This window comes from Ambystoma mexicanum, chromosome 13, assembly GCF_040938575.1.
Source record: "Ambystoma mexicanum isolate Mex_15411 chromosome 13, UKY_AmexF1_1, whole genome shotgun sequence".
Lineage (NCBI taxonomy): Eukaryota > Metazoa > Chordata > Amphibia > Caudata > Ambystomatidae > Ambystoma > Ambystoma mexicanum.
In genome coordinates, this window is record NC_090938.1 from 302,038,984 (window position 1) to 302,111,072 (window position 72,089).

Sequence of the window (72,089 nt, forward strand, 5' to 3'; positions counted from 1 at the left end):
CTATAACACGAGATGTAATATCCAAATCCTTCCCCTTCCAAACCTGAGACCCTCCCTTTAGCATGAGATGTGATATCCAACTCCTTCCCATTCCAATCCTGAGACCCTTCCTATAGCATGAGATTTGATATCTCAATGCTTCTAATACCAAACCTGAGATCCTTCCTATAGCATGAGATATGATGTCTCAATGCTTCTAATACCAAACCTGAGATCCTTCCTATAACATGCGATGTGATATCCAACTCCTTCCCATTCCAATCCTGAGACACTTCCTATAGCATGAGAAGTGATATCTCCATGCTTATACCAAACCTGAGACCCTTCCTATAGCATGAGATGTGATAGCCAAATCCTTCCCATTCCAATCCTTGGATATTACATCTCTTGCTATAGGAAGGGTCTCGGGTTTTTTATTAGAAACATTGAGATATCACATCTCATGCTATAGGAAGGGTTTCAGGATTGGAATGGGAAGGATTTGGATATCACATCTCATGCTAAAGGAAGGGTCTCAGGTTTGGAAGGGGAAGGATTCGGATATCATATCTGATGTTATAGGACGGGTCCCAGGTTTGGTATTAGAAGCATTGAGATATCACATCTCATGGTATAGGAAGGGTCTCAGGATTGGAATGGGAAGGAGTTGGATATCCCTTCTCATGCTATAGGAAGGGTCTCAGGTTGGAATGGGAAGGAGTTGGATATCACATCTCGTTATAGGAAGGGTCTCAGGATTTGAATGGGAAGGATTTGGATATCACATCTCTTGCTATAGGAAGGTCTCAGGTATTTTATTAGAAACATTGAGATATCACATCTCATGCTATAGGAAGGGTTTCAGGATTGGAATGGGAAGGATTTGGATATCACATCTCATGCTAAAGGAAGGGTCTCAGGTTTGGAAGGGGAAGGATTCGGATATCATATCTGATGTTATAGGACGGGTCCCAGGTTTGGTATTAGAAGCATTGAGATATCACATCTCATGCTATAGGAAGGGTTTCAGGATTGGAATGGGAAGGATTTGGATATCACATCTCATGCTAAAGGAAGAGTCTCAGGATTGGAATGGGAAGGAGTTGGATATCACGTCTATAGGAAGGGTCTCAGGATTGGAATGGGAAGGAGTTGGATATCACATCTCATGCTAAAGGAAGGGTCTCAGGATTGGAATGGGAGGAGCTGGATATCACATCTCTTGCTAAAAGAAGTGTCTCAGGTTTGGAAGGGGAAGGATTTGGATAGCACATCTCATGTTATAGGACGGGTCTCAGGTTTGGTATTAGAAGCATTGAGATATCACATCTCATGCTATAGGAAGTGTCTCAGGATTGGAATGGGAAGGAGTTGGATATCACATCTCATGCTACAGGAAGGGTTTCAGGTTTGGTAGAAGCATTGAGATATCACATCTCATGCTATAGGAAGAGTCTCAGGTTTGGGAAGGGAAGGATTTGGATTTCACATCTCATGTTATAGGATGGTTCTCATGTTTGGTTTTTGAAGCATTGAGATATCACATCTCATGCTATCGGAAGGGTCTCAGGTTTGGAATGGGAAGGAGTTGGATATCACATCTCATGTTATAGGAAGGATCTCAGGTTTGGTATTAGAAGCATTGAGATATCACATCTCATGCTATAGGAAGGGTCTCAGGATTGGAATGGGAAGGAGTTGGATATCACATCTCATGCTATAGGGGGGGTCTCAGTTTTGATATTAGAAGCATTGAGATATCACATATGCTATTGGAAGGGTCTCAGTATTGGAAGTGGAAGGAGTTGGATATCACATCTCATGCTATTGGGAGGTTCTCAGGTTTGATATTAGAAGCATTGAGATATCACATCTCATGCTATCGGAAGGGTCTCAGGTTTGGAATGGGAAGGAGTTGGATCTCCCATCTCATGTTTTAGGACGGGTCTCAGGTTTGGTATTAGAAGCATTGAGATATCACATCTCATGGTATAATAAGGGTCTCAGGATTGGAATGGGAAGGAGTTGGATATCACATCTCAAGCTATCTCAGGATTGGAATGGGAAGGAGTTTGATATCACATCTCAAGCTATAGGAAGGGTCTCAGGTTTGGGAAGGGAAGGATTTGGATTTCACATCTCATGTTATATGATGGTTCTCATGTTTGGTTTTAGAAGCATTGAGATATCACATCTCATGCTATCGGAAGGGTCTCAGGTTTGGAATGGGAAGGAGTTGGATATCACATCTCATGTTATAGGAAGGATCTCAGGTTTGGTATTAGAAGCATTGAGATATCACATCTCATGCTATAAGAAGGGTCTCAGGATTGGAATGTGAAGGATTTGGATATGACATCTCATGCTAAAGGAAGGGTCTCAGGTTTGGTAGAAGCATTGAGATATCACATCTCATGCTATAGGAAGGGTCTCAGGATTGGAATGGGAAGGAGTTGGATATCACATCTCATGCCATAGGAAGGGTCTCAGGTTTGGTATAAGCATTGAGATATCACATCTCTGCTATCGGAACGGTCTCAGGATTGGATTGGGAAGGAGTTGGATACCCTTCTCATGCTATAGGAAGGGTTTCCGGATTGGAATGGGAAGGAGTTGGATATCACATCTCATGCTAAAGGAAGGGTCTCAGGTTTGGAAGGGGAAGGATTTGGATATCATATCTCATGTTATAGGATGGGTCCCAGGTTTGGTATTAGAAGCATTGAGATATCACATCTCATGGTATAGGAAGGGTCTCAGGATTGGAAGAGGAAGGAGTTGGATATCACATCTCATCCAATAGGAAGGGTCTCAGGTTTGGAATGGGAAGGAATTGGATATCACATCTCATGTTATAGGAAGGATCTCAGGATTGGAATGGGAAGGATTTGGATATCACATCTCTTGCTATAGGAAGGGTCTCAGGTTTTTTATTAGAAGCATTGAGATATTACATCTCATGGTATAGGAAGGTTCTCAGGATTGGAATGGGAAGGAGTTGGATATCCCTTCTCATGCTATAGGAAGGGTCTCATGTTGGAATGGGAAGGAGTTGGATATCACATCTCGTTATAGGAAGGGTCTCAGGATTGGAATGGGAAGGATTTGGATATCACATCCCTTGCTATAGGAAGGGTCTCAGGTTTTTTATTAGAAACATTGAGATATCACATCTCATGCTATAGGAAGGGTTTCAGGATTGGAATGGGAAGGATTTGGATATCACATCTCATGCTAAAGGAAGGGTCTCAGGTTTGGAAGGGGAAGGATTTGGATATCATATCTCATATTATAGGACTGGTCCCAGGTTTGGTATTAGAAGCATTGAGATATCACATCTCATGCTTTAGGAAGAGTCTCAGGATTGGAATGGGAAGGAGTTGGATATCACGTTTCATGTTATAGGAAGGGTCTCAGGATTGGAATGGGAAGGAGTTGGATATCACATCTCATGCTAAAGGAAGGGTCTCAGGTTTGATAGAAGCATTGAGATATCACACCTCATGCTATAGGAAGGAACTCAGGATTGGAATGGGAAGGAGTTGGATATCACATCTCATGCCATAGGAAGGGTCATCAGGTTTGGTCTAAGCATTGAGATATCACATCTCTGCTATCGGAAGGGTCTCAGGATAGGAATGGGAAGGACTTAGATATCACATCTCATACTATAGGGAGGGTCTCAGTTTTGATATTAGAAGCATTGAGATATCACATCTCATGCTATCGGGAGGGTCTCAGGATTGGAATGGGATGGAGTTTGATATCACATCTCATGCCATGGTATGGGTCTCAGGTTTTGTAGAAGCATTGGGATATCACATCTCATGCTATCGGAAGGGTATCAGGATTGGATTTGGAAGGAGTTGGATATCCCATCTCATCCAATAGGAAGGGTCTCAGGTTGGAATGGGAAGGAGTTGGATATCACATCTCATGTTATAGGAAGCGTCTCAAGATTGGAATGGGAAGGATTTGGATATTACATCTCTTGCTATAGGAAGGGTCTCAGGTTTTTTATCAGAAACATTGAGATATCACATCTCATGCTATAGGAAGGGTTTCAGGATTGGAATGGGAAGGATTTGGATATCACATCTCATGCTAAAGGAAAGGTCTCAGGTTTGGAAGGGGAAGGATTTGGATATCATATCTCATGTTATAGGATGGGTCCCAGGTTTGGTATTAGAAGCATTGAGATATCACATCTCACGGTATAGGAAGGGTCTCAGGATTGGAAGAGGAAGGAGTTGGATATCACATCTCATCGAATAGGAAGGGTCTCAGGTTTGGAATGGGAAGGAATTGGATATCACATCTCATGTTATAGGAAGGATCTCAGGATTGTAATGGGAAGGATTTGGATATCACATCTCTTGCTATAGGAAGGGTCTCAGGTTTTTTATTAGAAGCATTGAGATATTACATCTCATGGTATAGGAAGGTTCTCAGGATTGGAATGGGAAGGAGTTGGATATCCCTTCTCATGCTATAGGAAGGGTCTTAGGTTGGAATGGGAAGGAGTTGGATATCACATCTCGTTATAGGAAGGGTCTCAGGATTGGAATGGGAAGGATTTGGATATCACATCTCATGCTAAAGGAAGGGTCTCAGGTTTGGAAGGGGAAGGATTTGGATATCATATCTCATATTATAGGACTGGTCCCAGGTTTGGTATTAGAAGCATTGAGATATTACATCTCATGCTTTAGGAAGAGTCTCAGGATTGGAATGGGAAGGAGTTGGATATCACGTTTCATGTTATAGGAAGGGTCTCAGGATTGGAATGGGAAGGAGTTGGATATCACATCTCATGCTAAAGGAAGGGTCTCAGGTTTGATAGAAGCATTGAGATATCACATCTCATGCTATAGGAAGGAACTCAGGATTGGAATGGGAAGGAGTTGGATATCACATCTCATGCCATAGGAAGGGCCATAAGGCTTGGTATAAGCATTGAGATATCACATCTCTGCTATCGGAAGGGTCTCAGGATAGGAATGGGAAGGACTTAGATATCACATCTCATACTATAGCGAGGGTCTCAGTTTTGATATTAGAAGCATTGAGATATCACATCTCATGCTATCGGGAGGGTCTCAGGATTGGAATGGGATGGAGTTTGATATCACATCTCATGCCATGGTATGGGTCTCAGGTTTTGTAGAAGCATTGGGATATCACATCTCATGCTATCGGAAGGGTATCAGGATTGGATTTGGAAGGAGTTGGATATCCCATCTCATGCTATAGGAAGGGTCTCGGGTTGGAATGGGAAGGAGTTGGATATCACATCTCATGTTATAGGAAGGATCTCAGGATTGGAATGGGAAGGACTTGGATATCATATCTCATGCTGTAGGAAGGCTCTCAAGTTTGGAAAGGGAAGGAGTTGGATATCACATTTGATGTTAGAGGTAGGATCTCAGGTTTGGTATTAGAGGCATTGAGATATCACATCTCATGCTATCAGAAGGGTATCAGGATTGGAATGGGAAGGAGTTGGATATCGCATCTCACGTTATAGGAAGGATCTCAGGTTTGGTATTAGAAGCATTGAGATATCACATCTCATGCTATAGGAAGGGTCTCAGAATTGGAATGGGAAGGAGTTGGATATCACATCTGATGCTAAAGGAAGGGTCTCAGTTTTGGTAGAAGCATTGAGATATCACATCTCATGCTATAGGAAGGGTCTCAGGATTGGAATGGGAAGGAGTTGGATATCACATCTCATGCTATAGGAAGGGTCTCAGGTTTGGTATAAGCATTGAGATATCACATCTCTGCTATCGGAAGTGTCTCAGGTTTCGAAGGGGAAGGATTTGGATATCATATCTCATGTTATAGGACTGGTCCCAGGTTTGGTATTAGAAGCATTGAGATATCACATCTCATGCTATAGGAAGAGTCTCAGGATTGGAATGGGAAGGAGTTGGATATCACGTTTCATGTTATAGGAAGGGTCTCAGGATTGGAATGGGAAGGAGTTGGATATCACATCTCATGCTAAAGGAAGGGTCTCAGGTTTGATAGAAGCATTGAGATATCACATCTCATTCTATAGGAAGGAACTCGGGATTGGAATGGGAAGGAGTTGGATATCACATCTCATGCCATAGGAAGGGTCATCAGGTTTGGTATAAGCATTGAGATATCACATCTCTGCTATCGGAAGGGTCTCAGGATAGGAATGGGAAGGACTTAGATATCACATCTCATACTATAGGGAGGGTCTCAGTTTTGATATTAGAAGCATTGAGATATCACATCTCATGCTATCGGAAGGGTCTCAGGATTGGAATGGGATGGAGTTGGATATCACATCTCAAGCTATCTCAGGATTGGAATGGGAAGGAGTTTGATATCACATCTCAAGCTATAGGAAGGGTCTCAGGTTTGGAAGGGGAAGGATTTGGATCTCACATCTCATGTTTTAGGACGGGTCTCAGGTTTGGTATTAGAAGCATTGAGATATCACATCTCATGGCATAGGAAGGGTCTCAGGATTGGAATGGGAAGAAGTTGGATATCACATCTCAAGCTATCTCAGCATTGGAATGGGAAGGAGTTTGATATCACATCTCAAGCTATAGGAAGGGTCTCAGGTTTGGAAAGGGAAGGATTTGGATTTCACATCTCATGTTATAGGATGGTTCTCATGGTTTTAGAAGCATTGAGATATCACATATCATGCTATCGGAAGGGTCTCAGGTTTGGAAAGGGAAGGATTTAGATTTCACATGTTATAGGATGGTTCTCAGGTTTGGTTTTAGAAGCATTAAGATAAAACATCTCATGCTATAGGAAGGGTCTCAGGTTTGGAATGGGAAGGAGTTGGATATCACATCTCAAGCTAAAGGAAAGGTCTCAGGTTTGGAAGGGGAAGGATTTGGATCTCACATCTCATGTTTTAGGACGGGTCTCAGGTTTGGTATTAGAAGCTTTGAGATATCACATCTCATGGTATAGGAAGGGTCTCAGGATTGGAATGGGAAGGAGTTGGATATCACATTGAATGGGAAGGAGTTTGATATCACATCTCAAGCTATAGGAAGGGTCTCAGGTTTGGAAAGGGAATGATTTGGATTTCACATCTCATGTTATAGGATGGTTCTCATGTTTGGTTTTAGAAGCATTGAGATATCACATCTCATGCTATAGGAAGAGTCTCAGGATTGAAATGGGAAGGAGTTGGATACCACGTCTCATGTTATAGGAAGGGTCTCAGGATTGGAATTGGAAGGAGTTGGATATCACATCACATGCTAAAGGAAGGGTCTCAGGTTTGATAGAAGCAAAGGTTTGGAATGGGAAGGAGTTTGATATCACATTTCATGTTATAGGAAGGATCTCAGGTTTGGTATTAGAAGCATTGAGATATCACATCTCATGCTATAGGAAGGGTCTCAGGATTGGAATGGGAAGGAGTTGGATATCACATCTCATGCTATAGGAAGGGTCTCTGGATTGGAATGGGAAGCAGTTGGATATCACATCTCATGCTAAAGGAAGGGTATCAGGTTTGATAGAAGCATTGAGATATCACATCTCATGCTATAGGAAGGAACTCAGGATTGGAATGGGAAGGAGTTGGATATCACATCTCATGCCATAGGAAGGGTCATCAGGTTTGGTATAAGCATTGAGATATCACATCTCTGCTCTTGGAAGGGTCTCAGGATAGGAATGGGAAGGACTTAGATATCACATCTCATACTATAGGGAGGGTCTAAGTTTTGATATTAGAAGCATTGAGATATCACATCTCATGCTATCAGAAGGGTCTCAGGATTGGAATGGGATGGAGTTGGATATCACATCTCAAGCTATCTCAGGATTAGAATGGGAAGGAGTTTGATATCACATCTCAAGCTATAGGAAGGGTCTCAGGTTTGGAAAGGGAAGGATCTGGATTTCACATCTCATGTTATAGGATGGTTCTCATGTTTGGTTTTAGAAGCATTGAGATATCACATCTCATGCTATCGGAAGGGTCTCAGGTTTGGAAAGGGAAGGATTTGGATTTCACATGTTATAGGATGGTTCTCAGGTTTGGTTTTAGAAGCATTAAGATATAAAATCTCATGCTATAGGAAGGGTCTCAGGTTTGGAATGGGAAGGAGTTGGATATCACATCTCATGCTAAAGGAAAGATCTCAGGTTTGGAAGGGGAAGGATCTGGATCTCACAGCTCATGTTTTAGGACGGGTCTCAGGTTTGGTATTAGAAGCATTGAGATATCACATCTCTGCTATCGGAAGGGTCTCAGGATTGGATTGGGAAGGAGTTGGATATCCCTTCTCATGCTATAGGAAGGATCTCAGGTTGGAATGGGAAGGAGTTGGATATCACATCTCATGTTATAGGGAGGTTCTCAAGATTGGAATGGGAAGGATTTGGATATTACATCTCTTGCTATAGGAAGGGTCTCAGGTTTTTTTATTAGAAACATTGAGATATCACATCTCATGCTATAGGAAGGGTTTCAGGATTGGAATGGGAAGGATTTGGATATCACATCTCATGCTAAAGGAAGGGTCTCAGGTTTGGAAGGGGAAGGATTTGGATATCATATCTCATGTTATAGGACGGGTCCCAGGTTTGGTATTAGAAGCATTGAGATATCACATCTCATGGTATAGGAAGGGTCTCAGGATTGGAATACCAAACCTGAGACCCTTCCTATAACATGAGATGTGATATCCATGCCCTTCCCATTCCAATCCTGAGACTCTTCCTATAGCTTGAGATGTGATATCCAACTCCTTCCCATTCCAATTCTGAGACCCGTCCTATACCATGAGATATGATATCTCAATGCTTCTAATACCAAACCTGAGACCCTTCCTATAACGAGATGGGATATCCAACTCCTTCCCATTCCAATCCTGAGACCCTTCCGATAGAAGAGATGTGATATCTCAATGCTTATACCAAACCTGAGACCCTTCCTATGGCATGAGATGTCATATACAACTCCTTCCGATTCCAAACCTGAGACCCTTCCTATAGCATGAGATGGGATATCTCAATGCTAATACCAAGCCTGAGATCCTTCCTATAACATGAGATGTGATATCCAAATCCTTCCCCTTCCAAACCCGAGACCCTCCCCTTAGCATGAGATGTGATATCCAACTCCTTCCCATTCCAATCCTGAGACCCTTCTGATAGCATGAGATGTGATATCTCAATGCCTCTAATACCAAACCTAAGATCCTTCCGATAGCATGAGATGTGATATCTCAATGCTTCTAATACCAAACCTGAGATCCTTCCTATAACATGAGATGTGATATCCAAATACTTCCCCTTCCAAACCTGAGACCCTCCCTTTAGCATGAGATGTGATATCCGACTCCTTCCCATTCCAATCCTGAGACCCTTCTGATAGCATGAGATGTGCTATCTCAATGCCTCTAATACCAAACCTGAGATCCTTCCTATAACATGAGATGTGATATCTCAATGCTTCTAATACCAAACCTGAGACCCTTCCTTTAGCATGAGATGTGATATCCGACTCCTTCCCATTCCAATCCTGAGACCCTTCTGATAGCATGAGATGTGATATCTCAATGGCTCTAATACCAAACCTGAGATCCTTCCGATAGCATGAGATGTGATATCTCAATGCTTCTAATACCAAACTTGAGATCCTTCCTATAACATGAGATGTGATATCCAAATCCTTCCCCTTCCAAACCTGAGACCCTCCCTTTAGCATGAGATGTGATATCCAACTCCTTCCCATTCCAATCCTGAGATCCTTCTGATAGCATGAGATGTGATATCTCAATGCCTCTAATACCAAACCTGAGATCCTACCTCTAACATGAAATGTGATATCCAACTCCTTCCCATTCCAATCCTGAGACCCTTCCTATAACATGAGATGTGATATCCAACTCCTTCCCATTCCAACCTGAGACCCTTCCTATAGCATGAGATGGGATATCCAACTCCTTCCAAATCCAATCCTGACACCCTTCCGATAGCATGAGATGTGATATCCCAATGCTTCTACAAAACCTGAGACCCATACATGGCATGAGATGTGATATCAAACTCCTTAGCATTCCAATCCTGAGACCCTTCCTATAGCTTGAGATGTGATATCCAACTCCTTCCCATTCCAATTCTGAGACCCTACCTATAGCATGAGATGTTATATCTCAATGCTTCTAATACCAAACCTGAGACCCTTCCTATAACATGAGATGTGATATCCAAGTCCTTCCCATTCCAATCCTGAGACCCTTCCTATAGCATTAGATGTGATATCTCAATGCTTCTAATACCAAACCTGAGACCCTTCCTATAACATGAGATGTGATATCCAAGTCCTTCCCATTCCAATCCTGAGACCCTTCCTATAGCTTGAGTTGTGATATCCAACTCCTTCCCATTCCAATTCTGAGACCCGTCCTATGCCATGAGATGTGATATCTCAATGCTTCTAATACCAAACCTGAGACCCTTCCTATAACGAGATGGGATATCCAACTCCTTCCCATTCCAATCCTGAGACCCTTCCGATAGCAGAGATGTGATATCTCAATGCTTATACCAAACCTGAGACCCTTCCTATGGCATGAGATGTCATATACAACTCCTTCCGATTCCAAACCTGGGACCCTTCCTATCGCATGAGATGGGATATCTCAATGCTAATACCAAACCTGAGACCCTTCCTATAGCATAAGATGTGATATCCAACTCCTTCCCATTCCAATCCTGAGTCCCTTCCTATAGCTTGAGATGTGATATCCAACTCCTTCCCATTCCAATCTTGAGACCCTTGCTATAGCATGAGATGTGATATCTCAATGATTCTAATACCAAACCTGAGATCCTTCCTATAACATGAGATGTGATATCCAAATCCTTCCACTTCCAAACCTGAGACCCTCCCTTTAGCATGAGATGTGATATCCGACTCCTTCCCATTCCAATCCTGAGACCCTTCTGATAGCAAGAGATGTGATATCTCAATGCCTCTAATACCAAACCTGAGATCCTTCCGATAGCATGAGATGTGATATCTCAATGCTTCTAATACCAAACCTGACATACTTCCTATAACATGAGATGTGATATCCAAATCCTTCCCCTTCCAAACCTGAGACCCTCCCTTTAGCATGAGATGTGATATCCAACTCCTTCCCATTCCAATCCCGAGACCCTTCTGATAGCATAAGATGTTATATCTCAATGCCTCTAATACCAAACCTGAGATCCTACCTCTAACATGAAATGTGATATCCAACTCCTTCCCCTTCCAAACCTGAGAGCCTTCCTATAGCATGAGATGTGATATCCAAGTCCTTCCCATTCCAATCCTGAGACCCTTCCTATAATATGAGATGTGATATCCAAGTCCTTCCCATTCCAATCCTGAGACCCTTCCTATAGCATGAGATGTGATATCTCAATGCTTCTAATACCAAACCTGAGACTCTTCCTATAACATGAGATGGGATATCCAACTCATTCCCATTCCAATCCTGAGACCCTTCCGATAGCAGAGATGTGATATCTCAATGCTTATACCAAACCTGAGACCCTTCCTATGGCATGAGATGTCATATACAACTCCTTCCCATTCCAATCCTGAGACCCTTCCTATAGCATGAGATGTGATATCTCAATGCTTATACCAAACCTGAGACCCTTCCTATAGCATGAGATGTGATATCCAACTCCTTCCCATTCCAAGCCTGAGACCCTTCCTATAGCATGAGATGTGATGTCTCAATGCTTCTAATACCAAACCTGAGATCCTTCCTATAACATGAGATGTGATATCCAACTCCTTCCCATTCCAATCCTGAGACCCTTCCTATAGCATGAGATGTGATATCTCAATGCTTATACGAAACCTGAGACCCTTCCTATAGCATGAGATGTGATATCTCAATGCCTCTAATACCAAACCTGAGATCCTTCTTCTAACATGAAATGTGATATCCAACTCCTTCCCTTTCCAAACCTGAGAGCCTACCTATAGCATGAGATGTGATATCCAAGTCCTTCCCATTCCAATCCTTAGACCCTTCCTACAGCATGCAATATGATATCTCAATGATTCTAATAACAAACCTGAGACCCGTCCTATAACATGAGATGGGATATCCAACTCCTTCCCATTCCAATCCTGAGACACTTCCGATAGCAGAGATGTGATATCTCAATGCTTATACCAAACCTGAGCCCCTTCCTATAGCATGAGATGTGATATCCAACTCCTTCCCGTTCCAAACCTGAGACCTTTCCTATAGCATATGTTATATCCAACTCCTTCCCATTCCAAACATGAGACCCTTCCTATAGCATGAGATGTGATATCCAACTCCTTCCCATTCCAATCCTGAGACCCTTCCTATAGCATGAGATGTGATATCTCAATGCCTCTAATACCAAACCTGAGATCCTTCCTCTAACATGAAATGTGATATCCAACTCCTTCCCTTTCCAAACCTGAGATCCTTCCTATAGCATGAGATGTGATATCTCAATGCTTATACCAAACCTGAGACTCTTCCTATAACATGAGATATGATATCCAACTCCTTCCCGTTCCAAACCTGAGACCCTTCCTGCAGCATGAGATGTGATATCCCACTCCTTCCCATTCCAATCCTCAGACCCTTCCGATAGCATGAGATGTGATATTTCAATGCTTCTAATACCAAACCTGAGATCCTTCCTATAACATGTGATGTGATATCCAAATCCTTCCCCTTCCAAACCTGAGACCCTCCCTTTAGCATGAGATGTGATATCCAACTCCTTCCCATTCCAATCCTGAGACCCTTCTGATAGCATGAGATGTGATGTCTCAATGCTTCTAATACCAAACCTGAGATCCTTCCTATAACATGAGATGTGATATCCAACTCCTTCTCATTCTAATCCTGAGACCCTTCCTATAGCATGAAAAGTGATATCTCCATGCTTATACCCAAACCTGAGACCCTTCCTATAGTATGAGATGTGATATCCAACTCCTTCCCCTTCCAAACCTGAGACCCTTCCTATAGCATGAGATGTGATATCCAACTCCTTCCCATCCCAATCCTGAGACACTTCCGATTGCAGAGATGTGATATCTCAATGCTTATACCAAACCTGAGACTCTTCCTATAACATGGGATGTGATATCCAACTCCTTCCCGTTCCAAACCTGAGACCCTCCCTTTAGCATGAGATGTGATATCCAACTCCTTCACATTCCAATCCTGAGACCCTTCTGATAGCATGAGATGTGATATCTCAATGCCTCTAATACCAAACCTGAGATCCTACCTCCAACATGAAATGTGATATCCAACTGCTTCCCTTTCCAAACCTGAGACTCTGCCTATAGCATGAGATGTGATATCCAACTCCTTCCCATCCCAATCCTGAGACACTTCCGATTGCAGAGATGTGATATCTCAATGCTTATACCAAACCTGAGACTCTTCCTATAACATGGGATGTGATATCCAACTCCTTCCCGTTCCAATCCTGAGACCCTTCCTATAGCATGAAAAGTGATATCTCCATGCTTATACCCAAACCTGAGACCCTTCCTATAGTATGAGATGTGATATCCAAATCCTTCCCATTCTAATCCTGAGACCCTTCCTATAGCATGAGATGTGATATCTCAATGCTTCTAATACCAAACCTGAGACCGGTCCTACAACATGAGATGTGATATCCAAATCCTTCCCCTTCCAAACCTTAGACCCTTCCTACCCTTCCGATAGCATGAGATGTGATATCCCAATGCTTCTACCAAACCTGAGACCCATACTATGGCATGAGATGTGATATCAAACTCCTTCCCCTTCCAAACCTGAGACCCTCCCTTTAGCATGAGATGTGATATCCAACTCCTTCCCATTCCAATCCTGAGACCCTTCTGATAGCATGAGATGTGATATCTCAATGCCTCTAATACCAAACCTGAGATCCTACCTCTAACATGAAATGTGATATCCAACTCCTTCCCTTTCCAAACCTGAGACCCTGCCTATAGCATGAGATGTGATATCCAAGTCCTTCCCATTCCAATCCTGAGACCCTTCCTATAGCATGTGATGTGATATCTCAAAGCTTATACCAAACCTGAGACCCTTCCTATGGCATGTGATGTCATATACAACTCCTTCCCATTCCAATCCTGAGACCCTTCCTATAGCATGAGATGTGATATCTCAATGCTTATACCAAACCTGAGACCCTTCCTATAGCATGAGATGTGATATCCAACTTCTTCCCATTCCAATCCTGAGACCCTTTTTATAACATGAGATTTGATGTCTCAATGCTTCTAATACCAAACCTGAGATCTTTCCTATAACATGAGATGTGATATCCAACTCCTTCCCATTCCAATTCTGAGACCCTTCCTATAGCATGAGATGTGATATCTCAATGCTTATACCAAACCTGAGACCCTTCCTATAGCTTGAGATGTGATATCCAACTCCTTCCCATTCCAATCCTGAGACCCTTCCTATAGCATGAGATGTGATATCTCAATGCTTCTAATACCAAACCTGAGACCCTTCCTATAGCTTGAGATGTGATATCCAACCCCTTCCCCTTCCAAACCTGAGAGCCTTCCGATAGCATGAGATATGATATCCAAGTCCTTCCCATTCCAATCCTGAGTCCCTTCCTATAACATGAGATGTGATATCCAACACCTTCCCATTCCAACCTGAGACTCTTCCTATAGCATGATGGGATATCCAACTCCTTCCAAATCCAATACTGATACCCTTCCGATAGCATGAGATGTGATATCAAACTTCTAACCATTCCAATCCTGAGACCCTTCCTATAGCTTGAGATGTGTTATCCAACTCCTTCCCATTCCAATTCTGAGACCCTTCCTATACCATGAGACTTGATATCTCAATGCTTCTAATACCAAACCTGAGACCCGTCCTATAACATGAGATGTGATATCCAAATCCTTCCCCTTCCAAACCTTAGACCCTTCCTATATCATGAGATGTGATATCCAACTCCTTCCCATTCCAATCCTGAGACCCTTCCGATATCATGAGATTTGTTATCTCAATGCTTCTAATATCAAACTTGAGACCCTCCCTATATACATGTACTTTCCCGCGAAACACGGATGCTTTCGCGAGCTTCTACATGTCTTGTGTGTGCCTCCAGGATGTGGGCTGGGATGTCTGGTCCCAATACACATCCTGGGTGCCAGAGAGTCTAGGGTGGTGTGAATGCCTGGGACCACCGTGGTCCGTGATTGGTCCACGAATGGTGTGAGTGTTGATGAGCGGATCTCCCATTGGGTCCCCTCTGTTTTGGCGCGAAGGGAACCGTGGATAAGAGGGGGCTGGAAACACCACTACCATGTCGATCTCCTGAGTTCTCACGAACGAAGGAATACAGGAGCCAAGTATCCTGCAACCAAGAGGCTGAACCGAGGAATCGCTGGTGACCCACTGAAGGACTTCTCCTCTGCACTGCTATCGTCTTGTGAAACCCTTTTCACCTTTGATCGAACCAGAAGGCCTGTACTGGTACTTCGACCCTTTGGAATAGCAGGAACAGCTATTCTCGGCATCTTCACCATCTCCTGCCAGTAAGCCTTCGGAAGTGTCTCTGGGCCATCCAGCTGACTGACCAGCTTACACGGGAGTCTTGCTCTGTAACCGCCGCCAGGTTGTGTAGTATTTCGAGTCCTTGTCACTCTCACACGCTTCGTACACTTGGCGTTCCCAAGTCGGAAGTGAGTAGTGTACATTTGGCTCAGATACACACGGCCGCTCCGTTGCCCTGCTGTGGTAACAAACTGTGCAGGTTTCTTCGATTGGGACGTCTTTTTACTCAACACGACGACGAGGCGTTCCCTGCTCTTCTGAACCTGCCAGCTGCTGAAACTGATGCGGAGAAGCCTGGGTCTGCTTGCATCGGGGACCGGTGAGTAGCATAGCTAGGATCTGGTCGCCCTCCTGCAGGAGCCCATTGCTTTTCCCCACTGTGTAAAACAGCAACCCTTTTCCGTACTCGCGCTCTGCTTCTGCACACTGTGGAGGCTGCGCTTGAGTCGCGGAACTTGTTCTTCTTCTTTTGTGCACTAAACTGAACTGCCTGATTTCCCTCGAAGAGCTTCTCCTTTTGCCCGTTGGCACCAGCGCGTGCAGGTACTTTTGAGCACAAGGCTCCACTCTTCGCAGGGCTCGGACTTCCATCTAGTTAGGTGCCTCTGAAGGCGAACTGGGTCTAAGCATTATTTCGCACTGCCTGTCTTCCTTCCCTTTTAGGTGGACTACCCATTTCGTGCATATAACGCTTGAGACTGTCGTATTTGTATATATATTGTGTTGATATGGTATGTGTTGGTTTAATATAGTTATATTGTGATTTTCTCGCTACGGTCATTGTTTTAAAGGCCTTGAAATAAATGTGTATATATTTTTAATATAACAACTGTTTGGAGTAGTTTGTAAGTGATCTTGCTTTGTGTGCTCATTGCGGGCTTTCAGTCACCCTCACCCCTCTTGAGACCTAGTCTTGACCGGCGCGATCGCTACCTTGATTGGTCTGGCTCGTCCAGAGGTTACCCTGTTCCAAGTAATTAGGTTGGCCTTCTGAACTTCTGCGCCACCAGGACAGAGTTCAGAAATCCGTCTTAACAATGAGATGTGATATCCAACTCCTTCCCATTCCAACCTGAGACCCTTCTTATAGCATGAGATGGGATATCCAACTCCTTCCAAATCCAATTCTGATACCCTTCCGATAGCATGAGATGTGATATCCCAATGCTTCTACCAAACCTGAGACCCATACTATGGCATGAGATGTGATATCAAACTCCTTCCCATTCCAATCCTGAGACCCTTCCTATAGCTTGAGATGTGATATCCAAATCCTTCCCATTCCAATTCTGAGACCCTTCCTATACCATGAGACTTGATATCTCAATGCTCTAATACCAAACCTGAGACCCGTCCTATAACATGAGATGTGATATCCAAATCCTTCCCCTTCCAAACCTAAGACCCTTCCTTTATCATGAGATGTGATATCCAACTCCTTCCCATTCCAATCCTGAGACCCTTCCGATATCATGAGATGTGATATCTCAATGCTTCTAATATCAAACTTGAGACCCTCCCTATAGCATGAGATGTGATATCCAAGTCCTTCCCATTCCAATCCTGAGACCCTTCCTATAGCATGAGATGTGATATCTCAATGCTTCTAATACCAAACGTGAGACCCTTCCTATAACATGAGATGGGAATATCCAACTCCTTCCCATTCCAATCCTGAGACCCTTCCGATAGCAGAGATGTGATATCTGAATGCTTATACCAAACCTGAGATCCTTCCTATAACATGAGATGTGATATCCAACTCCTTCCCATTCCAATCCTGAGACACTTCCTATAGCATGAGATGTGATATCTCACTGCTTATACCAAACCTGAGACCCTTCCTATAGCATGAGATGTGATATCCAACTGCTTCCCATTCCAATCCTGAGACCCTTCCTATAGCATGAGATGTGATATCTCAATGCTTCTAATATCAAACTTGAGACCCTCCCTATAGCATGAGATGTGATATCCAAGTCCTTCCCATTCCAATCCTGAGACACTTCCTATAGCATGAGATGTGATATCGCAATGCTTCTAATACCAAACCTGAGACTCCTCCTATAACATGAGATGGGATATCCAACTCCTTCGCATTCCAATCCTGAGACCCTTCCGATAGCAGAGATGTGATATCTCAATGCTTATACCAAACCTGAGATCCTTCCTATGGCATGAGATGTCATATACAACTCCTTCCCATTCCAATCCTGAGACCCTTCCTATAGCATGAGATGTGATATCTCAATGCTTATACCAAACCTGAGACCCTTCCTATAGCATGAGATGTGATATCCAACTCCTTCCCGTTCCAATCCTGAGAACCTTCCTATAGCATGAGATGTGATGTCTCAATGCTTCTAATACCAAACCTGAGATCCTTCCTATAACATGAGATGTGATATCCAACTCCTTCCCATTCCAATCCTGAGACCCTTCCTATAGCATGAGATGTGATATCTCAATGCTTATACCAAACCCGAGACCCTTCCTATAACATGAGATGTGATATCCAACTCCTTCCCATTCCAATCCTGAGACCCTTCCTATAGCATGAGATGTGATATCTCAATGCCTCTAATACCAAACTTGAGATCCTTCCTCTAACATGAAATGTGATATCCAACTCCTTTCCTTTCCAAACCTGAGAGCCTACCTATAGCATGAGATGTGATCTCCAAGTCCTTCCCATTCCAATCCTTAGACCCTTCCTACAGCATGCAATATGATATCTCAATGATTCTAATAACAAACCTGAGACCCGTCCTATAACATGAGATGGGATATCCAACTCCTTCCCATTCCAATCCTGAGACACTTCCGATAGCAGAGATGTGATATCTCAATGCTAATACCAAACCCGAGACCCTTCCTATAACATGAGATGTGATATCCAACTCCTTCCCGTTCCAAACCTGAGACCCTTCCTATAGCATATGTGATATCCAACTCCTTCCCATTCCAAACATGAGACCCTTCCTATAGCAAGAATGTAATATCCAACTCCTTCCCATTCCAATCCTGAGACCATTCCTATAGCATGAGATGTGATATCTCAATGCTTCTAATACCAAACCTGAGATCCTTCCTATGACATGAGATGTGATATCCAATTCCTTCCCATTCCAAACCTGAGACCCTTCCTACAGCATGCAATGTGATATCTCAGTGCTTCTAATACCAAACCTGAGACCAGTCCTATAAAATGAGATGAGATATCCAACTCCTTCCCCTTCCAAACCTGAGACCCTTCCTATAGCATGAGATGTGATATCCAACTCCTTCCCATCCCAATCCTGAGACACTTCCGATTGCAGAGATGTGATATCTCAATGCTTATACCAAACCTGAGACTCTTCCTATAACATGGGATGTGATATCCAACTCCTTCCCGTTCCAAACCTGAGACCCTCCCTTTAGCATGAGATGTGATATCCAACTCCTTCACATTCCAATCCTGAGACCCTTCTGATAGCATGAGATGTGATATCTCAATGCCTCTAATACCAAACCTGAGATCCTACCTCCAACATGAAATGTGATATCCAACTGCTTCCCTTTCCAAACCTGAGACTCTGCCTATAGCATGAGATGTGATATCCAACTCCTTCCCATCCCAATCCTGAGACACTTCCGATTGCAGAGATGTGATATCTCAATGCTTATACCAAACCTGAGACTCTTCCTATAACATGGGATGTGATATCCAACTCCTTCCCGTTCCAAACCTGAGACCCTCCCTTTAGCATGAGATGTGATATCCAACTCCTTCACATTCCAATCCTGAGACCCTTCTGATAGCATGAGATGTGATATCTCAATGCCTCTAATACCAAACCTGAGATCCTACCTCCAACATGAAATGTGATATCCAACTGCTTCCCTTTCCAATCCTGAGACCCTTCCTATAGCATGTGATGTGATATCTCAATGCTTATACCAAACCTGAGACCCTTCCTATGGCATGAGATGTCATATACAACTCCTTCCCATTCCAATCATGAGACCCTTCCTATAGCATGAGATGTGATATCTCAATGCTTATACCAAACCTGAGACCCTTCCTATAGCATGAGATGTGATATCCAACTTCTTCCCATTCCAATCCTGAGACCCTTCCTATAACATGAGATGTGATGTCTCAATGCTTCTAATACCAAACCTGAGATCTTTCCTATAACATGAGATGTGATATCCAACTCCTTCCCATTCCAATTCTGAGACCCTTCCTATAGCATGAGATGTGATATCTCAATGCTTATACCAAACCTGAGACCCTTCCTATAGCTTGAGATGTGATATCCAACTCCTTCCCATTCCAATCCTGAGACCCTTCCTATAGCATGAGATGTGATATCTCAATGCCTCTTATACCAAACCTGAGATCCTTCCTCTAACATGAAATGTGATATCCAACTCCTTCCCCTTCCAAACCTGAGAGCCTTCCTATAGCATGAGATATGATATCCAAGTCCTTCCCATTCCAATCCTGAGACCCTTCCTATAACATGAGATGTGATATCCAACTTCTTCCCATTCCAACCTGAGACCCTTCCTATAGCATGAGATGGGATATCCAACTCCTTCCAAATCCAATACTGATACCCTTCCGATAGCATGAGATGTGATATCCCAATGCTTCTACCAAACCTGAGACCCATACTATGGCATGAGATGTGATATCAAACTCCTTCCCATTCCAATCCTGAGACCCTTCCTATAGCTTGAGATGTGATATCCAACTCCTTCCCATTCCAATTCTGAGACCCTTCCTATACCATGAGACTTGATATCTAAATGCTTCTAATACCAAACCTGAGACCCGTCCTATAACATGAGATGTGATATCCAAATCCTTCCCCTTCCGAACCTTAGACCCTTCCTTTATCATGAGATGTGATATCCAACTCCTTCCCATTCCAATCCTGAGACCCTTCCTATAGCATGAGAAGTGATATCTCAATGCTTCTAATACCAAACCTGAGACCCTTCCTATAACATAAGATGGGAATATCCAACTCCTTCCCATTCCAATCCTGAGACCATTCCGATAGCAGAGATGTGATATCTCAATGCTTATACCAAACCTGAGATCCTTCCTATAACATGAGATGTGATATCCAACTCCTTCCCATTCCAATCCTGAGACACTTCCTATAGCATGAGATGTGATATCTCACTGCTTATACCAAACCTGAGACCCTTCCTATAGCATGAGATGTGATATCCAACTCCTTCCCATTCCAATCCTGAGACCCTTCCTATAGCATGAGATGCGATATCTCAATGCTTATACCAAACCTGAGACCCTTCCTATAGCATGAGATGTGATATCCAACTCCTTCCCATTCCAATCCTGAGACCCTTCCTATAGCATGAGATGTAATATCTCAATGCCTCTAATACCAATCCTGAGATCCTTCCTCTAATATGAAATGTGATATCCAACTACTTCCCTTTCCAAACCTGAGAGCTTATCTATAGCATGAGATGTGATATCCAAGTCCTTCCCATTCTAATACTTAGACCCTTCCTACAGCATGCAATATGATATCTCAATGATTCTAATAACAAACCTGAGACCAGTCCTATAACATGAGATGGGATATCCAACTCCTTCCCATTTCAATCCTGAGACACTTCCGATAGCAGAGATATGATATCTCAATGCTTATACCAAACCTGAGACCCTTCCTATAACATGAGATGTGATATCCAACTCCTTCCCGTTCCAAACCTGAGACCCTTCCTTTAGCATGAGATGTGATATCAGCTCCTTCCCATTCCAATCCTGAGACATTTCCGATAGCATGAGATGTGATATCTCAATGCTTCTACCAAACCTGAGACCCTTCCTTTAGCATGAGATGTGATATCCAACTCCTTCCCATTCCAATCCTGAGACACTTCCTATATCATGAGATGTGATATCTCAGTACTTCTAATACCAAACCTGAGATCCTTCCGATAACATGAGATGTGATATCCAAATCCTTCCCCTTCCAAACCTGAGACCCTCCCTTTAGCATGAGATGTGATATCCAGCTCCTTCCCTTTCCAATCCTGAGACCCTTCTGATAGCATGAGATGTGATATCTCAATGCTTCTAATACCAAGCCTGAGATCCTTCCGATAGCATGAGATGTGATATCTCAATGCTTCTAATACCAAACCTGAGATCCTTCCTATAACATGAGATGTGATATCCAAATCCTTCCCCTTCCAAACCTGAGACCCTCCCTTTAGCATGAGATGTGATATCCAACTCCTTCCCATTCCAATCCTGAGACCCTTCTGATAGCATGAGATGTGATATCTCAATGCCTCTAATACCAATCCTGAGACCCTTCCTATAACATGAGATGTGATATCCAACTCCTTCCCATTTTAACCTGAGACCCGTCCTATAACATGAGATGGGATATCCAACTCCTTCCCATTCCAATCCTGAGACACTTCCGATAGCAGAGATGTGATATCTCAATGCTTATACCAAACCTGAGACCCTTCCTATAACATGAGATGTGATATCCAACTCCTTCCCGTTCCAACCTGAGACCCTTCCTATAGCATATGTGATATCCAACTCCTTCCCATTCCAAACATGAGACCCTTCCTATAGCAAGAATGTAATATCCAACTCCTTCCCATTCCAATCCTGAGACCATTCTGATAGCATGAGATGTGATATCTCAATGCCTCTAATACCAATCCTGAGACCCTTCCTATAACATGAGATGTGATATCCAACTCCTTCCCATTTCAACCTGAGACCCTTCCTATAGCATGAGATGGGATATCCAACTCCTTCCGAATCCAATTCTGATACCCTTCCGATAGCATGAGATGTGATATCCCAATGCTTCTACCAAACCTGAGACCCATACTATGGCATGAGATGTGATATCAAACTCCTTCCCATTCCAATCCTGAGACCCTTCCTATAGCATGAGATGTGATGTCTCAATGCTTCTAATACCAAACCTGAGATCCTTCCTCTAACATGAAATGTGATATCCAACTCCTTTCCTTTCCAAACCTGAGAGCCTACCTATGGCATGAGATGTGATATCCAAGTCCTTCCCATTCCAATCCGTAGACCCTTCCTACAGCATGCAATATGATATCTCAATGATTCTAATAACAAACCTGAGACCCGTCCTATAACATGAGATGGGATATCCAACTCCTTCCCGTTCCAAACCTGAGACCCTTCCTATAGCATATGTGATATCCAACTCCTTCCCATTCCACACATGAGACCCTTCCTATAGCAAGAATGTAATATCCAACTCCTTCCCATTCCAATCCTGAGACCATTCCTATAGCATGAGATGTGATATCTCAATGCTTCTAATACCAAACCTGAGACCAGTCCTATAACATGAGATGGGATATCCAACTCCTTCCCCTTCCAAACCTGAGACCCTTCCTATAGCATGAGATGTGATATCCAACTCCTTCCGATTCCAATCCTGAGACCCTTCCGATAGCATGAGATGTGATATCTCAATGCCTCTAATACCAAACCTGAGATACTTCCGATAGCAGGCGATGTGATATCTCAATGCTTCTAATACCAAACCTGAGATCCTTCCTATAACATGAGATGTGATATCCAAATCCTTCCCCTTCCAAACCTGAGACCCTCCCTTTAGCATTAAATGTGATATCCAACTCCTTCCCATTCCAATCCTGAGACCCTTCTGATAGCATGAGATGTGATATCTCAATGCCTCTAATACCAAACCTGAGATCCTACCTCTAACATGAAATGTGATATCCAACTCCTTCCCTTTCCAAACCTGAGACCATGCCTATAGCATGAGATGTGATAATCAAGTCCTTCCCATTCCAATCCTGAGACCCTTCCTATAGCATGAGATGTGATATCTCAATGCTTATACCAAACCTGAGACCCTTCCTATAGCATGAGATGTGATATCCAACTCCTTCCCATTCCAATCCTGAGACCCTTCCTATAGCATGAGATGTGATATCCAACTTCTTCCCATTCCAATCCTGAGACCCTTCCTATAACATGAAATGTGATGTCTCAATGCTTCTAATACCAAACCTGAGATCTTTCCTATAACATGAGATGTGATATCCAACTCCTTCCCATTCCAATCCTGAGACCCTTCCTATAACATGAGATGTGATATCCAACTCCTTCCCATTTCAACCTGAGACCCTTCCTATAGCATATGTGATATCCAACTCCTTCCCATTCCACACATGAGACCCTTCCTATAGCAAGAATGTAATATCCAACTCCTTCCCATTCCAATCCTGAGACCATTCCTATAGCATGAGATGTGATATCTCAATGCTTCTAATACCAAACCTGAGACCAGTCCTATAACATGAGATGGGATATCCAACTCCTTCCCCTTCCAAACTTGAGACCCTTCCTATAGCATGAGATGTGATATCCAACTCCTTCCCATCCCAATCATGAGAAACTTCCGATTGCAGAGATGTGATATCTCAATGCTTATACCAAACCTGAGACTCTTCCTATAACATGAGATGTGATATCCAACTCCTTCCTGTTCCAAACCTGAGACCCTTCCTATAGCATGAGATGTGATATCCAACTCCTTCCGATTCCAATCCTGAGACCCTTCCGATAGCATGAGATGTGATATCTCAATGCCTCTAATACCAAACCTGAGATACTTCCGATAGCATGCGATGTGATATCTCAATGCTTCTAATACCAAACCTGAGATCCTTCCTATAACATGAGATGTGATATCCAAATCCTTCCCCTTCCAAACCTGAGACCCTCCCTTTAGCATGAGATGTGATATCCAACTCCTTCCCATTCCAATCCTGAGACCCTTCTGATAGCATGAGATGTGATATCTCAATGCCTCTAATACCAAACCTGAGATCCTACCACTAACATGAAATGTGATATCCAACTCCTTCCCTTTCCAAACCTGAGACCCTGCCTATAGCATGAGATGTGATATCCAAGTCCTTCCCATTCCAATCCTGAGACCCTTCCTATAGCATGTGATATGATATCTCAATGCTTATACCAAACCTGAGACCCTTCCTATGGCATGAGATGTCATATACAACTCCTTCCCATTCCAATCCTGAGACCCTTCCTATAGCATGAGATGTGATATCTCAATGCTTATACCAAACCTGAGACCCTTCCTATAGCATGAGATGTGATATCCAACTCCTTCCCATTCCAATTCTGAGACCCTTCCTATAGCATGAGATGTGATATCTCAATGCTTATACCAAACCTGAGACCCTTCCTATAGCTTGAGATGTGATATCCAACTCCTTCCCATTCCAATCCTGAGACCCTTCCTATAGCATGAGATGTGATATCCAACTTCTTCCCATTCCAATCCTGAGACCCTTCCTATAACATGAGATGTGATGTCTCAATGCTTCTAATACCAAACCTGAGATCTTTCCTATAACATGAGATGTGATATCCAACTCCTTCCCATTCCAATCCTGAGACCCTTCCTATAACATGAGATGTGATATCCAACTCCTTCCCATTTCAACCTGAGACCCTTCCTATAGCATGAGATGGGATATCCAACTCCTTCCAAATCCAATTCTGATACCCTTCCGATAGCATGAGATGTGATATCCCAATGCTTCTACCAAACCTGAGACCCATACTATGGCATGAGATGTGATATCAAACTCCTTCCCATTCCAATACTGAGACCCTTCCTATAGCATGAGATGTGATGTCTCAATGCTTCTAATACCAAACCTGAGACCCTTCCTATAGCATGAGATGTGATATCCAACTCCTTCCGATTCCAATCCTGAGACCCTTCCTATAGCATCAGATGTGATATCTCAATGCCTCTAATACCAAACCTGAGATCCTTCCTCTAACATGAAATGTGATATCCAACTCCTTTCCTTTCCAAACCTGAGAGCCTACCTATAGCATGAGATGTGATATCCAAGTCCTTCCCATTCCAATCCTTAGACCCTTCCTACAGCATGCAATATGATATCTCAATGATTCTAATAACAAACCTGAGACCCGTCCTATAACATGAGATGGGATATCCAACTCCTTCCCATTCCAATCCTGAGACACTTCTGATAGCAGAGATGTGATGTCTCAATGCTTATACCAAACATGAGACCCTTCCTATAACATGAGATGTGATATCCAACTCCTTCCCGTTCCAAACCTGAGACCCTTCCTATAGCATATGTGATATCCAACTCCTTCCCATTCCAAACATGAGACCCTTCCTATAGCAAGAATGTAATATCCAACTCCTTCCCATTCCAATCCTGAGACCATTCCTATAGCATGAGATGTGATATCTCAATGCTTCTAATACCAAACCTGAGACCAGTCCTATAACATGAGATGGGATATCCAACTCCTTCCCCTTCCAAACCTGAGACCCTTCCTATAGCATGAGATGTGATATCTAACTCCTTCCCATCCCAATCCTGAGACACTTCCGATTGCAAAGATGTGATATCTCAATGCTTATACCAAACCTGAGACTCTTCCTATAACATGAGATGTGATATCCAACTCCTTCCCGTTCCAAACCTGAGACCCTTCCTATAGCATGAGATGTGATATCCAACTCCTTCCGATTCCAATCCTGAGACCCTTCCGATAGCATGAGATGTGATATCTCAATGCTTCTAATACCAAACCTGAGATCCTTCCTATAACATGTGATGTGATATCCAAATCCTTCCCCTTCCAAACCTGAGACCCTCCCTTTAGCATGAGATGTGCTATCCAACTCCTTCCCATTCCAATCCTGAGACCCTTATGATAGCATGAGATGTGATATCTCAATGCCTCTAATACCAAACCTGAGATACTTCCGATAGCATGAGATGTGATATCTCAATGCTTCTAATACCAAACCTGAGATCCTTCCTATAACATGAGATGTGATATCCAAATCCTTCCCCTTCCAAACCTGAGACCCTCCCTTTAGCATGAGATGTGATATCCAACTCATTCCCATTCCAATCCTGAGACCCTTCTGATAGCATGAGATGTGATATCTCAATGCCTCTAATACCAAACCTAAGATCCTACCTCTAACATGAAATGTGATATCCAACTCCTTCCCTTTCCAAACCTGAGACCCTGCCTATAGCATGAGATGTGATATCCAAGTCCTTCCCATTCCAATCCTGAGACCCTTCCTATAGCATGTGATGTGATATCTCAATGCTTATACCAAACCTGAGACCCTTCCTATGGCATGAGATGTCATATACAACTCCTTCCCATTCCAATCCTGAGACCCTTCCTATAGCATGAGATGTGATATCCAACTTCTTCCCATTCCAATCCTGAGACCCTTCCTATAACATGAGATGTGATGTCTCAATGCTTCTAATACCAAACCTGAGATCTTTCCTATAACATGAGATGTGATATACAACTCCTTCCCATTCCCATTCTGAGACACTTCCTATAGCATGAGATGTGATATCTCAATGCTTATACCAAACCTGAGACTCTTCCTATAGCTTGAGATTTGATATCCAACTCCTTCCCATTCCAATCCTGAGACCCTTCCTATAGCATGAGATGTGATATCTCAATGCTTCTAATACCAAACCTAGATCCTTCCTCTAACTTGAAATGTGATATCCAACTCCTTCCCCTTCCAAACCTGAGAGCCTTCCCATAGCATGAGATATGATATCCAAGTCCTTCCCATTCCAATCCTGAGACCCTTCCTATAACATTAGATGTGATATCCAACTCCTTCCCATTCCAATCCTGAGACCCCTCTGATAGCATGAGATGTGATATCTCAATGCCTCTAATACCAATCCTGAGACCCTTCCTATAACATGGGATGTGATATCCAACTCCTTCCCATTTCAACCTGAGACCCTTCCTATAGCATGAGATGGGATATCCAACTCCTTCCAAATCCAATTCTGATACCCTTCCGATAGCATGAGATGTGATATCCCAATGCTTCTACCAAACCTGAGACCCATACTATGGCATGAGATGTGATATCAAACTCCTTCCCATTCCAATCCTGAGTCCCTTCCTATAGCTTGAGATGTGATATCCAACTCCTTCCCATTCCAATTCTGAGACCCTTCCTATACCATGAGACTTGATATCTCAATGCTTCTAATACCAAACCTGAGACCCATCCTATAACATGAGATGTGATATCCAAATCCTTCCCCTTCCAAACCTTAGACCCTTCCTTTATCATGAGATGTGATATCCAACTCCTTCCCATTCCAATCCTGAGACCCTTCCGATATCATGAGATTTGTTATCTCAATGCTTCTAATATCAAACTTGAGACCCTCCCTATAGCATGAGATGTGACATCCAAGTCCTTCCCATTAAAATCCTGAGACCCTTCTGATAGCAGAGATGTGATATCTCAATGCTTATACCAAACCTGAGACCCTTCCTATGGCCTGAGATGTCATATACAACTCCTTCCCATTCCAATCCTGAGACCCTTCCTATAGCATGAGATGTGATATCTCAATGCTTATACCAAATCTGAGACCCTTCCTATAGCATGAGATGTGATATCCAACTCCTTCCCATTCCAATCCTGAGACCCTTCCTATAGCATGAGATGTGATGTCTCAATGCTTCTAATACCAAACCTGAGATCCTTCCTATAACATGAGATGTGATATCCAACTCCTTCCCATTCCAATCCTGAGACCCTTCCTGTAGCATGAGAAGTGCTATCTCCATGCTTATACCAAACCTGAGACCCTTCCTATAGCATGAGATGTGATATCCAAATCCTTCCCATTCCAATCCCGAGACCCTTCCTATAGCATGAGATGTGATATCTCAATGCTTATACCAAACCTGAGAGCCTACCTATAGCATGAGATGTGATATCCAAGTCCATCCCATTCCAATCCTTAGACCCTTCCTACAGCATGCGATGTGATATCTCAATGATTCTAATACCAAACCAGAGACCCGTCCTATAACATGAGATGGGATATCCAACTCCTTCCCATTCCAATCCTGAGCCACTTCCGATAGCAGAGATGTGATATCTCAATGCTTATACCAAACCTGAGACCCTTCCTATAACATAAGATGTGATATCCAACTCCTTCCCGTTCCAAACCTGAGACACTTCCTATAGCATATGTGATATCCAACTCCTTCCCATTCCAAACATGAGACCCTTCCTATAGCAAGAATGTAATATCCAACTCCTACCCATTCCAATCCTGAGACCATTCCTATAGCATGAGATGTGATATATCAATGCTTCTAATACCAAACCTGAGATCCTTCCTATGACATGAGATGTGATGTCTCAATGCTTCTAATACCAAACCTGAGATCTTTCCTATAACATGAGATGTGATATCCAACTCCTTCCCATTCCAATTCTGAGACCCTTCCTATAGCATGAGATGTGATATCTCAATGCTTATACCAAACCTGAGACCCTTCCTATAGCTTGAGATGTGATATCCAACTCCTTCCCATTCCAATCCTGAGACCCTTCCTATAGCGTGAGATGTGATATCTCAATGCCTCTAATACCAAACCTGAGATCCTTCCTCTAACATAAAATGTGATATCCAACTCCTTCCCCTTCCAAACCTGAGAGCCTTCCCATTGCATGAGATATGATATCCAAGTCCTTCCCATTCCAATCCTGAGACCCTTCCTATAAAATGAGATGTGATATCCAACTCCTTCCCATTCCAACCTGAGACCCTTCCTATAGCATGAGATGGGATATCCAACTCCTTCCAAATCCAATACTGATACCCTTCCGATAGCATGAGATGTGATATCCCAATGCTTCTACCACACCTAAGACCCATACTATGGCATGAGATGTGATATCAAACTCCTTCCCATTCCAATCCTGAGACCCTTCCTATAGCTTGAAATGTGATATCCAACTCCTTCCCATTCCAATTCTGAGACCCTTCCTATACCATGAGACTTGATATCTCAATGCTTCTAATACCAAACCTGAGACCCATCCTATAACATGGGATGTGATATCCAAATCCTTCCCCTTCCAAACCTTAGACCCTTCCTTTATCATGAGATGTGATATCCAACTCCTTCCCTTTCCAATCCTGAGACCCTTACGATATCATGAGATTTGTTATCTCAATGCTTCTAATATCAAACTTGAGACCCTCCCTATAGCATGAGATGTGACATCCAAGTCCTTCCCATTAAAATCCTGGGACACGTCCGATAGCAGAGATGTGATATCTCAATGCTTATACCAAACCTGAGACCCTTCCTATGGCCTGAGATGTCATATACAACTCCTTCCCATTAAAATCCTGAGACCCTTCCTATAGCATGAGATGTGATATCTCAATGCTTATACCAAATCTGAGACCCTTCCTATAGCATGAGATGTGATATCCAACTTCTTCCCATTCCAATCCTGAGACCCTTCCTATAGCATGAGATCTGATGTCTGAACGCTTCTAATACCAAACCTGAGATCCTGCCTATAACATGAGATGTGATATCCAACTCCTTCCCATTCCAATCCTGAGACCCTTCCTATAGCATGAGAATTGATATCTCCATGCTTATACCAAACGTGAGACCCTTCCTATGGCCTGAGATGTCATATACAACTCCTTCCCATTCCAATCCTGAGACCCTTCCTATAGCATGAGATGTTATATCCAACTCCTTCCCATTCCAACTTGAGACCCTTCCTATAGCATGAGATGGGATATCCAACTCCTTCGCATTCCAATCCTGAGACCCTTCCTATAGCATGAGATGTGATGTCTGAATGCTTCTAATACCAAACCTGAGATCCTTCCTATAACATGAAATGTGATATCCAACTCCTTCCCCTTCCAAACCTGAGAGCCTTCCCATAGCATGAGATATGATATCCAAGTCCTTCACATTCCAATCCTGAGACCCTTCCTATAACATGAGATGTGATATCCAACTCCTTCCCATTCCAACCTGAGACCCTTCCGATAGCATGAGATGTGATATCCCAATGCTTCTACCAAACCTGAGACCCATACTATGGCATGAGATGTGATATCAAACTCCTTCCCATTCCAATCCTGAGACCCTTCCTATAGCTTGAGATGTGATATCCAACTCCTTCCCATTCCAATTCTGAGACCCTTCCTATACCATGAGACTTGATATCTCAATGCTTCTAATACCAAACCTGAGACCCATCCTATAACATGGGATGTGATATCCAAATCCCTCCCCTTCCAAACCTTAGACCCTTCCTTTATCATGAGATGTGATATCCAACTCCTTCCCATTCCAATCCTGAGACCCTTCCGATATCATGAGATTTGTTATCTCAATGCTTCTAATATCAAACTTGAGACCCTCCCTATAGCATGAGATGTGACACCCAAGTCCTTCCCATTAGAATCCTGAGACCCTTCGGATAGCAGAGATGTGATATCTCAATGCTTATACCAAACCTGAGACCCTTCCTATGGCCTGAGATGTCATATACAACTCCTTCTTATTAAAATCCTGAGACCCTTCCTATAGCATGAGATTTGATATCCAACTCCTTCCCATTCCAATCCTGAGACCCTTCCTATAACATGAGATGTGATGTCTCAATGCTTCTAATACCAAACCTGAGATCCTTCCTATAACATGAGATGTGATATCCAACTCCTTCCCATTCCAATCCTGAGACCCTTCCTATAGCATGAGATGTGATATCTCAATGCTTATACCAAATCTGAGACCCTTCCTATAGCATGAGATGTGATATCCAACTTCTTCCCATTCCAATCCTGAGACCCTTCCTATAGCATGAGATGTGATATCCAACTCCTTCCCATTCCAACCTGAGACCCTTCCTATAGCATGAGATGGGATATCCAACTCCTTCCAAATCCACTACTGATACCCTTCCGATAGCATGAGATGTGATATCCCAATGCTTCTACCAAACCTGAGACCCATACTATGGCATGAGATGTGATATCAAACTCCTTCCCATTCCAATATTGAGACCCTTCCTATAACTTGAGATGTGATATCCAACTCCTTCCCATTTCAATTCTGAGACCCTTCCTATACTATGAGACGTGATATCTCAATGCTTCTAATACCAAACCTGAGACCCGTCCTATAACATGAGATGTGATATCCAAATCCTTCCCCTTCCAAACCTTAGACCCTTCCTTTATCATGAGATGTGATATCCAACTCCTTCCCATTCCAATCCTGAGACCCTTCCGATATCATGAGATTTGTTATCTCAATGCTTCTAATATCAAACTTGAGACCCTCCCTATAGCATGAGATGTGACATCTAAGTCCTTCCCATTCCAATCCTGAGACCCTTCCTATAGCATGAGATGTGATATCTCAATGCTTCTAATACCAAACCTGAGACCCTTCCTATAACATGAGATGGGATATCCAACTCCTTCCCATTCCAATCCTGAGACCCTTCCGATAGCAGAGATGTGATATCTCAATGCTTATACCAAACCTGAGACCCTTCCTATGGCCTGAGATGTCATATACAACTCCTTCCCATTCCAATCCTGAGACCCTTCCTATAGCATGAGATGTGATATCTCAATGCTTATACCAAATCTGAGACCCTTCCTATAGCATGAGATGTGATATCCAACTCCTTCCCATTCCAATCCTGAGACCCTTCCTACAGCATGAGATGTGATGTCTCAATGCTTCTAATACCAAACCTGAGATCCTTCCTATAACATGAGATGTGATATCCAACTCCTTCCCATTCCAATCCTGAGACCCTTCCTATAGCATGAGAAGTGATATCTCCATGCTTATACCAAACCGGAGACCCTTCCTATAGCATGAGATGTGATATCCAAATCCTTCCCATTCCAATCCTGAGACCCTTCCTATAGCATGAGATGTAATATCTCAATGCTTATCCCAAACCTGAGAGCCTACCTATAGCATGAGATGTGATATCCAAGTCCATCCCTTTCCAATCCTTAGACCCTTCCTACAGCATGCGATGTGATATCTCAATGATTCTAATACCAAACCTGAGACCCTTCCTATAACATGAGATGTGATATCCAACTCCTTCCCGTTCCAAACCTGAGACACTTCCTATAGCATATGTGATATCCAACTCCTTCCCATTCCAAACATTAGACCCTTCCTATAGCAAAAATGTAATATCCAACTCCTACCCATTCCAATCCTGAGACCATTCCTATAGCATGAGATTTGATATATCAATGCTTCTAATACCAAACCTGAGATCCTTCCTATGACATGAGATGTGATATCCAAATCCTTCCCATTCCAATCCTGAGACCCTTCCTATAGCAAGAGATGTGATATCCAAATCCTTCCCATTCCAATCCTGAGACCCTTCCTATAGCATGAGAAGGGATATCCAACTCCTTCCCAATCTAATCCTGAGACCCTTCCGATAGCAGAGATGTGATGTCACAATGCTTATACCAAACCTGAGACCCTTCCTATGGCATGAGATGTGATATCCAACTCCTTGCCATTCAAATCCTGAGACCCCTACTATAGCATGAGATGTGATATCTCAATGCTTCTACCAAACCTGAGACCCTTCCTTTAGCATGAGATGTGATATCCAAATCCTTCATATTCCAATCCTGAGGCCCTTCCTATAGCATGAGATGTGATATCTCAATGCTTCTAATACCAAACCTGAGATCCTTCCTATAACATGAGATGTGATAGCCAATTCCTTCCCATTCCAAACCTGAGACCCTTCCTATTGGATGAGATGTGATCTCCAACTCCTTCCCATTCCAACCCTGAGACCCTTCCTATACCATGAGATGTGATATCTCAATGCTTCTAATACCAAACCTGGGACCCGTCCTATAACATGAGATATGATATCCAAATCCTTCCCCTTCCAAACCTGAGACCCTTCCGATAGCATGAGTTGTGATATCTCAATGCTTCTAATACCAAACCTGAGATCCTTCCTATAACATGAGATGTGATATCCAAATCCTTCCCCTTCCAAACCTGAGACCCTCCCTTTAGCATGAGATGTGATATCCAACTCCTTCCCATTCCAATCCTGATACCCTTCTGATAGCATGAGATGTGATATCTCAATGCCTCTAATACAAACCTGAGATCCTACCTCTAACATGAAATGTGATAGCCCACTCCTTCCCTTTCCAAACCTGAGAGCCTTCCTACAGCATGAGATGTGATATCCAACTCCTTCCCATTCCAATCCTGAGACCCTTCTGATAGCATGAGATGTGATATCTCAGTGCTTCTAATATCAAAACTGAGACCCTCCCTATAGCATGAGATGTGATATCTAAGTCCTTCCCATTCCAATCCTGAGACCCTTCCGATAGCAGAGATGTGATATCTCAATGCTTATACCAAACCTGAGACCCTTCCTATAGCATGAGATGTGATATCCAACTCCTTCCCATTCCAATCCTGAGACCCTTCCTATAACATGTCGATGTGATATCCAAGTCCTTCCCATTACAATCCTGAGACCCTTCCTATAGCTTGAGATGTGATATCCAACTCCTTCCCATTCCAATTCTGAGACCCGTCCTATACCATGAGACTTGATATCTCAATGCTTCTAATGCCAAACCTGAGACCGGTCCTACACCATGAGATGTGATATACAAATCCTTCCCCTTCCAAACCTTAGACCCTTCCTATAGCATGAGATGTGATATCGCAATGCTTCTAATACCAAACCTGAGACCCTTCTTATAACGAGATGGGATATCCAACTCCTTCCCATTCCAATCCTGAGACCCTTCCGATAGCAGAAATGTGATATCTCAATGCTTATACCAAACCTGAGACCCTTCCTATGGCATGAGATGTCATATACTACTCCTTCCGATTCCAATCCTGAGACCCTTCCTATAGCATGAGATGGGATATCTCAATGCTTATACCAAACCTGAGACCCTTCCTATAGCATGAGATGTGATATCCATCTCCTTCCCATTCCAATCCTGAGACCCTTCCTATAGCATGAGATGTGATATCTCAATGCTTCTAATACCAAACCTGAGATCCTTCCTATAACATGAGATGTGATATCAAACTCCTTCCCCTTCCAAACCTGAGACCCTCCCTTTAGCATGAGATGTGATATCCAAATCCTTCCCCTTCCAAACCTGAGACCCTCCATTTAGCATGAGATGTGATATCCAACTCCTTCCCATTCCAATCCTGAGACCCTTCTGATAGCATGAGATGTGATATCTCAATGCCTCTAATACCAATCCTGAGACCCTTCCTATAACATGAGATGTGATATCCAATTCCTTCCCATTCCAACCTGAGACCCTTCCTATAGCATGAGATGGGATATCCAACTCCTTCCAAATCCAATACTGATACCCTTCCGATAGCATGAGATGTGATATCCCAATGCTTCTACCAAACCTGAGACCCATACTATGGCATGAGATGTGATATCAAACTCCTTCCCATTCCAATCCTGAGACCCTTCCTATAGCTTGAGATGTGATATCCAACTCCTTCCCATTCCAATTCTGAGACCCTTCCTATACCATGAGCCTTGATATCTCAATGTTTCTAATACCAAACCTGAGACCCGTCCTATAACATGAGATGTGATATCCAAATCCTTCCCCTTCCAAACCTAAGACCCTTCCTTTATCATGAGATGTGATATCCAACTCCTTCCCATTCCAATCCTGAGACCCTTCCGATATCATGAGATGTGATATCTCAATGCTTCTAATATCAAACTTGAGACCCTCCCTATAGCATGAGATGTGATATCCAAGTCCTTCCCATTCCAATCCTGAGACCCTTCCTATAGCATGAGATGTGATATCTCAATGCTTCTAATACCAAACCTGAGACCCTTCCTATAACATGAGATGGGAATATCCAACTCCTTCCCATTCCAATCCTGAGACCCTTCCGATAGCAGAGATGTGATATCTGAATGCTTATACCAAACCTGAGATCCTTCCTATAACATGAGATGTGATATCCAACTCCTTCCCATTCCAATCCTGAGACACTTCCTATAGCATGAGATGTGATATCTCACTGCTTATACCAAACCTGAGACCCTTCCTATAGCATGAGATGTGATATCCAACTCCTTCCCATTCCAATCCTGAGACCCTTCCTATAGCATGAGATGTGATATCTCAATGCTTCTAATATCAAACTTGAGACCCTCCCTATAGCATGAGATGTGATATCCAAGTCCTTCCCATTCCAGTCCTGAGACACTTCGTATAGCATGAGATGTGATATCTCAATGCTTCTAATACCAAACCTGAGACTCTTCCTATAACATGAGATGGGATATTCAACTCCTTCCCATTCCAATCCTGAGACCCTTCCGATAGCAGAGATGTGATATCTCAATGCTTATACCAAACCTGAGACCCTTCCTATGGCATGAGATGTCATATACAACTCCTTCCCATTATAATCCTGAGACCCTTCCTATAGCATGAGATGTGATGTCTCAATGCTTCTAATACCAAACCTGAGATCCTTCCTATAACATGAGATGTGATATCCAACTCCTTCCCATTCCAATCCTGAGACCCTTCCTATAGTATGAGATGTGATATCTCAATGCTTATACCAAACCCGAGACCCTTCCTATAGCATGAGATGTGATATCCAACTCCTTCCCATTCCAATTCTGAGACCCTTCCTATAGCATGAGATGTGATATCTCAATGCCTCTAATACCAAACCTGAGATCCTTCCTCTAACATGAAATGTGATATCCAACTCCTTTCCTTTCCAATCCTGAGAGCCTACCTATAGCATGAGATGTGATATCCAAGTCCTTCCCATTCCAATCCTTAGACCCTTCCTACAGCATGCAATATGATATCTCAATGATTCTAATAACAAACCTGAGACCCGTCCTATAACATGAGATGGGATATCCAACTCCTTCCCATTCCAATCCTGAGACACTTCCGATAGCAGAGATGTGATATCTCAATGCTTATACCAAACCTGAGACCCTTCCTATAACATGAGATGTGATATCCAACTCCTTCCCGTTCCAAACCTGTGACCCTTCCTATAGCATATGTGATATCCAACTCCTTCCCATTCCAAACATGAGACCCTTCCTATAGCAAGAATGTAATATCCAACTCCTTCCCATTCCAATCCTGAGACCATTCCTATAGCATGAGATGTGATATCTCAATGCTTCTAATACCAAACCAGAGATCCTTCCTATGACATGAGATGTGATATCCAATTCCTTCCCATTCCAAACCTGAGACCCTTCCTACAGCATGCAATGTGATATCTCAATGCTTCTAATACCAAACCTGAGGCCAGTCCTATAACATGAGATGGGATATCCAACTCCTTCCCCTTCCAATCCTGAGACCCTTCCTATAACATGAGTTGTGATATCCAACTCCTTCCCATTCCAACCTGAGACCCTTCCTATAGCATGAGAAGGGATATCCAACTCCTTCCCAATCTAATCCTGAGACCCTCCCGATAGCAGAGATGTGATGTCACAATGCTTATACCAAACCTGAGACCCTTCCTATGGCATGAGATGTGATATCCAACTCCTTGCCATTCAAATCCTGAGACCCCTACTATAGCATGAGATGTGATATCTCAATGCTTCTACCAAACCTGAGACCCTTCCTTTAGCATGAGATGTGATATCCAAATCCTTCATATTCCAATCCTGAGGCCCTTCCTATAGCATGAGATGTGATATCTCAATCCTTCTAATACCAAACCTGAGATCCTTCCTATAACATGAGATGTGATAGCCAATTCCTTCCCATTCCAAACCTGAGACCCTTCCTATTGGATGAGATGTGATCTCCAACTCCTTCCCATTCCAACCCTGAGACCCTTCCTATACCATGAGATGTGATATCTCAATGCTTCTAATACCAAACCTGGGACCCGTCCTATAACATGAGATATGATATCCAAATCCTTCCCCTTCCAAACCTGAGACCCTTCCGATAGCATGAGTTGTGATATCTCAATGCTTCTAATACCAAACCTGAGATCCTTCCTATAACATGAGATGTGATATCCAAATCCTTCCCCTTCCAAACCTGAGACCCTCCCTTTAGCATGAGATGTGATATCCAACTCCTTCCCATTCCAATCCTGATACCCTTCTGATAGCATGAGATGTGATATCTCAATGCCTCTAATACAAACCTGAGATCCTACCTCTAACATGAAATGTGATAGCCCACTCCTTCCCTTTCCAAACCTGAGAGCCTTCCTACAGCATGAGATGTGATATCCAACTCCTTCCCATTCCAATCCTGAGACCCTTCTGATAGCATGAGATGTGATATCTCAGTGCTTCTAATATCAAAACTGAGACCCTCCCTATAGCATGAGATGTGATATCTAAGTCCTTCCCATTCCAATCCTGAGACCCTTCCGATAGCAGAGATGTGATATCTCAATGCTTATACCAAACCTGAGACCCTTCCTATAGCATGAGATGTGATATCCAACTCCTTCCCATTCCAATCCTGAGACCCTTCCTATAGCATGAGATGTGATATCTCAATGCTTCTACCAAAACTGAAACCCTTCCTTTAGCATGAGATGTGATATCCAACTCCTTCCCATTCCAATCCTGAGACCCTTCCTATAGCGTGAGATGTGATATCTCAATGCCTCTAATACCAAACCTGAGATCCTTCCTCTAACATAAAATGTGATATCCAACTCCTTCCCCTTCCAAACCTGAGAGCCTTCCCATTGCATGAGATATGATATCCAAGTCCTTCCCATTCCAATCCTGAGACCCTTCCTATAAAATGAGATGTGATATCCAACTCCTTCCCATTCCAACCTGAGACCCTTCCTATAGCATGAGATGGGATATCCAACTCCTTCCAAATCCAATACTGATACCCTTCCGATAGCATGAGATGTGATATCCCAATGCTTCTACCACACCTAAGACCCATACTATGGCATGAGATGTGATATCAAACTCCTTCCCATTCCAATCCTGAGACCCTTCCTATAGCTTGAAATGTGATATCCAACTCCTTCCCATTCCAATTCTGAGACCCTTCCTATACCATGAGACTTGATATCTCAATGCTTCTAATACCAAACCTGAGACCCATCCTATAACATGGGATGTGATATCCAAATCCTTCCCCTTCAAAACCTTAGACCCTTCCTTTATCATGAGATGTGATATCCAACTCCTTCCCTTTCCAATCCTGAGACCCTTACGATATCATGAGATTTGTTATCTCAATGCTTCTAATATCAAACTTGAGACCCTCCCTATAGCATGAGATGTGACATCCAAGTCCTTCCCATTAAAATCCTGGGACACGTCCGATAGCAGAGATGTGATATCTCAATGCTTATACCAAACCTGAGACCCTTCCTATGGCCTGAGATGTCATATACAACTCCTTCCCATTAAAATCCTGAGACCCTTCCTATAGCATGAGATGTGATATCTCAATGCTTATACCAAATCTGAGACCCTTCCTATAGCATGAGATGTGATATCCAACTTCTTCCCATTCCAATCCTGAGACCCTTCCTATAGCATGAGATCTGATGTCTGAACGCTTCTAATACCAAACCTGAGATCCTGCCTATAACATGAGATGTGATATCCAACTCCTTCCCATTCCAATCCTGAGACCCTTCCTATAGCATGAGAATTGATATCTCCATGCTTATACCAAACGTGAGACCCTTCCTATGGCCTGAGATGTCATATACAACTCCTTCCCATTCCAATCCTGAGACCCTTCCTATAGCATGAGATGTTATATCCAACTCCTTCCCATTCCAACTTGAGACCCTTCCTATAGCATGAGATGGGATATCCAACTCCTTCGCATTTCAATCCTGAGACCCTTCCTATAGCATGAGATGTGATGTCTGAATGCTTCTAATACCAAACCTGAGATCCTTCCTATAACATGAAATGTGATATCCAACTCCTTCCCCTTCCAAACCTGAGAGCCTTCCCATAGCATGAGATATGATATCCAAGTCCTTCACATTCCAATCCTGAGACCCTTCCTATAACATGAGATGTGATATCCAACTCCTTCCCATTCCAACCTGAGACCCTTCCGATAGCATGAGATGTGATATCCCAATGCTTCTACCAAACCTGAGACCCATACTATGGCATGAGATGTGATATCAAACTCCTTCCCATTCCAATCCTGAGACCCTTCCTATAGCTTGAGATGTGATATCCAACTCCTTCCCATTCCAATTCTGAGACCCTTCCTATACCATGAGACTTGATATCTCAATGCTTCTAATACCAAACCTGAGACCCATCCTATAACATGGGATGTGATATCCAAATCCTTCCCCTTCCAAACCTTAGACCCTTCCTTTATCATGAGATGTGATATCCAACTCCTTCCCATTCCAATCCTGAGACCCTTCCGATATCATGAGATTTGTTATCTCAATGCTTCTAATATCAAACTTGAGACCCTCCCTATAGCATGAGATGTGACACCCAAGTCCTTCCCATTAGAATCCTGAGACCCTTCGGATAGCAGAGATGTGATATCTCAATGCTTATACCAAACCTGAGACCCTTCCTATGGCCTGAGATGTCATATACAACTCCTTCTTATTAAAATCCTGAGACCCTTCCTATAGCATGAGATTTGATATCCAACTCCTTCCCATTCCAATCCTGAGACCCTTCCTATAACATGAGATGTGATGTCTCAATGCTTCTAATACCAAACCTGAGATCCTTCCTATAACATGAGATGTGATATCCAACTCCTTCCCATTCCAATCCTGAGACCCTTCCTATAGCATTAGAAGTAATATCTCCATGCTTATACCAAACCTGAGACCCTTCCTATGGCCTGAGATGTCATATACAACTCCTTCCCATTCCAATCCTGAGACCCTTCCTATAGCATGAGATGTGATATCCAACTCCTTCCCATTCCAACCTGAGACCCTTCCTATAGCATGAGATGGGATATCCAACTCCTTCCAAATCCACTACTGATACCCTTCCGATAGCATGAGATGTGATATCCCAATGCTTCTACCAAACCTGAGACCCATACTATGGCATGAGATGTGATATCAAACTCCTTCCCATTCCAATATTGAGACCCTTCCTATAACTTGAGATGTGATATCCAACTCCTTCCCATTTCAATTCTGAGACCCTTCCTATACTATGAGACGTGATATCTCAATGCTTCTAATACCAAACCTGAGACCCGTCCTATAACATGAGATGTGATATCCAAATCCTTCCCCTTCCTTTATCATGAGATGTGATATCCAACTCCTTCCCATTCCAATCCTGAGACCCTTCCGATATCATGAGATTTGTTATCTCAATGCTTCTAATATCAAACTTGAGACCCTCCCTATAGCATGAGATGTGACATCTAAGTCCTTCCCATTCCAATCCTGAGACCCTTCCTATAGCATGAGATGTGATATCTCAATGCTTCTAATACCAAACCTGAGACCCTTCCTATAACATGAGATGGGATATCCAACTCCTTCCCATTCCAATCCTGAGACCCTTCCGATAGCAGAGATGTGATATCTCAATGCTTATACCAAACCTGAGACCCTTCCTATGGCCTGAGATGTCATATACAACTCCTTCCCATTCCAATCCTGAGACCCTTCCTATAGCATGAGATGTGATATCTCAATGCTTATACCAAATCTGAGACCCTTCCTATAGCATGAGATGTGATATCCAACTCCTTCCCATTCCAATCCTGAGACCCTTCCTACAGCATGAGATGTGATGTCTCAATGCTTCTAATACCAAACCTGAGATCCTTCCTATAACATGAGATGTGATATCCAACTCCTTCCCATTCCAATCCTGAGACCCTTCCTATAGCATGAGAAGTGATATCTCCATGCTTATACCAAACCGGAGACCCTTCCTATAGCATGAGATGTGATATCCAAATCCTTCCCATTCCAATCCTGAGACCCTTCCTATAGCATGAGATGTAATATCTCAATGCTTATCCCAAACCTGAGAGCCTACCTATAGCATGAGATGTGATATCCAAGTCCATCCCATTCCAATCCTTAGACCCTTCCTACAGCATGCGATGTGATATCTCAATGATTCTAATACCAAACCTGAGACCCTTCCTATAACATGAGATGTGATATCCAACTCCTTCCCGTTCCAAACCTGAGACACTTCCTATAGCATATGTGATATCCAACTCCTTCCCATTCCAAACATTAGACCCTTCCTATAGCAAAAATGTAATATCCAACTCCTACCCATTCCAATCCTGAGACCATTCCTATAGCATGAGATTTGATATATCAATGCTTCTAATACCAAACCTGAGATCCTTCCTATGACATGAGATGTGATATCCAAATCCTTCCCATTCCAATCCTGAGACCCTTCCTATAGCAAGAGATGTGATATCCAAATCCTTCCCATTCCAATCCTGAGACCCTTCCTATAACATGAGTTGTGATATCCAACTCCTTCCCATTCCAACCTGAGACCCTTCCTATAGCATGAGAAGGGATATCCAACTCCTTCCCAATCTAATCCTGAGACCCTTCCGATAGCAGAGATGTGATGTCACAATGCTTATACCAAACCTGAGACCCTTCCTATGGCATGAGATGTGATATCCAACTCCTTGCCATTCAAATCCTGAGACCCCTACTATAGCATGAGATGTGATATCTCAATGCTTCTACCAAACCTGAGACCCTTCCTTTAGCATGAGATGTGATATCCAAATCCTTCATATTCCAATCCTGAGGCCCTTCCTATAGCATGAGATGTGATATCTCAATGCTTCTAATACCAAACCTGAGATCCTTCCTATAACATGAGATGTGATAGCCAATTCCTTCCCATTCCAACCCTGAGACCCTTCCTATACCATGAGATGGGATATCTCAATGCTTATACCAAACCTGAGACCCTTCCTATAGCATGAGATGTGATATCCATCTCCTTCCCATTCCAATCCTGAGACCCTTCCTATAGCATGAGATGTGATATCTCAATGCTTCTAATACCAAACCTGAGATCCTTCCTATAACATGAGATGTGATATCAAACTCCTTCCCCTTCCAAACCTGAGACCCTCCCTTTAGCATGAGATGTGATATCCAAATCCTTCCCCTTCCAAACCTGAGACCCTCCATTTAGCATGAGATGTGATATCCAACTCCTTCCCATTCCAATCCTGAGACCCTTCTGATAGCATGAGATGTGATATCTCAATGCCTCTAATACCAATCCTGAGACCCTTCCTATAACATGAGATGTGATATCCAATTCCTTCCCATTCCAACCTGAGACCCTTCCTATAGCATGAGATGGGATATCCAACTCCTTCCAAATCCAATACTGATACCCTTCCGATAGCATGAGATGTGATATCCCAATGCTTCTACCAAACCTGAGACCCATACTATGGCATGAGATGTGATATCAAACTCCTTCCCATTCCAATCCTGAGACCCTTCCTATAGCTTGAGATGTGATATCCAACTCCTTCCCATTCCAATTCTGAGACCCTTCCTATACCATGAGCCTTGATATCTCAATGTTTCTAATACCAAACCTGAGACCCGTCCTATAACATGAGATGTGATATCCAAATCCTTCCCCTTCCAAACCTAAGACCCTTCCTTTATCATGAGATGTGATATCCAACTCCTTCACATTCCAATCCTGAGACCCTTCCGATATCATGAGATGTGATATCTCAATGCTTCTAATATCAAACTTGAGACCCTCCCTATAGCATGAGATGTGATATCCAAGTCCTTCCCATTCCAATCCTGAGACCCTTCCTATAGCATGAGATGTGATATCTCAATGCTTCTAATACCAAACCTGAGACCCTTCCTATAACATGAGATGGGAATATCCAACTCCTTCCCATTCCAATCCTGAGACCCTTCCGATAGCAGACATGTGATATCTGAATGCTTATACCAAACCTGAGATCCTTCCTATAACATGAGATGTGATATCCAACTCCTTCCCATTCCAATCCTGAGACACTTCCTATAGCATGAGATGTGATATCTCACTGCTTATACCAAACCTGAGACCCTTCCTATAGCATGAGATGTGATATCCAACTCCTTCCCATTCCAATCCTGAGACCCTTCCTATAGCATGAGATGTGATATCTCAATGCTTCTAATATCAAACTTGAGACCCTCCCTATAGCATGAGATGTGATATCCAAGTCCTTCCCATTCCAGTCCTGAGACACTTGGTATAGCATGAGATGTGATATCTCAATGCTTCTAATACCAAACCTGAGACTCTTCCTATAACATGAGATGGGATATTCAACTCCTTCCCATTCCAATCCTGAGACCCTTCCGATAGCAGAGATGTGATATCTCAATGCTTATACCAAACCTGAGACCCTTCCTATGGCATGAGATGTCATATACAACTCCTTCCCATTATAATCCTGAGACCCTTCCTATAGCATGAGATGTGATGTCTCAATGCTTCTAATACCAAACCTGAGATCCTTCCTATAACATGAGATGTGATATCCAACTCCTTCCCATTCCAATCCTGAGACCCTTCCTATAGTATGAGATGTGATATCTCAATGCTTATACCAAACCCGAGACCCTTCCTATAGCATGAGATGTGATATCCAACTCCTTCCCATTCCAATTCTGAGACCCTTCCTATAGCATGAGATGTGATATCTCAATGCCTCTAATACCAAACCTGAGATCCTTCCTCTAACATGAAATGTGATATCCAACTCCTTTCCTTTCCAATCCTGAGAGCCTACCTATAGCATGAGATGTGATATCCAAGTCCTTCCCATTCCAATCCTTAGACCCTTCCTACAGCATGCAATATGATATCTCAATGATTCTAATAACAAACCTGAGACCCGTCCTATAACATGAGATGGGATATCCAACTCCTTCCCATTCCAATCCTGAGACACTTCCGATAGCAGAGATGTGATATCTCAATGCTTATACCAAACCTGAGACCCTTCCTATAACATGAGATGTGATATCCAACTCCTTCCCGTTCCAAACCTGTGACCCTTCCTATAGCATATGTGATATCCAACTCCTTCCCATTCCAAACATGAGACCCTTCCTATAGCAAGAATGTAATATCCAACTCCTTCCCATTCCAATCCTGAGACCATTCCTATAGCATGAGATGTGATATCTCAATGCTTCTAATACCAAACCAGAGATCCTTCCTATGACATGAGATGTGATATCCAATTCCTTCCCATTCCAAACCTGAGACCCTTCCTACAGCATGCAATGTGATATCTCAATGCTTCTAATACCAAACCTGAGGCCAGTCCTATAACATGAGATGGGATATCCAACTCCTTCCCCTTCCAATCCTGAGACCCTTCCTATAACATGAGTTGTGATATCCAACTCCTTCCCATTCCAACCTGAGACCCTTCCTATAGCATGAGAAGGGATATCCAACTCCTTCCCAATCTAATCCTGAGACCCTCCCGATAGCAGAGATGTGATGTCACAATGCTTATACCAAACCTGAGACCCTTCCTATGGCATGAGATGTGATATCCAACTCCTTGCCATTCAAATCCTGAGACCCCTACTATAGCATGAGATGTGATATCTCAATGCTTCTACCAAACCTGAGACCCTTCCTTGAGCATGAGATGTGATATCCAAATCCTTCATATTCCAATCCTGAGGCCCTTCCTATAGCATGAGATGTGATATCTCAATCCTTCTAATACCAAACCTGAGATCCTTCCTATAACATGAGATGTGATAGCCAATTCCTTCCCATTCCAAACCTGAGACCCTTCCTATTGGATGAGATGTGATCTCCAACTCCTTCCCATTCCAACCCTGAGACCCTTCCTATACCATGAGATGTGATATCTCAATGCTTCTAATACCAAACCTGGGACCCGTCCTATAACATGAGATATGATATCCAAATCCTTCCCCTTCCAAACCTGAGACCCTTCCGATAGCATGAGTTGTGATATCTCAATGCTTCTAATACCAAACCTGAGATCCTTCCTATAACATGAGATGTGATATCCAAATCCTTCCCCTTCCAAACCTGAGACCCTCCCTTTAGCATGAGATGTGATATCCAACTCCTTCCCATTCCAATCCTGATACCCTTCTGATAGCATGAGATGTGATATCTCAATGCCTCTAATACAAACCTGAGATCCTACCTCTAACATGAAATGTGATAGCCCACTCCTTCCCTTTCCAAACCTGAGAGCCTTCCTACAGCATGAGATGTGATATCCAACTCCTTCCCATTCCAATCCTGAGACCCTTCTGATAGCATGAGATGTGATATCTCAGTGCTTCTAATATCAAAACTGAGACCCTCCCTATAGCATGAGATGTGATATCTAAGTCCTTCCCATTCCAATCCTGAGACCCTTCCGATAGCAGAGATGTGATATCTCAATGCTTATACCAAACCTGAGACCCTTCCTATAGCATGAGATGTGATATCCAACTCCTTCCCATTCCAATCCTGAGACCCTTCCTATAGCATGAGATGTGATATCTCAATGCTTCTACCAAAACTGAAACCCTTCCTTTAGCATGAGATGTGATATCCAACTCCTTCCCATTCCAATCCTGAGACCCGTCCTATACCATGAGACTTGATATCTCAATGCTTCTAATACCAAACCTGAGACCCTTCCTATAACATGTCGATGTGATATCCAAGTCCTTCCCATTACAATCCTGAGACCCTTCCTATAGCTTGAGATGTGATATCCAACTCCTTCCCATTCCAATTCTGAGACCCGTCCTATACCATGAGACTTGATATCTCAATGCTTCTAATGCCAAACCTGAGACCGGTCCTACACCATGAGATGTGATATACAAATCCTTCCCCTTCCAAACCTTAGACCCTTCCTATAGCATGAGATGTGATATCGCAATGCTTCTAATACCAAACCTGAGACCCTTCTTATAACGAGATGGGATATCCAACTCCTTCCCATTCCAATCCTGAGACCCTTCCGATAGCAGAAATGTGATATCTCAATGCTTATACCAAACCTGAGACCCTTCCTATGGCATGAGATGTCATATACAACTCCTTCCGATTCCAATCCTGAGACCCTTCCTATAGCATGAGATTGGATATCTCAATGCTTATACCAAACCTGAGACCCTTCCTATAGCATGAGATGTGATATCCAACTCCTTCCCATTCCAATCCTGAGACCCTTCCTATAGCATGAGATGTGATATCTCAATGCTTCTAATACCAAACCTGAGATCCTTCCTATAACATGAGATGTGATATCAAACTCCTTCCCCTTCCAAACCTGAGACCCTCCCTTTAGCATGAGATGTGATATCCAAATCCTTCCCCTTCCAAACCTGAGACCCTCCCTTTAGCATGAGATGTGATATCCAACTCCTTCCCATTCCAATCCTGAGACCCTTCTGATAGCATGAGATGTGATATCTCAATGCCTCTAATACCAATCCTGAGACCCTTCCGATAACATGAGATGTGATATCCAATTCCTTCCCATTCCAACCTGAGACCCTTCCTATAGCATGAGATGGGATATCCAACTCCTTCCAAATCCAATACTGATAACCTTCCGATAGCATGAGATGTGATATCCCAATGCTTCTACCAAACCTGAGACCCATACTATGGCATGAGATGTGATATCAAACTCCTTCCCATTCCAATCCTGAGACCCTTCCTATAGCTTGAGATGTGATATCCAACTCCTTCCCATTCCAATTCTGAGACCCTTCCTATACCATGAGCCTTGATATCTCAATGTTTCTAATACCAAACCTGAGACCCGTCCTATAACATGAGATGTGATATCCAAATCCTTCCCCTTCCAAACCTAAGACCCTTCCTTTATCATGAGATGTGATATCCAACTCCTTCCCATTCCAATCCTGAGACCCTTCCGATATCATGAGATGTGATATCTCAATGCTTCTAATATCAAACTTGAGACCCTCCCTATAGCATGAGATGTGATATCCAAGTCCTTCCCATTCCAATCCTGAGACCCTTCCTATAGCATGAGATGTGATATCTCAATGCTTCTAATACCAAACCTGAGACCCTTCCTATAACATGAGATGGGAATATCCAACTCCTTCCCATTCCAATCCTGAGACCCTTCCGATAGCAGAGATGTGATATCTGAATGCTTATACCAAACCTGAGATCCTTCCTATAACATGAGATGTGATATCCAACTCCTTCCCATTCCAATCCTGAGACACTTCCTATAGCATGAGATGTGATATCTCACTGCTTATACCAAACCTGAGACCCTTCCTATAGCATGAGATGTGATATCCAACTCCTTCCCATTTCAATCCTGAGACACTTCCTATAGCATGAGATGTGATATCTCACTGCTTATACCAAACCTGAGACCCTTCCTATAGCATGAGATGTGATATCCAACTCCTTCCCATTCCAATCCTGAGACCCTTCCTATAGCATGAGATGTGATATCTCAATGCTTCTAATATCAAACTTGAGACCCTCCCTATAGCATGAGATGTGATATCCAAGTCCTTCCCATTCCAATCCTGAGACCCTTCCTATAGCATGAGATGTGATATCTCAATGCTTCTAATACCAAACCTGAGACCCTTCCTATAACATGAGATGGGAATATCCAACTCCTTCCCATTCCAATCCTGAGACCCTTCCGATAGCAGACATGTGATATCTGAATGCTTATACCAAACCTGAGATCCTTCCTATAACATGAGATGTGATATCCAACTCCTTCCCATTCCAATCCTGAGACACTTCCTATAGCATGAGATGTGATATCTCACTGCTTATACCAAACCTGAGACCCTTCCTATAGCATGAGATGTGATATCCAACTCCTTCCCATTCCAATCCTGAGACCCTTCCTATAGCATGAGATGTGATATCTCAATGCTTCTAATATCAAACTTGAGACCCTCCCTATAGCATGAGATGTGATATCCAAGTCCTTCCCATTCCAGTCCTGAGACACTTGGTATAGCATGAGATGTGATATCTCAATGCTTCTAATACCAAACCTGAGACTCTTCCTATAACATGAGATGGGATATTCAACTCCTTCCCATTCCAATCCTGAGACCCTTCCGATAGCAGAGATGTGATATCTCAATGCTTATACCAAACCTGAGACCCTTCCTATGGCATGAGATGTCATATACAACTCCTTCCCATTATAATCCTGAGACCCTTCCTATAGCATGAGATGTGATGTCTCAATGCTTCTAATACCAAACCTGAGATCCTTCCTATAACATGAGATGTGATATCCAACTCCTTCCCATTCCAATCCTGAGACCCTTCCTATAGTATGAGATGTGATATCTCAATGCTTATACCAAACCCGAGACCCTTCCTATAGCATGAGATGTGATATCCAACTCCTTCCCATTCCAATTCTGAGACCCTTCCTATAGCATGAGATGTGATATCTCAATGCCTCTAATACCAAACCTGAGATCCTTCCTCTAACATGAAATGTGATATCCAACTCCTTTCCTTTCCAATCCTGAGAGCCTACCTATAGCATGAGATGTGATATCCAAGTCCTTCCCATTCCAATCCTTAGACCCTTCCTACAGCATGCAATATGATATCTCAATGATTCTAATAACAAACCTGAGACCCGTCCTATAACATGAGATGGGATATCCAACTCCTTCCCATTCCAATCCTGAGACACTTCCGATAGCAGAGATGTGATATCTCAATGCTTATACCAAACCTGAGACCCTTCCTATAACATGAGATGTGATATCCAACTCCTTCCCGTTCCAAACCTGTGACCCTTCCTATAGCATATGTGATATCCAACTCCTTCCCATTCCAAACATGAGACCCTTCCTATAGCAAGAATGTAATATCCAACTCCTTCCCATTCCAATCCTGAGACCATTCCTATAGCATGAGATGTGATATCTCAATGCTTCTAATACCAAACCAGAGATCCTTCCTATGACATGAGATGTGATATCCAATTCCTTCCCATTCCAAACCTGAGACCCTTCCTACAGCATGCAATGTGATATCTCAATGCTTCTAATACCAAACCTGAGGCCAGTCCTATAACATGAGATGGGATATCCAACTCCTTCCCCTTCCAATCCTGAGACCCTTCCTATAACATGAGTTGTGATATCCAACTCCTTCCCATTCCAACCTGAGACCCTTCCTATAGCATGAGAAGGGATATCCAACTCCTTCCCAATCTAATCCTGAGACCCTCCCGATAGCAGAGATGTGATGTCACAATGCTTATACCAAACCTGAGACCCTTCCTATGGCATGAGATGTGATATCCAACTCCTTGCCATTCAAATCCTGAGACCCCTACTATAGCATGAGATGTGATATCTCAATGCTTCTACCAAACCTGAGACCCTTCCTTGAGCATGAGATGTGATATCCAAATCCTTCATATTCCAATCCTGAGGCCCTTCCTATAGCATGAGATGTGATATCTCAATCCTTCTAATACCAAACCTGAGATCCTTCCTATAACATGAGATGTGATAGCCAATTCCTTCCCATTCCAAACCTGAGACCCTTCCTATTGGATGAGATGTGATCTCCAACTCCTTCCCATTCCAACTCTGAGACCCTTCCTATACCATGAGATGTGATATCTCAATGCTTCTAATACCAAACCTGGGACCCGTCCTATAACATGAGATATGATATCCAAATCCTTCCCCTTCCAAACCTGAGACCCTTCCGATAGCATGAGTTGTGATATCTCAATGCTTCTAATACCAAACCTGAGATCCTTCCTATAACATGAGATGTGATATCCAAATCCTTCCCCTTCCAAACCTGAGACCCTCCCTTTAGCATGAGATGTGATATCCAACTCCTTCCCATTCCAATCCTGATACCCTTCTGATAGCATGAGATGTGATATCTCAATGCCTCTAATACAAACCTGAGATCCTACCTCTAACATGAAATGTGATAGCCCACTCCTTCCCTTTCCAAACCTGAGAGCCTTCCTACAGCATGAGATGTGATATCCAACTCCTTCCCATTCCAATCCTGAGACCCTTCTGATAGCATGAGATGTGATATCTCAGTGCTTCTAATATCAAAACTGAGACCCTCCCTATAGCATGAGATGTGATATCTAAGTCCTTCCCATTCCAATCCTGAGACCCTTCCGATAGCAGAGATGTGATATCTCAATGCTTATACCAAACCTGAGACCCTTCCTATAGCATGAGATGTGATATCCAACTCCTTCCCATTCCAATCCTGAGACCCTTCCTATAGCATGAGATGTGATATCTCAATGCTTCTACCAAAACTGAAACCCTTCCTTTAGCATGAGATGTGATATCCAACTCCTTCCCATTCCAATCCTGAGACCCGTCCTATACCATGAGACTTGATATCTCAATGCTTCTAATACCAAACCTGAGACCCTTCCTATAACATGTCGATGTGATATCCAAGTCCTTCCCATTACAATCCTGAGACCCTTCCTATAGCTTGAGATGTGATATCCAACTCCTTCCCATTCCAATTCTGAGACCCGTCCTATACCATGAGACTTGATATCTCAATGCTTCTAATGCCAAACCTGAGACCGGTCCTACACCATGAGATGTGATATACAAATCCTTCCCCTTCCAAACCTTAGACCCTTCCTATAGCATGAGATGTGATATCGCAATGCTTCTAATACCAAACCTGAGACCCTTCTTATAACGAGATGGGATATCCAACTCCTTCCCATTCCAATCCTGAGACCCTTCCGATAGCAGAAATGTGATATCTCAATGCTTATACCAAACCTGAGACCCTTCCTATGGCATGAGATGTCATATACAACTCCTTCCGATTCCAATCCTGAGACCCTTCCTATAGCATGAGATTGGATATCTCAATGCTTATACCAAACCTGAGACCCTTCCTATAGCATGAGATGTGATATCCAACTCCTTCCCATTCCAATCCTGAGACCCTTCCTATAGCATGAGATGTGATATCTCAATGCTTCTAATACCAAACCTGAGATCCTTCCTATAACATGAGATGTGATATCAAACTCCTTCCCCTTCCAAACCTGAGACCCTCCCTTTAGCATGAGATGTGATATCCAAATCCTTCCCCTTCCAAACCTGAGACCCTCCCTTTAGCATGAGATGTGATATCCAACTCCTTCCCATTCCAATCCTGAGACCCTTCTGATAGCATGAGATGTGATATCTCAATGCCTCTAATACCAATCCTGAGACCCTTCCGATAACATGAGATGTGATATCCAATTCCTTCCCATTCCAACCTGAGACCCTTCCTATAGCATGAGATGGGATATCCAACTCCTTCCAAATCCAATACTGATAACCTTCCGATAGCATGAGATGTGATATCCCAATGCTTCTACCAAACCTGAGACCCATACTATGGCATGAGATGTGATATCAAACTCCTTCCCATTCCAATCCTGAGACCCTTCCTATAGCTTGAGATGTGATATCCAACTCCTTCCCATTCCAATTCTGAGACCCTTCCTATACCATGAGCCTTGATATCTCAATGTTTCTAATACCAAACCTGAGACCCGTCCTATAACATGAGATGTGATATCCAAATCCTTCCCCTTCCAAACCTAAGACCCTTCCTTTATCATGAGATGTGATATCCAACTCCTTCCCATTCCAATCCTGAGACCCTTCCGATATCATGAGATGTGATATCTCAATGCTTCTAATATCAAACTTGAGACCCTCCCTATAGCATGAGATGTGATATCCAAGTCCTTCCCATTCCAATCCTGAGACCCTTCCTATAGCATGAGATGTGATATCTCAATGCTTCTAATACCAAACCTGAGACCCTTCCTATAACATGAGATGGGAATATCCAACTCCTTCCCATTCCAATCCTGAGACCCTTCCGATAGCAGAGATGTGATATCTGAATGCTTATACCAAACCTGAGATCCTTCCTATAACATGAGATGTGATATCCAACTCCTTCCCATTCCAATCCTGAGACACTTCCTATAGCATGAGATGTGATATCTCACTGCTTATACCAAACCTGAGACCCTTCCTATAGCATGAGATGTGATATCCAACTCCTTCCCATTTCAATCCTGAGACCCTTCCTATAGCATGAGATGTGATATCTCAATGCTTCTAATATCAAACTTGAGACCCTCCCTATAGCATGAGATGTGATATCCAAGTCCTTCCCATTCCAATCCTGAGACACTTCGTATAGCATGAGATGTGATATCTCAATGCTTCTAATACCAAACCTGAGACTCTTCCTATAACATGAGATGGGATATTCAACTCCTTCCCATTCCAATCCTGAGACCCTTCCGATAGCAGAGATGTGATATCTCAATGCTTATACCAAACCTGAGACCCTTCCTATGGCATGAGATGTCATATACAACTCCTTCCCATTATAATCCTGAGACCCTTCCTATAGCATGAGATGTGATGTCTCAATGCTTCTAATACCAAACCTGAGATCCTTCCTATAACATGAGATGTGATATCCAACTCCTTCCCATTCCAATCCTGAGACCCTTCCTATAGTATGAGATGTGATATCTCAATGCTTATACCAAACCCGAGACCCTTCCTATAGCATGAGATGTGATATCCAACTCCTTCCCATTCCAATTCTGAGACCCTTCCTATAGCATGAGATGTGATATCTCAATGCCTCTAATACCAAACCTGAGATCCTTCCTCTAACATGAAATGTGATATCCAACTCCTTTCCTTTCCAATCCTGAGAGCCTACCTATAGCATGAGATGTGATATCCAAGTCCTTCCCATTCCAATCCTTAGACCCTTCCTACAGCATGCAATATGATATCTCAATGATTCTAATAACAAACCTGAGACCCGTCCTATAACATGAGATGGGATATCCAACTCCTTCCCATTCCAATCCTGAGACACTTCCGATAGCAGAGATGTGATATCTCAATGCTTATACCAAACCTGAGACCCTTCCTATAACATGAGATGTGATATCCAACTCCTTCCCGTTCCAAACCTGTGACCCTTCCTATAGCATATGTGATATCCAACTCCTTCCCATTCCAAACATGAGACCCTTCCTATAGCAAGAATGTAATATCCAACTCCTTCCCATTCCAATCCTGAGACCATTCCTATAGCATGAGATGTGATATCTCAATGCTTCTAATACCAAACCAGAGATCCTTCCTATGACATGAGATGTGATATCCAATTCCTTCCCATTCCAAACCTGAGACCATTCCTACAGCATGCAATGTGATATCTCAATGCTTCTAATACCAAACCTGAGGCCAGTCCTATAACATGAGATGGGATATCCAACTCCTTCCCCTTCCAAACCTGAGAACCTTCCTATAGCATGAGATGTGATATCCAACTCCTTCCCATCCCAATCCTGAGACACTTCCGATTGCAGAGATGTGATATCTCAATGCTTATACCAAACCTGAGACTCTTCCTATAACATGAGATGTGATATCCAACTCCTTCCCGTTCCAAACCTGAGACCCTCCCTTTAGCATGAGATGTGATATCCAACTCCTTCCCATTCCAATCCTGAGACCCTTCTGATAGCATGAGATGTAATATCTCAATGCCTCTAATACCAAACCTGAGATCCTACCTCTAACATGAAATGTGATATCCAACTGCTTCCCTTTCCAAACCTGAGACCCTGCCTATAGCATGAGATGTGATATCCAAGTCCTTCCCATTCCAATCCTGAGACCCTTCCTATAGCATGTGATGTGATATCTCAATGCTTATACCAAACCTGAGACCCTTCCTATGGCATGAGATGTCATATACAACTCCTTCCCATTCCAATCCTGAGACCCTTCCTATAGCATGAGATGTGATATATCAATGCTTATACCAAACCTGAGACCCTTCCTATAGCTTGAGATGTGATATCCAACTCCTTCCCATTCCAATCCTGAGACCCTTCCTATAGCATGAGATGTGATATCTCAATGCCTCTTATACCAAACCTGAGATCCTTCCTCTAACATGAAATGTGATATCCAACTACTTCCCCTTCCAAACCTGAGAGCCTTCCTATAGCATGAGATATGATATCCAAGTCCTTCCCATTCCAATCCTGAGACCCTTCCTATAACATGAGATGTGATATCCAACTCCTTCCCCTTCCAAACCTGAGAGTCTTCCTATAGCATGAGATATGATATCCAAGTCCTTCCCATTCCAATCCTGAGACCCTTCCTATAACATGGGATGGGATATCCAACTCCTTCCAAATCCAATACTGATACCCTTCCGATAGCATGAGATGTGATACCCCAATACTTCTACCAAACCTGAGACCCATACTATGGCATGAGATGTGATATCAAACTCCTTCCCATTCCAATCCTGAGACCCTTCCTATAGCTTGAGATGTGATATCCAACTCCTTCCCACTCCAATTCTGAGACCCTTCCTATACCATGAGACTTGATATCTCAATGCTTCTAATACCAAACCTGAGACCAGTCCTATAACATGAGATGTGATATCCAAACCCTTCCCCTTCCAAACCTTAGACCCTTCCTTTATCATGAGATGTGATATCCAACTCCTTCCCATTCCAATCCTGAGACCCTTCCGATATCATGAGATGTGATATCTCAATGCTTCTAATATCAAACTTGAGACCGTCCCTATAGCATGAGATGTGATATCCAAGTCCTTCCCATTCCAATCCTGAGACCCTTCCTATAGCATGAGAAGTGATATCTCAATGCTTCTAATACCAAACCTGAGACCCTTCCTATAACATGAGAGGGGAATATCCAACTCCTTCCCATTCCAATCCTGGGACCATTCCGATAGCAGAGATGTGATATCTCAATGCTTATACCAAACCTGAGATCCTTCCTATAACATGAGATGTGATATCCAACTCGTTCCCATTCCAATCTTGAGACACTTCCTATAGCATGAGATGTGATATCTCACTGCTTATACCAAACCTGAGACCCTTCCAATAGCTTGAAATGTGATATCCAACTCCTTCCCATTCCAATTCTGAGACCCTTCCTATACCATGAGACTTGATATCTCAATGCTTTTAATACCAAACCTGAGACCCATCCTATAACATGGGATGTGATATCCAAATCCTTCCCCTTCCAAACCTTAGACCCTTCCTTTATCATGAGATGTGATATCCAACTCCTTCCCTTTCCAATCCTGAGACCCTTACGATATCATGAGATTTGTTATCTCAATGCTTCTAATATCAAACTTGAGACCCTCTCTATAGCATGAGATGTGACATCCAAGTCCTTCCCATTAAAATCCTGGGACACTTCCGATAGCAGAGATGTGATATCTCAATGCTTATACCAAACCTGAGACCCTTCCTATGGCCTGAGATGTCATATACAACTCCTTCCCATTAAAATCCTGAGACCCTTCCTATAGCATGAGATGTGATATCTCAATGCTTATACCAAATCTGAGACCCTTCCTATAGCATGAGATGTGATATCCAACTTCTTCCCATTCCAATCCTGAGACCCTTCCTACAGCATGAGATCTGATGTCTGAATGCTTCTAATACCAAACCTGAGATCCTTCCTATAACATGAGATGTGATATCCAACTCCTTCCCATTCCAATGCTGAGACCCTTCCTATAGCATGAGAATTGATATCTCCATGCTTATACCAAACCTGAGACCCTTCCTATGGCCTGAGATGTCATATACAACTCCTTCCCATTCCAATCCTGAGACCCTTCCTATAGCATGAGATGTGATATCCAACTCCTTCCCATTCCAACTTGAGACCCTTCCTATAGCATGAGATGGGATATCCAACTCCTTCGCATTCCAATCCTGAGACCCTTCCTATAGCATGAGATGTGATGTCTGAATGCTTCTAATACCAAACCTGAGATCCTTCCTATAACATGAAATGTGATATCCAACTCCTTCCCCTTCCAAACCTGAGAGCCTTCCCATAGCATGAGATATGATATCCAAGTCCTTCCCATTCCAATCCTGAGACCCTTCCTATAACATGAGATGTGATATCCAACTCCTTCCCATTCCAATCCTGAGACCCTTCCTATAACATGAGATGTGATATCCAACTCCTTCCCATTCCAATTCTGAGACCCTTCCTATAGCATGAGATGTGATATCTCAATGCCTCTAATACCAAACCTGAGATCCTTCCTCTAACATGAAATGTGATATCCAACTCCTTTCCTTTCCAATCCTGAGAGCCTACCTATAGCATGAGATGTGATATCCAAGTCCTTCCCATTCCAATCCTTAGACCCTTCCTACAGCATGCAATATGATATCTCAATGATTCTAATAACAAACCTGAGACCCGTCCTATAACATGAGATGGGATATCCAACTCCTTCCCATTCCAATCCTGAGACACTTCCGATAGCAGAGATGTGATATCTCAATGCTTATACCAAACCTGAGACCCTTCCTATAACATGAGATGTGATATCCAACTCCTTCCCGTTCCAAACCTGTGACCCTTCCTATAGCATATGTGATATCCAACTCCTTCCCATTCCAAACATGAGACCCTTCCTATAGCAAGAATGTAATATCCAACTCCTTCCCATTCCAATCCTGAGACCATTCCTATAGCATGAGATGTGATATCTCAATGCTTCTAATACCAAACCAGAGATCCTTCCTATGACATGAGATGTGATATCCAATTCCTTCCCATTCCAAACCTGAGACCATTCCTACAGCATGCAATGTGATATCTCAATGCTTCTAATACCAAACCTGAGGCCAGTCCTATAACATGAGATGGGATATCCAACTCCTTCCCCTTCCAAACCTGAGAACCTTCCTATAGCATGAGATGTGATATCCAACTCCTTCCCATCCCAATCCTGAGACACTTCCGATTGCAGAGATGTGATATCTCAATGCTTATACCAAACCTGAGACTCTTCCTATAACATGAGATGTGATATCCAACTCCTTCCCGTTCCAAACCTGAGACCCTCCCTTTAGCATGAGATGTGATATCCAACTCCTTCCCATTCCAATCCTGAGACCCTTCTGATAGCATGAGATGTAATATCTCAATGCCTCTAATACCAAACCTGAGATCCTACCTCTAACATGAAATGTGATATCCAACTGCTTCCCTTTCCAAACCTGAGACCCTGCCTATAGCATGAGATGTGATATCCAAGTCCTTCCCATTCCAATCCTGAGACCCTTCCTATAGCATGTGATGTGATATCTCAATGCTTATACCAAACCTGAGACCCTTCCTATGGCATGAGATGTCATATACAACTCCTTCCCATTCCAATCCTGAGACCCTTCCTATAGCATGAGATGTGATATATCAATGCTTATACCAAACCTGAGACCCTTCCTATAGCTTGAGATGTGATATCCAACTCCTTCCCATTCCAATCCTGAGACCCTTCCTATAGCATGAGATGTGATATCTCAATGCCTCTTATACCAAACCTGAGATCCTTCCTCTAACATGAAATGTGATATCCAACTACTTCCCCTTCCAAACCTGAGAGCCTTCCTATAGCATGAGATATGATATCCAAGTCCTTCCCATTCCAATCCTGAGACCCTTCCTATAACATGAGATGTGATATCCAACTCCTTCCCCTTCCAAACCTGAGAGCCTTCCTATAGCATGAGATATGATATCCAAGTCCTTCCCATTCCAATCCTGAGACCCTTCCTATAACATGAGATGGGATATCCAACTCCTTCCAAATCCAATACTGATACCCTTCCGATAGCATGAGATGTGATATCCCAATGCTTCTACCAAACCTGAGACCCATACTATGGCATGAGATGTGATATCAAACTCCTTCCCATTCCAATCCTGAGACCCTTCCTATAGCTTGAGATGTGATATCCAACTCCTTCCCACTCCAATTCTGAGACCCTTCCTATACCATGAGACTTGATATCTCAATGCTTCTAATACCAAACCTGAGACCCGTCCTATAACATGAGATGTGATATCCAAACCCTTCCCCTTCCAAACCTTAGACCCTTCCTTTATCATGAGATGTGATATCCAACTCCTTCCCATTCCAATCCTGAGACCCTTCCGATATCATGAGATGTGATATCTCAATGCTTCTAATATCAAACTTGAGACCGTCCCTATAGCATGAGATGTGATATCCAAGTCCTTCCCATTCCAATCCTGAGACCCTTCCTATAGCATGAGAAGTGATATCTCAATGCTTCTAATACCAAACCTGAGACCCTTCCTATAACATGAGAGGGGAATATCCAACTCCTTCCCATTCCAATCCTGGGACCATTCCGATAGCAGAGATGTGATATCTCAATGCTTATACCAAACCTGAGATCCTTCCTATAACATGAGATGTGATATCCAACTCCTTCCCATTCCAATCTTGAGACACTTCCTATAGCATGAGATGTGATATCTCACTGCTTATACCAAACCTGAGACCCTTCCAATAGCTTGAAATGTGATATCCAACTCCTTCCCATTCCAATTCTGAGACCCTTCCTATACCATGAGACTTGATATCTCAATGCTTTTAATACCAAACCTGAGACCCATCCTATAACATGGGATGTGATATCCAAATCCTTCCCATTCCAAACCTTAGACCCTTCCTTTATCATGAGATGTGATATCCAACTCCTTCCCTTTCCAATCCTGAGACCCTTACGATATCATGAGATTTGTTATCTCAATGCTTCTAATATCAAACTTGAGACCCTCCCTATAGCATGAGATGTGACATCCAAGTCCTTCCCATTAAAATCCTGGGACACTTCCGATAGCAGAGATGTGATATCTCAATGCTTATACCAAACCTGAGACCCTTCCTATGGCCTGAGATGTCATATACAACTCCTTCCCATTAAAATCCTGAGACCCTTCCTATAGCATGAGATGTGATATCTCAATGCTTATACCAAATCTGAGACCCTTCCTATAGCATGAGATGTGATATCCAACTTCTTCCCATTCCAATCCTGAGACCCTTCCTATAGCATGAGATCTGATGTCTGAATGCTTCTAATACCAAACCTGAGATCCTTCCTATAACATGAGATGTGATATCCAACTCCTTCCCATTCCAATCCTGAGACCCTTCCTATAGCATGAGAATTGATATCTCCATGCTTATACCAAACCTGAGACCCTTCCTATGGCCTGAGATGTCATATACAACTCCTTCCCATTCCAATCCTGAGACCCTTCCTATAGCATGAGATGTGATATCCAACTCCCTCCCATTCCAACTTGAGACCCTTCCTATAGCATGAGATGGGATATCCAACTCCTTCGCATTCCAATCCTGAGACCCTTCCTATAGCATGAGATGTGATGTCTGAATGCTTCTAATACCAAACCTGAGATCCTTCCTATAACATGAAATGTGATATCCAACTCCTTCCCCTTCCAAACCTGAGAGCCTTCCCATAGCATGAGATATGATATCCAAGTCCTTCCCATTCCAATCCTGAGACCCTTCCTATAACATGAGATGTGATATCCAACTCCTTCCCATTCCAATCCTGAGACCCTTCCTATAACATGAGATGTGATATCCAACTCCTTCCCATTCCAACCTGAGACCCTTCCGATAGCATGAGATGTGATATCCCAATGCTTCTACCAAACCTGAGACCCATACTATGGCATGAGATGTAATATCAAACTCCTTCCCATTCCAATCCTGAGACCCTTCCTATAGCTTGAGATGTGATATCCAACTCCTTCCCATTCCAATTCTGAGACCCTTCCTATACCATGAGACTTGATATCTCAATGCTTCTAATACCAAACCTGAGACCCATCCTATAACATGGGATGTGATATCCAAATCCTTCCCCTTCCAAACCTTAGACCCTTCCTTTATCATGAGATGTGATATCCAACTCCTTCCCATTCCAATCCTGAGACCCTTCCTATAGCATGAGAAGTGATATCTCCATGCTTATACCAAACCTGAGACCCTTCCTATGGCCTGAGATGTCATATACAACTCCTTCCCATTCCAATCCTGAGACCCTTCCTATAGCACGAGATGTGATATCCAACTCCTTCCCATTCCAACCTGAGACCCTTCCTATAGCATGAGATGGGATATCCAACTCCTTCCAAATCCAATACTGATACCCTTCCGATAGCATGAGATGTGATATCCCAATGCTTCTACCAAACCTGAGACCCATACTATGGCATGAGATGTGATATCAAACTCCTTCCCATTCCAATCCTGAGACCCTTCCTATAACTTGAGATGGGATATCCAACTCCTTCCCATTTCAATTCTGAGACCCTTCCTATACTATGAGACGTGATATCTCAATGCTTCTAATACCAAACCTGAGACCCATCCTATAACATGGGATGTGATATCCAAATCCTTCCCCTTCCAAACCTTAGACCCTTCCTTTATCATGAGATGTGATATCCAACTCCTTCCCATTCCAATCCTGAGACCCTTCCGATATCATGAGATTTGTTATCTCAATGCTTCTAATATCAAACTTGAGACCCTCCCTATAGCATGAGATGTGACACCCAAGTCCTTCCCATTAGAATCCTGAGACCCTTCCGATAGCAGAGATGTGATATCTCAATGCTTATACCAAACCTGAGACCCTTCCTATGGCCTGAGATGTCATATACAACTCCTTCTTATTAAAATCCTGAGGCCCTTCCTATAGCATGAGATTTGATATCCAACTCCTTCCCATTCCAATCCTGAGACCCTTCCTATAACATGAGATGTGATGTCTCAATTCTTCTAATACCAAACCTGAGATCCTTCCTATAACATGAGATGTGATATCCAACTCCTTCCCATTCCAATCCTGAGACCCTTCCTATAGCATGAGAAGTGATATCTCCATGCTTATACCAAACCTGAGACCCTTCCTATGGCCTGAGATGTCATATACAACTCCTTCCCATTCCAATCCTGAGACCCTTCCTATAGCATGAGATGTGATATCCAACTCCTTCCCATTCCAACCCGAGACCCTTCCTATAGCATGAGATGGGATATCCAACTCCTTCCAAATCCAATACTGATACCCTTCCGATAGCATGAGATGTGATATCCCAATGCTTCTACCAAACCTGAGACCCATACTATGGCATGAGATGTGATATCAAACTCCTTCCCATTCCAATCCTGAGACCCTTCCTATAACTTGAGATGGGATATCCAACTCCTTCCCATTTCAATTCTGAGACCCTTCCTATACTATGAGACGTGATATCTCAATGCTTCTAATACCAAACCTGAGACCCGTCCTATAACATGAGATGTGATATCCAAATCCTTCCCCTTCCAAACCTTAGACCCTTCCTTTATCATGAGATGTGATATCCAACTCCTTCCCATTCCAATCCTGAGACCCTTCCGATATCATGAGATTTGTTATCTCAATGCTTCTAATATCAAACTTGAGACCCTCCCTATAGCATGAGATGTGACATCTAAGTCCTTCCCATTCCAATCCTGAGACCCTTCCTATAGCATGAGATGTGATATCTCAATGCTTCTAATACCAAACCTGAGACCCTTCCTATAACATGAGATGGGATATCCAACTCCTTCCCATTCCAATCCTGAGACCCTTCCGATAGCAGAGATGTGATATCTCAATGCTTATACCAAACCTGAGACCCTTCCTATGGCCTGAGATGTCATATACAACTCCTTCCCATTTCAATTCTGAGACCCTTCCTATACTATGAGACGTGATATCTCAATGCTTCTAATACCAAACCTGAGACCCATCCTATAACATGGGATGTGATATCCAAATCCTTCCCCTTCCAAACCTTAGACCCTTCCTTTATCATGAGATGTGATATCCAACTCCTTCCCATTCCAATCCTGAGACCCTTCCGATATCATGAGATTTGTTATCTCAATGCTTCTAATATCAAACTTGAGACCCTCCCTATAGCATGAGATGTGACACCCAAGTGCTTCCCATTAGAATCCTGAGACCCTTCCGATAGCAGAGATGTGATATCTCAATGCTTATACCAAACCTGAGACCCTTCCTATGGCCTGAGATGTCATATACAACTCCTTCTTATTAAAATCCTGAGACCCTTCCTATAGCATGAGATTTGATATCCAACTCCTTCCCATTCCAATCCTGAGACCCTTCCTATAACATGAGATGTGATGTCTCAATTCTTCTAATACCAAACCTGAGATCCTTCCTATAACATGAGATGTGATATCCAACTCCTTCCCATTCCAATCCTGAGACCCTTCCTATAGCATGAGAAGTGATATCTCCATGCTTATACCAAACCTGAGACCCTTCCTATGGCCTGAGATGTCATATACAACTCCTTCCCATTCCAATCCTGAGACCCTTCCTATAGCATGAGATGTGATATCCAACTCCTTCCCATTCCAACCCGAGACCCTTCCTATAGCATGAGATGGGATATCCAACTCCTTCCAAATCCAATACTGATACCCTTCCGATAGCATGAGATGTGATATCCCAATGCTTCTACCAAACCTGAGACCCATACTATGGCATGAGATGTGATATCAAACTCCTTCCCATTCCAATCCTGAGACCCTTCCTATAACTTGAGATGGGATATCCAACTCCTTCCCATTTCAATTCTGAGACCCTTCCTATACTATGAGACGTGATATCTCAATGCTTCTAATACCAAACCTGAGACCCGTCCTATAACATGAGATGTGATATCCAAATCCTTCCCCTTCCAAACCTTAGACCCTTCCTTTATCATGAGATGTGATATCCAACTCCTTCCCATTCCAATCCTGAGACCCTTCCGATATCATGAGATTTGTTATCTCAATGCTTCTAATATCAAACTTGAGACCCTCCCTATAGCATGAGATGTGACATCTAAGTCCTTCCCATTCCAATCCTGAGACCCTTCCTATAGCATGAGATGTGATATCTCAATGCTTCTAATACCAAACCTGAGACCCTTCCTATAACATGAGATGGGATATCCAACTCCTTCCCATTCCAATCCTGAGACCCTTCCGATAGCAGAGATGTGATATCTCAATGCTTATACCAAACCTGAGACCCTTCCTATGGCCTGAGATGTCATATACAACTCCTTCCCATTCCAATCCTGAGACCCTTCCTATAGCATGAGATGTGATATCTCAATGCTTATACCAAATCTGAGACCCTTCCTATAGCATGAGATGTGATATCCAACTCCTTCCCATTCCAATCCTGAGACCCTTCCTATAGCATGAGATGTGATGTCAAAATGCTTCTAATACCAAACCTGAGATCCTTCCTATAACATGAGATGTGATATCCAACTCCTTCCCATTCCAATCCTGAGACCCTTCCTATAGCATGAGAAGTGATATCTCCATGCTTATACCAAACCGGAGACCCTTCCTCTAGCATGAGATGTGATATCCAAATCCTTCCCATTCCAATCCTGAGACCCTTCCTATAGCATGAGATGTAATATCTCAATGCTTATCCCAAACCTGAGAGCCTACCTATAGCATGAGATGTGATATCCAAGTCCATCCCATTCCAATCCTTAGACCCTTCCCACAGCATGCGATGTGATATCTCAATGATTCTAATACCAATCCTGAGACCCTTCCTATAAGATGAGATGTGATATCCAACTCCTTCCCGTTCCAAACCTGAGACACTTCCTATAGCATATGTGATATCCAACTCCTTCCCATTCCAAACATTAGACCCTTCCTATAGCAAGAATGTAATATCCAACTCCTACCCATTCCAATCCTGAGACCATTCCTATAGCATGAGATTTGATATATCAATGCTTCTAATACCAAACCTGAGATCCTTCCTATGACATGAGATGTGATATCCAAATCCTTCCCATTCCAATCCTGAGACCCTTCCTATAGCAAGAGATGTGATATCCAAATCCTTCCCATTCCAATCCTGAGACCCTTCCTATAACATGAGTTGTGATATCCAATTCCTTCCCATTCCAACCTGAGACCCTTCCTATAGCATGAGAAGGGATATCCAACTCCTTCCCAATCTAATCCTGAGACCCTTCCGATAGCAGAGATGTGATATCACAATGCTTATACCAAACCTGAGACCCTTCCTATGGCATGAGATTTGATATCCAACTCCTTGCCATTCAAATCCTGAGACCCCTACTATAGCATGAGATGTGATATCTCAATGCTTCTACCAAACCTGAGACCCTTCCTTTAGCATGAGATGTGATATCCAAATCCTTCCCATTCCAATTCTGAGACCCTTCCTATACCATGAGACTTGATATCTCAATGCTTCTAATACCAAACCTGAGACCCATCCTATAACATGGGATGTGATATCCAAATCCTTCCCCTTCCAAACCTTAGACCCTTCCTTTATCATGAGATGTGATATCCAACTCCTTCCCATTCCAATCCTGAGACCCTTCCGATATCATGAGATTTGTTATCTCAATGCTTCTAATATCAAACTTGAGACCCTCCCTATAGCATGAGATGTGACACCCAAGTCCTTCCCATTAGAATCCTGAGACCCTTCCGATAGCAGAGATGTGATATCTCAATGCTTATACCAAACCTGAGACCCTTCCTATGGCCTGAGATGTCATATACAACTCCTTCTTATTAAAATCCTGAGACCCTTCCTATAGCATGAGATTTGATATCCAACTCCTTCCCATTCCAATCCTGAGACCCTTCCTATAACATGAGATGTGATATCCAACTCCTTCCCGTTCCAAACCTGAGACACTTCCTATAGCATATGTGATATCCAACTCCTTCCCATTCCAAACATTAGACCCTTCCTATAGCAAGAATGTAATATCCAACTCCTACCCATTCCAATCCTGAGACCATTCCTATAGCATGAGATTTGATATATCAATGCTTCTAATACCAAACCTGAGATCCTTCCTATGACATGAGATGTGATATCCAAATCCTTCCCATTCCAATCCTGAGACCCTTCCTATAGCAAGAGATGTGATATCCAAATCCTTCCCATTCCAATCCTGAGACCCTTCCTATAACATGAGTTGTGATATCCAATTCCTTCCCATTCCAACCTGAGACCCTTCCTATAGCATGAGAAGGGATATCCAACTCCTTCCCAATCTAATCCTGAGACCCTTCCGATAGCAGAGATGTGATATCACAATGCTTATACCAAACCTGAGACCCTTCCTATGGCATGAGATGTGATATCCAACTCCTTGCCATTCAAATCCTGAGACCCCTACTATAGCATGAGATGTGATATCTCAATGCTTCTACCAAACCTGAGACCCTTCCTTTAGCATGAGATGTGATATCCAAATCCTTCCCATTCCAATTCTGAGACCCTTCCTATACCATGAGACTTGATATCTCAATGCTTCTAATACCAAACCTGAGACCCATCCTATAACATGGGATGTGATATCCAAATCCTTCCCCTTCCAAACCTTAGACCCTTCCTTTATCATGAGATGTGATATCCAACTCCTTCCCATTCCAATCCTGAGACCCTTCCGATATCATGAGATTTGTTATCTCAATGCTTCTAATATCAAACTTGAGACCCTCCCTATAGCATGAGATGTGACACCCAAGTCCTTCCCATTAGAATCCTGAGACCCTTCCGATAGCAGAGATGTGATATCTCAATGCTTATACCAAACCTGAGACCATTCCTATGGCCTGAGATGTCATATACAACTCCTTCTTATTAAAATCCTGAGACCCTTCCTATAGCATGAGATTTGATATCCAACTCCTTCCCATTCCAATCCTGAGACCCTTCCTATAACATGAGATGTGATGTCTCAATGCTTCTAATACCAAACCTGAGATCCTTCCTATAACATGAGATGTGATATCCAACTCCTTCCCATTCCAATCCTGAGACCCTTCCTATAGCATGAGAAGTGATATATCCATGCTTATACCAAACCTGAGACCCTTCCTATGGCCTGAGATGTCATATACAACTCCTTCCCATTCCAATCCTGAGACCCTTCCTATAGCATGAGATGTGATATCCAACTCCTTCCCATTCCAACCTGAGACCCTTCCTATAGCATGAGATGTGATATCCAACTCCTTCCCATTCCAATCCTGAGACCCTTCCGATATCATGAGATTTGTTATCTCAATGCTTCTAATATCAAACTTGAGACCCTCCCTATAGCATGAGATGTGACACCCAAGTCCTTCCCATTAGAATCCTGAGACCCTTCCGATAGCAGAGATGTGATATCTCAATGCTTATACCAAACCTGAGACCATTCCTATGGCCTGAGATGTCATATACAACTCCTTCTTATTAAAATCCTGAGACCCTTCCTATAGCATGAGATTTGATATCCAACTCCTTCCCATTCCAATCCTGAGACCCTTCCTATAACATGAGATGTGATGTCTCAATGCTTCTAATACCAAACCTGAGATCCTTCCTATGGCCTGAGATGTCATATACAACTCCTTCCCATTCCAATCCTGAGACCCTTCCTATAGCATGAGATGTGATATCTCAATGCTTATACCAAATCTGAGACCCTTCCTATAGCATGAGATGTGATATCCAACTCCTTCCCATTCCAATCCTGAGACCCTTCCTATAGCATGAGATGTGATGTCAAAATGCTTCTAATACCAAACCTGAGATCCTTCCTATAACATGAGATGTGATATCCAACTCCTTCCCATTCCAATCCTGAGACCCTTCCTATAGCATGAGAAGTGATATCTCCATGCTTATACCAAACCGGAGACCCTTCCTCTAGCATGAGATGTGATATCCAAATCCTTCCCATTCCAATCCTGAGACCCTTCCTATAGCATGAGATGTAATATCTCAATGCTTATCCCAAACCTGAGAGCCTACCTATAGCATGAGATGTGATATCCAAGTCCATCCCATTCCAATCCTTAGACCCTTCCCACAGCATGCGATGTGATATCTCAATGATTCTAATACCAATCCTGAGACCCTTCCTATAAGATGAGATGTGATATCCAACTCCTTCCCGTTCCAAACCTGAGACACTTCCTATAGCATATGTGATATCCAACTCCTTCCCATTCCAAACATTAGACCCTTCCTATAGCAAGAATGTAATATCCAACTCCTACCCATTCCAATCCTGAGACCATTCCTATAGCATGAGATTTGATATATCAATGCTTCTAATACCAAACCTGAGATCCTTCCTATGACATGAGATGTGATATCCAAATCCTTCCCATTCCAATCCTGAGACCCTTCCTATAGCAAGAGATGTGATATCCAAATCCTTCCCATTCCAATCCTGAGACCCTTCCTATAACATGAGTTGTGATATCCAATTCCTTCCCATTCCAACCTGAGACCCTTCCTATAGCATGAGAAGGGATATCCAACTCCTTCCCAATCTAATCCTGAGACCCTTCCGATAGCAGAGATGTGATATCACAATGCTTATACCAAACCTGAGACCCTTCCTATGGCATGAGATTTGATATCCAACTCCTTGCCATTCAAATCCTGAGACCCCTACTATAGCATGAGATGTGATATCTCAATGCTTCTACCAAACCTGAGACCCTTCCTTTAGCATGAGATGTGATATCCAAATCCTTCCCATTCCAATTCTGAGACCCTTCCTATACCATGAGACTTGATATCTCAATGCTTCTAATACCAAACCTGAGACCCATCCTATAACATGGGATGTGATATCCAAATCCTTCCCCTTCCAAACCTTAGACCCTTCCTTTATCATGAGATGTGATATCCAACTCCTTCCAATTCCAATCCTGAGACCCTTCCGATATCATGAGATTTGTTATCTCAATGCTTCTAATATCAAACTTGAGACCCTCCCTATAGCATGAGATGTGACACCCAAGTCCTTCCCATTAGAATCCTGAGACCCTTCCGATAGCAGAGATGTGATATCTCAATGCTTATACCAAACCTGAGACCCTTCCTATGGCCTGAGATGTCATATACAACTCCTTCTTATTAAAATCCTGAGACCCTTCCTATAGCATGAGATTTGATATCCAACTCCTTCCCATTCCAATCCTGAGACCCTTCCTATAACATGAGATGTGATATCCAACTCCTTCCCGTTCCAAACCTGAGACACTTCCTATAGCATATGTGATATCCAACTCCTTCCCATTCCAAACATTAGACCCTTCCTATAGCAAGAATGTAATATCCAACTCCTACCCATTCCAATCCTGAGACCATTCCTATAGCATGAGATTTGATATATCAATGCTTCTAATACCAAACCTGAGATCCTTCCTATGACATGAGATGTGATATCCAAATCCTTCCCATTCCAATCCTGAGACCCTTCCTATAGCAAGAGATGTGATATCCAAATCCTTCCCATTCCAATCCTGAGACCCTTCCTATAACATGAGTTGTGATATCCAATTCCTTCCCATTCCAACCTGAGACCCTTCCTATAGCATGAGAAGGGATATCCAACTCCTTCCCAATCTAATCCTGAGACCCTTCCGATAGCAGAGATGTGATATCACAATGCTTATACCAAACCTGAGACCCTTCCTATGGCATGAGATGTGATATCCAACTCCTTGCCATTCAAATCCTGAGACCCCTACTATAGCATGAGATGTGATATCTCAATGCTTCTACCAAACCTGAGACCCTTCCTTTAGCATGAGATGTGATATCCAAATCCTTCCCATTCCAATTCTGAGACCCTTCCTATACCATGAGACTTGATATCTCAATGCTTCTAATACCAAACCTGAGACCCATCCTATAACATGGGATGTGATATCCAAATCCTTCCCCTTCCAAACCTTAGACCCTTCCTTTATCATGAGATGTGATATCCAACTCCTTCCCATTCCAATCCTGAGACCCTTCCGATATCATGAGATTTGTTATCTCAATGCTTCTAATATCAAACTTGAGACCCTCCCTATAGCATGAGATGTGACACCCAAGTCCTTCCCATTAGAATCCTGAGACCCTTCCGATAGCAGAGATGTGATATCTCAATGCTTATACCAAACCTGAGACCATTCCTATGGCCTGAGATGTCATATACAACTCCTTCTTATTAAAATCCTGAGACCCTTCCTATAGCATGAGATTTGATATCCAACTCCTTCCCATTCCAATCCTGAGACCCTTCCTATAACATGAGATGTGATGTCTCAATGCTTCTAATACCAAACCTGAGATCCTTCCTATAACATGAGATGTGATATCCAACTCCTTCCCATTCCAATCCTGAGACCCTTCCTATAGCATGAGAAGTGATATATCCATGCTTATACCAAACCTGAGACCCTTCCTATGGCCTGAGATGTCATATACAACTCCTTCCCATTCCAATCCTGAGACCCTTCCTATAGCATGAGATGTGATATCCAACTCCTTCCCATTCCAACCTGAGACCCTTCCTATAGCATGAGATGGGATATCCAACTCCTTCCAAATCCAATACTGATACCCTTCCGATAACATGAGATGTGATATCCCAATGCTTCTACCAAACCTGAGACCCATACTATGGCATGAGATGTGATATCAAACTCCTTCCCATTCCAATCCTGAGACCCTTCCTATAACTTGAGATGTGATATCCAACTCCTTCCCATTTCAATTCTGAGACCCTTCCTATACTATGAGACGTGATATCTCAATGCTTCTAATACCAAACCTGAGACCCGTCCTATAACATGAGATGTGATATCCAAATCCTTCCCCTTCCAAACCTTAGACCCTTCCTTTATCATGAGATGTGATATCCAACTCCTTCCCATTCCAATCCTGAGACCCTTCCGATATCATGAGATTTGTTATCTCAATGCTTCTAATATCAAACTTGAGACCCTCCCTATAGCATGAGATGTGACATCTAAGTCCTTCCCATTCCAATCCTGAGACCCTTCCTATAGCATGAGATGTGATATCTCAATGCTTCTAATACCAAACCTGAGACCCTTCCTATAACATGAGATGGGATATCCAACTCCTTCCCATTCCAATCCTGAGACCCTTCCGATAGCAGAGATGTGATATCTCAATGCTTATACCAAACCTGAGACCCTTCCTATGGCCTGAGATGTCATATAAAACTCCTTCCTATTCCAATCCTGAGACCCTTCCTATAACATGAGATGTGATGTCTCAATGCTTCTAATACCAAACCTGAGATCCTTCCTATAACATGAGATGTGATATCCAACTCCTTCCCATACCAATCCTGAGACCCTTCCTATAGCATGAGAAGTGATATCTCCATGCTTATACCAAACCTGAGACCCTTCCTATGGCCTGAGATGTCATATACAACTCCTTCCCATTCCAATCCTGAGACCCTTCCTATAGCATGAGATGGGATATCCAACTCCTTCCAAATCCAATACTGATACCCTTCCGATAGCATGAGATGTGATATCCCAATGCTTCTACCAAACCTGAGACCCATACTATGGCATGAGATGTGATATCAAACTCCTTCCCATTCCAATCCTGAGACCCTTCCTATAACTTGAGATGTGATATCCAACTCCTTCCCATTTCAATTCTGAGACCCTTCCTATACTATGAGACGTGATATCTCAATGCTTCTAATACCAAACCTGAGACCCGTCCTATAACATGAGATGTGATATCCAAATCCTTCCCCTTCCAAACCTTAGACCCTTCCTTTATCATGAGATGTGATATCCAACTCCTTCCCATTCCAATCCTGAGACCCTTCCGATATCATGAGATTTGTTATCTCAATACTTCTAATATCAAACTTGAGACCCTCCCTATAGCATGAGATGTGACATCTAAGTCCTTCCCATTCCAATCCTGAGACCCTTCCTATAGCATGAGATGTGATATCTCAATGCTTCTAATACCAAACCTGAGACCCTTCCTATAACATGAGATGGGATATCCAACTCCTTCCCATTCCAATCCTGAGACCCTTCCGATAGCAGAGATGTGATATCTCAATGCTTATACCAAACCTGAGACCCTTCCTATGGCCTGAGATGTCATATACAACTCCTTCCCATTCCAATCCTGAGACCCTTCCTATAGCATGAGATGTGATATCTCAATGCTTATACCAAATCTGAGACCCTTCCTATAGCATGAGATGTGATATCCAACTCCTTCCCATTCCAATCCTGAGACCCTTCCTATGGCATGAGATGTGATGTCTCAATGCTTCTAATACCAAACCTGAGATCCTTCCTATAACATGAGATGTGATATCCAACTCCTTCCCATTCCAATCCTGAGACCCTTCCTATAGCATGAGAAGTGATATCTCCATGCTTATACCAAACCGGAGACCCTTCCTATAGCATGAGATGTGATATCCAAATCCTTCCCATTCCAATC